Source organism: Salvelinus namaycush, unplaced genomic scaffold, assembly GCF_016432855.1.
Source record: "Salvelinus namaycush isolate Seneca unplaced genomic scaffold, SaNama_1.0 Scaffold580, whole genome shotgun sequence".
Taxonomy (NCBI): Eukaryota; Metazoa; Chordata; class Actinopteri; order Salmoniformes; family Salmonidae; genus Salvelinus; species Salvelinus namaycush.
The window spans coordinates 43,957-115,432 of record NW_024061287.1 but is presented as its reverse complement, the minus strand read 5'-3'; the positions used below and the strand labels follow the sequence as shown (position 1 = coordinate 115,432).

Here is a 71,476-nt window from a genome sequence, read left to right as displayed (position 1 = left end):
GGCCTTTACTTATCATTGGGAAAGGTAGGCCAAACGTCCTTTACTTATCATTGGGAAAGGTAGGCCAAACATCCTTTACTCATCATTGGGAAAGGTAGGCCAAACGGCCTTTACTTATCATTGGGAAAGGTAGGCCAAACGGCCTTTACTTATCATTGGGAATGGTAGGCCAAACGGCCTTTACTTATCATTGGGAAAGGTAGGCCAAACGGCCTTTACTTATCATTGGGAAAGGTAGGCCAAACGGCCTTTACTTATCATTGGGAAAGGTAGGCCAAACGGCCTTTACTTATCATTGGGAAAGGTAGGCCAAACGGACTTTACTTATCATTGGGAAAGGTAGGCCAAACGGCCTTTACTTATCATTGGGAAAGGTAGGCCAAACGGCCTTTACTCATCATTGGGAAAGGTAGGCCAAACGGCCTTTACTTATCATTGGGAAAGGTAAGCCAAACGGCCTTTACTTATCATTGGGAAAGGTAGGCCAAACGGCCTTTACTTATCATTGGGAAAGGTAGGCCAAGCGGCCTTTACTTATCATTGGGAAAGGTAGGCCAAACGGACTTTACTCATCATTGGGAAAGGTAGGCCAAACGTCCTTTACTTATCATTGGGAAAGGTAGGCCAAACGGCCTTTACTTATCATTGGGAAAGGTAGGCAAAACGTCCTTTACTTATCATTGGGAAAGGTAGGCCAAGCGGCCTTTACTCATCATTGGGAAAGGTAGGCCAAACGGCCTTTACTTATCATTGGGAAAGGTAGGCCAAGCGGCCTTTACTTATCATTGGGAAAGGTAGGCCAAGCGGCCTTTACTCATCATTGGGAAAGGTAGGCCAAACGGACTTTACTCATCATTGGGAAAGGTAGGCCAAGCGGCCTTTACTTATCATTGGGAAAGGTAGGCCAAACGGACTTTACTCATCATTGGGATAGGTAGGCCAAACTTCCTTTACTTATCATTGGGAAAGGTAGGCCAAACGGCCTTTACTTATCATTGGGAAAGGTAGGCCAAACGTCCTTTATTTATCATTGGGAAAGGTAGGCCAAACGGCCTTTACTCATCATTGGGAAAGGTAGGCCAAACGGCCTTTACTCATCTTTGGGAAAGGTAGGCCAAACGGCCTTTACTCATCATTGGGAAAGGTAGGCCAAGCGGCCTTTACTTATCATTGGGAAAGGTAGGCCAAACGTCCTTTACTTATCATTGGGAAAGGTAGGCCAAACGGCCTTTACTTATCATTGGGAAAGGTAGGCCAAACGGCCTTTACTTATCATTGGGAAAGGTAGGCCAAACGGCCTTTATTCATCATTGGGAAAGGTAGGCCAAACGGCCTTTACTTATCATTGGGAAAGGTAAGCCAAACGGCCTTTACTTATCATTGGGAAAGGTAGGCCAAACGGCCTTTACTTATCATTGGGAAAGGTAGGCCAAGCGGCCTTTACTTATCATTGGGAAAGGTAGGCCAAACGGACTTTACTCATCATTGGGAAAGGTAGGCCAAACGTCCTTTACTTATCATTGGGAAAGGTAGGCCAAACGGCCTTTACTTATCATTGGGAAAGGTAGGCAAAATGTCCTTTACTTATCATTGGGAAAGGTAGGCCAAGCGGCCTTTACTCATCATTGGGAAAGGTAGGCCAAACTACCTTTACTCATCATTGGGAAAGGTAGGCCAAGCGGCCTTTACTCATCATTGGGAAAGGTAGGCCAAAAGTCCTTTACTCATCATTGGGAAAGGTAGGCCAAACGACCTTTACTCATCATTGGGAAAGGTAGGCCAAGCGGCCTTTACTCATCATTGGGAAAGGTAGGCCAAGCGGCCTTTACTCATCATTGGGAAAGGTAGGCCAAACGGCCTTTACTTATCATTGGGAAAGGTAGGCCAAACGGCCTTTACTCATCATTGGGAAAGGTAGGCCAAACGGCCTTTACTTATCATTGGGAAAGGTAGGCCAAACGGCCTTTACTTATCATTGGGAAAGGTAGGCCAAACGGCCTTTACTTATCATTGGGAAAGGTAGGCCAAACGTCCTTTATTTATCATTGGGAAAGGTAGGCCAAACGTCCTTTATTTATCATTGGGAAAGGTAGGCCAAACGGCCTTTACTTATCAGTGGGAAAGGTAGGCCAAACGGCCTTTACTCATCATTGGGAAAGGTAGGCCAAACGGCCTTTACTCATCATTGGGAAAGGTAGGCCAAACGGCCTTTACTTATCATTGGGAAAGGTAGGCCAAACGGCCTTTACTCATCATTGGGAAAGGTAGGCCAAACGGCCTTTACTCATCTTTGGGAAAGGTAGGCCAAACGGCCTTTACTCATCATTGGGAAAGGTAGGCCAAACGTCCTTTACTTATCATTGGGAAAGGTAGGCCAAACGGCCTTTACTTATCATTGGGAAAGGTAGGCCAAACGGCCTTTACTTATCATTGGGAAAGGTAGGCCAAACGGTCTTTACTCATCATTGGGAAAGGTAGGCCAAACGGCCTTTACTCATCATTGGGAAAGGTAGGCCAAACGGCCTTTACTCATCATTGGGAAAGGTAGGCCAAACGGTCTTTACTTATCATTGGGAAAGGTAGGCCAAACGACCTTTACTCATCATTGGGAAAGGTAGGCCAAACGTCCTTTACTCATCATTGGGAAAGGTAGGCCAAACGACCTTTACTCATCATTGGGAAAGGTAGGCCAAACGGCCTTTACTCATCATTGGGAAAGGTAGGCCAAACGGCCTTTACTCATCATTGGGAAAGGTAGGCCAAGCGGCCTTTACTTATCATTGGGAAAGGTAGGCCAAGCGGCCTTTACTTATCATTGGGAAAGGTAGGCCAAACGACCTTTACTCATCATTGGGAAAGGTAGGCCAAACGGCCTTTACTCATCATTGGGAAAGGTAGGCCAAACGGCCTTTACTTATCATTGGGAAAGGTAGGCCAAACGTCCTTTACTTATCATTGGGAAAGGTAGGCCAAACGGCCTTTGCTCATCATTGGGAAAGGTAGGCCAAGTGGCCTTTACTTATCATTGGGAAAGGTAGGCCAAGCGGCCTTTACTTATCATTGGGAAAGGTAGGCCAAACGACCTTTACTCATCATTGGGAAAGGTAGGCCAAACGACCTTTACTCATCATTGGGAAAGGTAGGCCAAACGGCCTTTACTCATCATTGGGAAAGGTAGGCCAAACGTCCTTTACTTATCATTGGGAAAGGTAGGCCAAACGACCTTTACTCATCATTGGGAAAGGTAGGCCAAGCGGCCTTTACTCATCATTGGGAAAGGTAGGCCAAGCGGCCTTTACTCATCATTGGGAAAGGTAGGCCAAACGGCCTTTACTTATCATTGGGAAAGGTAGGCCAAACGGCCTTTACTCATCATTGGGAAAGGTAGGCCAAACGGCCTTTACTTATCATTGGGAAAGGTAGGCCAAACGGCCTTTACTTATCATTGGGAAAGGTAGGCCAAACGGACTTTACTCATCATTGGGAAAGGTAAGCCAAACGGCCTTTACTTATCATTGGGAAAGGTAGGCCAAACGTCCTTTACTTATCATTGGGAAAGGTAGGCCAAACGACCTTTACTCATCATTGGGAAAGGTAGGCCAAGCGGCCTTTACTCATCATTGGGAAAGGTAGGCCAAGCGGCCTTTACTCATCATTGGGAAAGGTAGGCCAAACGGCCTTTACTTATCATTGGGAAAGGTAGGCCAAACGGCCTTTACTCATCATTGGGAAAGGTAGGCCAAACGGCCTTTACTTATCATTGGGAAAGGTAGGCCAAACGGCCTTTACTTATCATTGGGAAAGGTAGGCCAAACGGACTTTACTCATCATTGGGAAAGGTAAGCCAAACGGCCTTTACTTATCATTGGGAAAGGTAGGCCAAACGGCCTTTACTTATCATTGGGAAAGGTAGGCCAAGCGGCCTTTACTTATCATTGGGAAAGGTAGGCCAAGCGGCCTTTACTTATCATTGGGAAAGGTAGGCCAAACGGACTTTACTCATCATTGGGAAAGGTAGGCCAAGCGGCCTTTACTTATCATTGGGAAAGGTAGGCCAAGCGGCCTTTACTCATCATTGGGAAAGGTAGGCCAAGCGGCCTTTACTTATCATTGGGAAAGTTAGGCCAAACGGACTTTACTCATCATTGGGATAGGTAGGCCAAACTTCCTTTACTTATCATTGGGAAAGGTAGGCCAAACGGCCTTTACTTATCATTGGGAAAGGTAGGCCAAACGGTCTTTACTCATCATTGGGAAAGGTAGGCCAAACGGCCTTTACTCATCATTGGGAAAGGTAGGCCAAACGGCCTTTACTCATCATTGGGAAAGGTAGGCCAAACGGTCTTTACTTATCATTGGGAAAGGTAGGCCAAACGGTCTTTACTCATCATTGGGAAAGGTAGGCCAAACGGTCTTTACTCATCATTGGGAAAGGTAGGCCAAACGGTCTTTACTCATCATTGGGAAAGGTAGGCCAAACGGTCTTTACTCATCGTTGGGAAAGGTAGGCCAAACGGACTTTACTCATCATTGGGAAAGGTAGGCCAAACGGTCTTTACTTATCATTGGGAAAGGTAGGCCAAACGACCTTTACTCATCATTGGGAAAGGTAGGCCAAACGGTCTTTACTTATCATTGGGAAAGGTAGGCCAAACGACCTTTACTCATCATTGGGAAAGGTAGGCCAAACGGTCTTTACTTATCATTGGGAAAGGTAGGCCAAACGACCTTTACTCATCATTGGGAAAGGTAGGCCAAACGACCTTTACTCATCATTGGGAAAGGTAGGCCAAGCGGCCTTTACTTATCATTGGGAAAGGTAGGCCAAACGTCCTTTACTTATCATTGGGAAAGGTAGGCCAAACGGCCTTTACTCATCATTGGGAAAGGTAGGCCAAGCGGCCTTTACTTATCATTGGGAAAGGTAGGCCAAGCGGCCTTTACTTATCATTGGGAAAGGTAGGCCAAACGACCTTTACTCATCATTGGGAAAGGTAGGCCAAACGGCCTTTGCTCATCATTGGGAAAGGTAGGCCAAGTGGCCTTTACTTATCATTGGGAAAGGTAGGCCAAGCGGCCTTTACTTATCATTGGGAAAGGTAGGCCAAACGACCTTTACTCATCATTGGGAAAGGTAGGCCAAATGGTCTTTACTCATCATTGGGAAAGGTAGGCCAAACGTCCTTTACTTATCATTGGGAAAGGTAGGCCAAACGGTCTTTACTCATCATTGGGAAAGGTAGGCCAAGCGGCCTTTACTCATCATTGGGAAAGGTAGGCCAAGCGGCCTTTACTCATCATTGGGAAAGGTAGGCCAAACGGTCTTTACTCATCATTGGGAAAGGTAGGCCAAACGACCTTTACTCATCATTGGGAAAGGTAGGCCAAGCGGCCTTTACTCATCATTGGGAAAGGTAGGCCAAGCGGCCTTTACTCATCATTGGGAAAGGTAGGATGTGTTCTGGACACATCCTTTCTGTGCTCCAGCAATTTAAGAACAGATGCCTCCTTCCATCAGCCGTATGCACCTTGTTCAGTATCTGTCACTTTACAGTACTGTAGTTCATGATCTGGTTCTACTTACTTTATGACATTCCTCCTCGTTCTTATAGGCTGGAGTAGGCTTAGTCTCAAAATAAGACCGGTTTAAAATAGTTTTAGCCTGTTAAAGCAGGGTTTCCCAAACCTTTCTTTTTCAAGGTGAAGGGGGAGGTTCGGACAGAGCTAAAGGACGTCCATTTTTTTTGCACTGATCACAGACGTGGTCAAGTGTAAATATGACTTCTTACATGAGCCTGACAGTGCATCTCACGAAAGACTGAACACTATCTCAGGCTAACATAGTTTGGAAAGCAATTGGCTATTGCTTCAAAGAGAAGACAATGAAAAGACTAATCTGTCTTTTAGTTATCAAAATTCTCAACTTAATTGAGCGAACAGTATTTTTGCCATTGGCTATATCCCCGGTGAGTGTGCATATTCACTTTCTTTATCCCTGAGTCAGTGCCACTTGAAAGTCATATTGAACAAGATTCTGCTAATCTCTATAGTCATATAAAGTGTAGCAGAATTGCATGATAAAAAATATTTTAACAAGGGGGGAAAAAAATCCTGTAAAGAGAAACATATCTGACATAGCCTAGCCTAGCCTTACTCCACCACGCGCTGCATTGAACAGCCGTTTTTTTGCGAACAGTGATTGAGTTATATTATTAGCCTAAATGATGACTATCCAATTTACAAATCACATTAGCAATAGTCAGCTATCTTACAAAAGTCTGTAAATGTGAAGATGCATTGAATGCTTTATATATTTTTTTATGGTGAAAATTAGCTTCCCCTTAACTTGAGACTCGCGCGCCTATGAGCAAGACAGTTAGGCCTAAACACTCTAATGTTTTCCTTTGCTAATGTTTCCCCCGTCCGTCCGTCGGCTGTCAGTTATGTCGATGACTGTGTACACACCACACGTCAATCACCGACACCGGAAGTCCCATGACCGTCACAGCCCTAGTTGTATGCTTGAGTTTGTTCAAGAGAGGCTTTGACGCCAGATTTGAGCAGATCTTGCTTTAGTTTTCCTCAGCCTGTGTTTTGTTTCTCTCTCCTTTTCCTGTTAGATGGTGATGCTGCTTCTCTCCAGAGGAGCCAACATTAATGCTTTTGACAAGAAGGACCGCCGAGCAATCCACTGGGCTGCTTACATGGGTAATGAGTTGACCACACATATACATTCTGACTAATGTCCTTATCCCAGTGAGTGAATGAATTGGCTGTGTGTTAGACTCACAGCTCAGCTGTATGGTCCACCTCTAGTGTGTTATTATGTCAGAATGATGGACTGAGTATGTTGATAAGATGTAGGTTTTCAATTGTACTAACACGATGTAGGTATTGCTAATGGTGCTGTGTACCACTGTAAACTAACCTCTCTCTCCCTCTATATCTCTGCCTATCTCTCTGTCTCTCTCCATCTGTCTGTCTCTCTCTCCATCTCTGTTTCTCTCTTTGTCTCTCTTTTCCCCCCCATAGGGCACATTGAGGTGGTGAAACTGCTGGCCTCTCATGGATCAGAGGTGTCCTGTAAAGACAAGAGGGCCTACACCCCTCTCCACTCTGCAGCGGCATGATCAGCATGGTCAAGTACCTCCTGGACCTTGGGGTGGATGTGAGTCAATGCATACATACACCTCCCCACATTCAACTGTGTAGTCACTGTTCAATTACAACTCCACGAAAAGACAGAGCTCTAGTGTGTTCGAGAATGATTTCCTTCAAGTAATGAAGAGATGGAGGTTGGATCAGTGGGTTGGGACCAGTGGGTTGGGACCAGGGGATTGGGGCCAGGGGGTTGGGACCAGGGGGTTTTCATAACCAAGTAATGAAGAGATGGAGGTTGGGCCAGGGGGTTGGGACCAGTGGGTTGGGACAAGTGTGTTGGGACCAGTGTGTTGGGACCAGTGTGTTGGGACCAGGGGGTTGGGACCAGGGGGTTGGGACCAGGGGGTTGGGACCAGGGGGTTGGGACCAGTGTGTTGGGACCAGGGGGTTGGGACCAGGGGGTTGGGACCAGGGGGTTGGGACCAGGGGGTTGGGACCAGTGTGTTGGGACCAGGGGGTTTTCATAACCAAGTAATGAAGAGATGGAGATTGGATCCAGAGGGTTGGATCCAGGAGGTTGGAGCCAGTGGGTTGGGACCCAGTGTGTCGGGACACAGTGTGTTGGGTCAGGGGTTTTTCCTAACCAAGTGACCTGATCAGGAATGTATTGTCTCTCTCTCTATCAACATGTTAAATGTGCAACCAGAGGAAAAGAAACTCTGGACCACCTTTACTCCATATTCAAAGATGCATACAAAGCTCTCCCTCGCTCTCCATTTGGCTAATCTGACCATATTTCTATCCTCCGGATTCCTGCTTACAAGCAACAATTAAAGCAGGAAGCACCAGTGACTAGATCAATAAAAAAGTGGTCAGATGAGGCAGATGCTAAACTACAGGACTGTTTTGCTAGCACAGACTGGAATATTTTCCGGGATTCTTCCGATGGCATTGAGGATTACACCACATCAGTCACTGGCTTCATCAATAAGTGCATCGATGACGTCATCCCCACAGTGACTATACGTACATAACCCAACCAGAAGTCATGGATTACAGGCAAAATCCAACCTTAGCTAAAAGGGTAGAGCTGCCGCTTTCAAGGAGCGGGACTCTAACCTGGAAGCTTATAAGAAATCCCGCTATGCCCTCCGACGAACCATCAACCAGGCAAAGCATCAATACAGGACAAAGATCACATCATACTACACCAGCTCCGATGCTGGTCGGATGTGGCAGGGCTTGCAAACTATTACAGACTACAAAGGGAAGCACAGCCGAGAGCAGCCCAGTGACACGAGCCTACCAGACGAGCTAAATTATTTATATGCTCGCTTCGAAGCAAGTAACACTGTAACATGCATGAGAGCACCAGCTGTTCCGGACTACTGTGTGATTTACATTTACATTACATTTAAGTCATTTAGCAGACGCTCTTATCCAGAGCGACTTACAAGTACATACATTCATACTTTTTTTGTACTGGCCCCCCGTGGGAATCGAACCCACAACCCTGGCGTTGCAAGCGCCATGCTCTACCAACTGAGCCACACGGGGCCTATGACGACAACTCTATGCAGTAATGACGACAACTCTATACAGTAATGACAACAACTCTATACAGTAATGACGAGAACTCTATACAGTAATGACGATAACTCTATACAGTAATGACGACGACTCTATGCAGTAAGGACAAGTCTATACAGTAGCAAACAGGGGTGTTGTTGCCCACTGTCTGATAGATAGCATGAGAGACTTTGTCTGCCTCTGTCACCATAATGGTCACGTTCTTCCCCGATGTTACAGTGGCGGCAGATAGTCTTCCTGGGGTCCGACGCATAACGAAAAAGACATTACAGATAAAAAGACTACAATTTACATACATTTAAAACATTAACATAGACATTACAGACAAAAAGACTACAATTTACATACATTTAAAACATTAACATAGACATTACAGACAAAAATACTACAATTTACATACATTTAAAACATTAACATAGACATTACAGACAAAAAGGCTACAATTTACATATATTTAAAACATTAACATAGACATTACGGACAAAAAGACTACAATTGACATATATTTAAAACATTAACATAGACATTACAGACAAAAAGACTACAATTTACATACATTTAAAACATAGACATTACAGACAAAAAGACTACAATTTACATACATTTAAAACATTAACATAGACATTACAGACAAAGACTACAATTTACATACATTTAAAACATTAACATAGACATTACAGACATACAGTGCATTCGAGAAGTATTCAGACCCCCCGACTCCCTCCAGATGTGATCACATTCTCCACAGCTGATGTGAGTAAGACCTTTAAACAGGTCAACATTCACAAGGCCACAGGGCCAGACGGATTACTAGGATGTGTACCCGAGCATGCGCTGACCAACTGGCAAGCATCTTCACTGACATTTTCAACCTCTCCCTGTCTGAGTCTGTAATACCAACATGTTTCAAGCATTGCACCATAGTCCCTGTGCCCAAGAAGACTAAGGTAACCTGCCTAAATAACTACCGACCCGTAGCACTCACGTCTGTGTTTTTGAAAGGCTGGTCATGGCTCACATCAATACCATTATCCTAGAAACCCTAAACCTACTCCAATTTGCATACCGCCCCAACAGATCCACAGATGATGCAATCTCTATGGCACTCCACACTGCCCTTTCACACCTGGACAAAAGGAACACCTATGTGAGAATGCTATTCATTGACTACAGCTCAGCGTTCAACACCATAGTGCACTCAAAGCTCATCACTGTCAATCAATCAAATGTATTTATAAAGCCCTTCTTACATCAACTGATGTCACAAAGTGCTGTACAGAAACCCAGCCTAAAACCCCAAACAGCAAGCAATGCAGGTGTAGAAGCACGGTAGCTAGGACAAACTCCCTAGGAAGGCCAAAACCTAGGAAGAAACCTAGAGAGGAACCAGGCTATGAGGGGTGGCCAGTCCTCTTCTGGCTCTGCCGGGTGGAGATTATAACAGAACATGGGCAAGATGTTCAAATGTTCATAGATGACCAGCAGGGTCAGATAATAATAATCACAGTGGTTGTAGAGGGTGAAACAGGTCAGCACCTCAGGAGTAAATGTCATTTGGCTTTTCATAGCCGATCATTCAGAGTATCTCTACCGCTTCTGCTGTCTCTAGAGAGTTGAAAACAGCAGGTCTGGGACAAGGTAGCACGTCCAGTGAACAGGTCGGGGTTCCATAGCCGCAGGCAGAACAGTTGAGACTGGAGCAGCAGCACGGCCAGGTGGCCTGGGGACAGCAAGGAGTCATCAGGCCAGGTAGTCTTGAGGCATGTCCTCCTCCTCCGAGAGAGAAACAGAGAGAATTAGAGAGCATACTTAAATTCACACAGGACACCGGATAAGACAGGAGAAATACACCAGATATAACAGACTGACCCTAGTCCCCCGACACATAAACTACTGCAGCATAAATACTGGAGGCTGAGACAGGAGGGGTCGGGAAACACTGTGGCCCCATCCGACGATACCCCCGGACAGGGCCAAACAGGCAGGATATAACCCCACCCACTTTGCCAAAGCACAGCCCCCACACCACTAGAGGGATACCTTCAACCACCAACTTACTATCCTGAGACAAGGCCGAGTATCTCCAGTATCTCCAATCTCCAGTGGGTGCGCGGGAGGGGGTAGATCCAGAATTTTGGGAATCCTGTAGAAAGGAGATCGCGTCTCTTCCCTCCACGACCTCCGGGAAACCTTGAAGTCTCAAATTCGAGTGCCTTTGGAAATGTTCATAATAATCAAATTTCTCCTCGAGTTTAGCGATGGAGTCTTCCAACTTCTTGTATTTTTGGTCCACTTCCTCACGGACGTCCAGGATGGCAGCCTGGTGGTCAGCATGGTCTTTTTCTAACTTTGTCACTCGTCCATTTGTGACTTTATGGTCTTCGTGGAGTTTATCGACCAGTACATCAATTTTGCTGAGGGGTTCAGAAAGTGTCTCTTGGATTTATTTTTGTTATACCCTTGTCCATCTCCATTCTGAACCATGCTGGTGCTTCTTCCCGAGCTAGCATCCACCGAGGCCGATGAAGGGCTGTCAGAGAGGGGCATTTTTCCATGCCTCGTCTGAGGCTTTGACATATTTGGCATATTTTGTTTTGGCGATACAATAAATGTTTTAACTTCCAACGCACTATTAACGAACAGTTTAACAATGTCAAAATGCCTTAAAACTGTTTGAAAGTTCGAGGACACTACGCAGATGCGTCTTGTTAGAGCTTCGCCATTGGCGGAAGTCTCTCTCATATCATCATTCTTAACAGTCATCGTCCAACAAGTCTTCTACTGTTGTTCTTCTCCATTTCATGCACAACACATTGGAGGGACACTTCACATATGTAGTGGGTGTACTTTCCATGTTACAGTATTTCCTTTATAACATTTATAATGACTACATAACTAACAAAACAACATTAGTGTTCTTTAGATCACCTCTGACCATTCCCCACGTTTTATGTTAGATATATTATTCCAGTAGTTGCTTCTGAACGTGTTAGAATTTCGTCGGGAAAAAGTATTCTTGAAACAAAGCAAAAGGGCGTCAGTTGTTAACCCCCACCAGTTCCCTCCTCCCCCCTCTGCGGGTGAGAGGGGGCGGCAGCGTAGCCTAGTGGTTAGAGCGTTGGACTAGTAACCGAAAGGTTGCAAGATCGAATCCCCGAGCTGACAAGGTACAAATCTGTCGTTCTGCCCCTGAACAAGGCAGTTAACCTACTGTTCCTAGGCCGTCAATGAAACGAAGAATTTGTTCTTAACTGACTTGCCTAGTTAAATAAAGGTTAAAAAAAGAAGGGATCTTGTTGAAGTCATTCATTGCAAACCTGATCTGACCTATTTGGATCCTCACAGGACAGTCTGTAATCCCGACATATTTCAAGCTGACTACCATTGTCCGTGTTCCCAAGAACTCCAAGGTAACCTGTCTGTAGCACTCACATCTGTGCTTTGAAAGTCTGGTCATGACCACATCAACACAATCATCCCAGACACCCTGTACCCACTCCAATTTGCATATCTCCCCAACAGATCCACAGATGAAGCAATCTCAATTAAGAGGGGAAATAACTATGTGAGAATGCTATTCATAGACTACAGCCCAGCGTTCAACACCATAGTCCGCTCCAAGCTAGGGACCTTGGGACTGAAGACCTCCTTCTGCAACTGGATGCTGGACTTTCTGACGGGCCGGCCCCAGGTGGTGAGGATAGGCAAGAACACCTCTGCCACACTGACCTTCAACACGGGAGGCCCTCAGGGATGCGTGCTTAGTCCCCTCTTGTACTCCCTGTTCACCCATGACTGTGTGGCTACACACGACTCCAACACCATCATCAAGTTTGCTGACGACACGAAGGCGATGAGAGGTCAGAGACTTGGCATTGTGGTGCCAGGACAACCTCTCCCTCAATGTCAGTAAGACCAAGGAGCTGATCGTGGACTATAGCAGCAAGAGGGGAGAGCACGTCCCCATCCATATCAACAGGGCTGTTAAAGGGTCTTGCTCTGACCCTACCCACAATCACTAGACTGTATACAAACCATATGCACACACACACACTACATTCACACTCCCACACAAAACCCCCACACACACAAACCGACACAACCCAAACACACATGCGTACACATTACAGACTCTCACAAACAAACACACACCTTTACACTCATTTGCTGCTGCTGCTCTGTTCTTTATTTTGCTCTTATTATTATCTATCCTGATGCCTAGTCACTTTACCCTGCCTTGTACATATCTACCTCAAATACCTCGTACCCCTGCACACTGATCTGGAACTGGAACTCCTTGTATATAGCTTTATTCTTGGGTATTTTATTACACTGTTACAATATATACAGTACCAGTCAAAAGTTTGGACACACCTACTCATTCCAGGGTTTCTTTATTTTTTACAATTTTCTACATTGTAGAACATCAAAAGTATGAAATACCACATAAGGAATCCTGTAGTAACCAAAAAAATCTAAATATATTTTATATTTGAGATTCTTCAAAGTAGCCACCCTTTGCCTTGATGACAGCTTTGCACACTCTTGGCATTCTCTCAATCAGCTTCATGAGGTACTCACCTGGAATGCATTTCAATTAACAGGTGTGCCTTGTTCAAAGTTAATTTGTGGAATTTATTTCCTTAGTGCGTTTGAGCCAATCACTTGTTTTGTGACAAGGTAGGGGTGGTATACAGAAGATAGCCCTATTTGGTAAAATACCAAGTCCATATTATGGCAAGAACAGCTCAAATAAGCAAAGAGAAACGAAAGTCTAATATTATTTTAAGACATGAAGTTCAGTCAATCCGGAAAATTTCAAAAACTTTGAACGTTTCTACAAGTGCAGTCACAAAATCCATCAAGCGCTAGACCCAGAGTTACCTCTGCTGTAAAGTTCAAGTAACAGACACATCTCAACATCAACTGTTCAGAGGAGACAGTGTGAATTAGGCCTTCATGGTCAAATTTCTGCAAAGAAACCACTACTAAAGTACACCAATAAGAAGAAGAGACTTGCTTGGGCCAAGAAACACGAGCAATGGACATTAGACCGGTGGAATCTGTCCTTTTGGAAAAGCAATCCAGATGAAGCTGGTTGAGAGAATGCAGAGTGTGTGCAAAGCTGTCAACAAGGTAAAGGGTCGCTAAATATAAATAAAATATATATTGATATGTTTAACACTTTTTTGGGTACTACATGATTCCATATGTGTTATTTCATAGTTTTGAGTTCTTCACTATTATTTTACAATGTAGAAAATAGTCAAAATAAAGAAAAACCTTTGAATGAGTAGGTGTGTCCAAACTTTTGATTGGTACTGTATGTATACATATATTCTATAGTTTTGTACTCTGCATCGTTGGGGTGGTCTCGTAAGCAAGCATTTCACAGTGAAGAGTTGATTTGAGAGGGAAAGACAAAGCGCGAGGGAGTCCAAATGTATTCTGACCTAGTCTTTAGTATGAAACCATTTTTATTGAGACGAGTACAAAACATTAAAGGAACACTTGTCTCCATGTCTCGTCCGTACCTGGTAGGAGTACTCGGGTGGGGGTCCCGCAAAGTTCATCCCAATGGCTGAGGGAGGAGGGTCATTCTTTTCCAGAGAATCTACCAATTTTCCTTCCTGAGGAAATTGCAAGAAATTTCCGAGCTTCCCATTCAAACCGAAAGTGCTATTTAGAAGCATATGTTTTATTTAACCAGGTAAGTTGACTGAGAACACATTCTCATTTACAGCAACAACCTGGGGAATAGTTACAGGGGAGAGGGGAGTGAATGAGCCAATAGTAAGCTTGGGATGATTAGGTGACCGTGATGGTATGAGGACTAGATCGGGAATTTAGCCAGGACACCAGGGTTAACACCCCTACTCTAACAATAAGTGCCATGGGATCTTTAGTGACCACAGAGAGTCAGGACACATGTTTAACGTCCCACCCGAAAGACAGCACCTGTCCCCAATCACTGCCCTGGGATATTATTTTAGACCAGAGGAAAGAGTGACTCCTACTGGCCCTCCAACACCACTTCCAGCAGCAACTGGTCTCCAATCTAGGGACTGACCATTACCAACCCTGCTTAGCTTCAGAAGCAAGCCAGCTGTGGGATGCAGCAAATAAAATCCAACATGATTATACCACTCTACATGGAGAAATACACTAATGGGTTCTTGTATTTGTTGCATATTAATCAACTCAAAGTCACCACACTATTTCATTAATGTAGCCTAGTTTTAACAGGTCTATGAGCCACTGTTGGCCGACGGGTCAAATGAGGTTATTACAGTAGCCTACCCTTCACTGAAAGATGCATTTCGGTCCTTTCCTCTCCCCTTGCACCTGGCTATCAAGGGAATTTGGGAAGGTTGTGGCTGTTTATACTTCGGTTATTGTGATGATTTTGTCAGAGGAAACAAATCTGAATCTCCTATAATGTAACAGTTACGCTGTAGCGGAGATTCAGCCCACTGGATAGCGCCGCAGTTGATCAATTGCATGTGAATCTAAACCCGCAGTTTATCATGTGCCATTCTAAGGTAGGCTATATTTACATCAAATCTTCTCAATCCTACCTATTGCATCTGTTCTCCAGCAATAAAGTAAATTATCAAGTTAATATTCATTTAGTCACAGCATCAACTAAACGTGAGCCTACACAAACGTGGACTACATAATCAAATTAAATAAACTTGTCAAGACCCTGCCATTCTTCTCCGTTATTACTTCTATTCAAGACAAAATACCCCCAGTTCTCGCACTATTTTACAGACTTGGTCAGAAAGGGTAACTGATTCTCGAGACCCAGACAAACAAATGTAGAATAACATTCAATACACAAACTTAGGCTACATAAAATAACCTGGAAGGCCTACCCTGTAGCAAACAAAATAATTTGCATAGCCCATAACGGTTTAACTTGCTTCAAAACACGCTGAATTTATTTATTTATTTCACCTTTATTTAACCAGGTAGGCTAGTTGAGAACAAGTTCTCATTTCCAACTGCGACCTGGCCAAGATAAAGCATATCAGTGTGAACAGACAACAACACAGAGTTACACATGGAGTAAACAATAAACAAGTCAATAACACAGTAGGGGAAAAAATGAGTCTATATACATTGTGTGCAAAAGGCATGAGGAGGTAGGCAATAAATAGGCTATAGGAGCAAATAATTACAATTTAGCAGATTAACACTGGAGTGATAAATCATCAGATGATCATGTGCAAGTAGAGATACTGGTGTGCAAAAGAGCAGAAAAGTAAATAAATAAAAACAGTAAGGGGATGAGGTAGGTAAATTGGGTGGGCTGTTTACAGATGCAGCGATCGGTTAGCTGCTCAGATAGCAGATGTTTAAAGTTGGTGAGGGAAATAAAAGTCTCCAGTTTCAGCGATTTTTGCAATTCGTTCCAGTCACAGGCAGCAGAGAACTGGAAGGAAAGGCGGCCAAATGAGGTGTTGGCTTTTGGGATGATCAGTGAGATATACCTGCTGGAGCGCGTGCTACGGGTGGGTGTTGTTATCGTGACCAGTGAACTGAGATAAGGCGGAGCTTTACCTAGCATGGACTTATAGATGACCTGGAGCCAGCATGTCTGGCGACGAATATGTAGCGAGGGCCAGCCGACTAGAGCATACAGGTCGCAGTGGTGGGTGGTATAAGGTGTTTTAGTAACAAAACGGATGGCACTATGATAAACTGCATCTAGTTTGCTGAGTAGAGTATTGGAAGCTATTTTGTAGATGACATCGCCGAAGTCGAGGATCGGTAGGATAGTCAGTTTTACTAGGGTAAGTTTGGCGGCGTGAGTGAAGGAGGCTTTGTTGCGAAATAGAAAGCCGATTCTTGATTTGATTTTGGATTGGAGATGTTTAATATGAGTCTGGAAGGAGAGTTTACAGTCTAGCCAGACACCTAGGTATTTATAGATGTCCACATATTCTAGGTCGGAACCGTCCAGGGTGGTGATGCTAGTCGGGCGGGCGGGTGCAAGCAGCGAACGGTTGAAAAGCATGCATTTGGTTTTACTAGCGTTTAAGAGCAGTTGGAGGCCACGGAAGGAGTGTTGTATGGCATTGAAGCTCGTTTGGAGGTTAGATAGCACAGTGTCCAAGGAATGGCCAGAAGTATACAGAATGGTGTCGTCTGCGTAGAGGTGGATCAGGGAATCGCCCGCAGCAAGAGCAACATCATTGATATATATACAGAGAAAAGAGTCGGCCCGAGAATTGAACCCTGTGGTACACCCATAGAGACTGCCAGAGGACCAGACAACATGCCCTCCGATTTGACACACTGAGCTCTGTCTGCAAAGTAGTTGGTGAACCAGGCAAGGCAGTCATCAGAAAAACCGAGGCTACCGAGTCTGCCGATAAGAATATGGTGATTGACAGAGTCGAAAGCCATGGCCAGGTCGATGAAGACGGCTGCACAGTACTGTCTTTTATCGATGGCGGTTATATCGTTTAGTACCTTGAGCGTGGCTGAGGTGCACCCGTGACCGGCTCGGAAACCGGATTGCACAGCGGAGAAGGTACGGTGGAATTCGAGATGGTCAGTGATCTGTTTATTAACTTGGCTTTCGAAGACCTTAGATAGGCAGGGCAGGATGGATATAGGTCTGTAACAGTTTGGGTCCAGGGTGTCTCCCCCTTTGAGGGGGATGACCACAGCAGCTTTCCAATCCTTGGGGATCTCAGACGATATGAAAGAGATGCTGAACAGGCTGGTAATAGGGGTTGCGACAATGGCGGCGGATAGTTTCAGAAATTGATGGTCTAGATTGTCAAGCCCAGCTGATTTGAATGGGTCCAGGTTTTGCAGCTCTTTCAGAACATTTGCTATCTGGATTTGGTTGGCATAAATGAGTAAAGCGGTGCCACAGAAATGTTTGAATTACAGCAGATACCTACCGGTAGCTCAAAAGTAGAAGCCAATTTTGTTGCTGTATTAACTGCATTTAAAGGTTGCGTGTACGTGCTTTTTTAATTCATGGAGACTAAGTACGGTTTGCTACGACGCACACCCTGAGCGTTCATCATGCGGCCTGTATGAACAGACTTCCTCACGCTTCTCATAGAAATTTACCGGTTTCTTCCAATGGTTTATCCCATGTAAATCGGAGTGGGTGGGAAATCCTGGTCAAACTGTTCCTGCCCTCAAACCCTAGGTTAGCGGCGCTACAAGCAACTCTGGGAGAGCCTGGACCTGATAGCAACCTGCCAGCTAAGACAGGTTAGCATTGACTTATTTAAACCTGAAAGTTTGGATTGGCACTGGGATATGAAGACACCCCGCCAAAACGATGGGCTAATGATACGAGAGCTGGTTTTATATGTAAGCATTCACTAATAGGAAACCAAGTCAGTTACGAGAGAAGACACCCAGCAGTGTCATTTAAATGCAAGTTGAACACCGTGATATTAGTTAGCACTGACACCATTAACCCCGATTCTAGCAGCCTCACATGTACCAACCCCAAACACTCAGTTCCACAACCATCAAGTTTAAATGAACAAGAACCCATTCCACATCATGTGATGCTACTAGCATAATTTGACCAAATGTAGCTTAAGTCAAATGGTAATTTAAGCACAGGGGTCAAAGTAAAAATATATTGCTGATGCCAAAGCATGGTTATAATGCAAAATAAATGTAGCCATCACCAGTTACTCGTGTCAGGTCAAAGACCTAAACTCCAAGTAGGAACCGTCAAAACAATACTGAGGACACAATTATTACAGTTAGCGTTTAATTGAGCCAAAACAAGAAATTGCAGTTACACACAACCAGGACTAGAAAACCCATGAACTCTTGCATGGACCCCGAGCACCATGTCCCACATCAGATATCCATGTTTGTGGTCAACGGGGGCTCAGATGCAGAAGTCAACAGTTACTCAATGGCATGGTCAGACTGGCCGGTCGCAGCTTCAGCGGTAGCGTCGTCAGACGGGCCGGTGGCAGCTTCAGAGGTAGCGTCGTCAGACGGGCCGGTGGCAGCTTCAGAGGTAGCGTCGTCAGACGGGCCGGTGGCAGCTTCAGAGGTAGCGTTCGTCAGAACGGGCCGGTGGCAGCTTCAGAGGTAGCGTCGTCAGACGGGCCGGTGGCAGCTTCAGAGGTAGCGTCGTCAGACGGGCCGGTGGCAGCTTCAGAGGTAGCGTCGTCAGACGGGCCGGTGGCAGCTTCAGAGGTAGCGTCGTCAGACGGGCCGGTGGCAGCTTCAGAGGTAGCGTCGTCAGACGGCCGGTGGCAGCTTCAGAGGTAGCGTCGTCAGACGGGCCGGTGGCAGCTTCAGAGGTAGCGTCGTCAGACGGGCCGGTGGCAGCTTCAGCGGTAGCGTCGTCAGACGGGCCGGTGGCAGCTTCAGCGGTAGCGTCGTCAGACGGGCCGGTGGCAGCTTCAGCGGTAGCGTCGTCAGACGGGCCGGTGGCAGCTTCAGCGGTAGCGTCGTCAGACGGGCCGGTGGCAGCTTCAGCGGTAGCGTCGTCAGACGGGCCGGTGGCAGCTTCAGCGGTAGCGTCGTCAGACGGGCCGGTGGCAGCTTCAGCGGTAGCGTCGTCAGACGGGCCGGTGGCAGCTTCAGCGGTAGCGTCGTCAGACGGGCCGGTGGCAGCTTCAGCGGTAGCGTCGTCAGACGGGCCGTGGCAGCTTCAGCGGTAGCGTCGTCAGACGGGCCGGTGGCAGCTTCAGCGGTAGCGTCGTCAGACGGGCCGGTGGCAGCTTCAGCGGTAGCGTCGTCAGACGGGCCGGTGGCAGCTTCAGCGGTAGCGTCGTCAGACGGGCCGGTGGCAGCTTCAGCGGTAGCGTCGTCAGACGGGCCGGTGGCAGCTTCAGCGGTAGCGTCGTCAGACGGGCCGGTGGCAGCTTCAGCGGTAGCGTCGTCAGACGGGCCGGTGGCAGCTTCAGCGGTAGCGTCGTCAGACGGGCCGGTGGCAGCTTCAGCGGTAGCGTCGTCAGACGGGCCGGTGGCAGCTTCAGCGGTAGCGTCGTCAGACGGGCCGGTGGCAGCTTCAGCGGTAGCGTCGTCAGACGGGCCGGTGGCAGCTTCAGCGGTAGCGTCGTCAGACGGGCCGGTGGCAGCTTCAGCGGTAGCGTCGTCAGACGGGCCGGTGGCAGCTTCAGCGGTAGCGTCGTCAGACGGGCCGGTGGCAGCTTCAGCGGTAGCGTCGTCAGACGGGCCGGTGGCAGCTTCAGCGGTAGCGTCGTCAGACGGGCCGGTGGCAGCTTCAGCGGTAGCGTCGTCAGACGGGCCGGTGGCAGCTTCAGCGGTAGCGTCGTCAGACGGGCCGGTGGCAGCTTCAGCGGTAGCGTCGTCAGACGGGCCGGTGGCAGCTTCAGCGGTAGCGTCGTCAGACGGGCCGGTGGCAGCTTCAGCGGTAGCGTCGCTTCAGCGTCGTCAGACGGGCCGGTGGCAGCTTCAGCGGTAGCGTCGTCAGACGGGCCGGTGGCAGCTTCAGCGGTAGCGTCGTCAGACGGGCCGGTGGCAGCTTCAGCGGTAGCGTCGTCAGACGGGCCGGTGGCAGCTTCAGCGGTAGCGTCGTCAGACGGGCCGGTGGCAGCTTCAGCGGTAGCGTCGTCAGACGGGCCGGTGGCAGCTTCAGCGGTAGCGTCGTCAGACGGGCCGGTGGCAGCTTCAGCGGTAGCGTCGTCAGACGGCCGGTGGCAGCTTCAGCGGTAGCGTCGTCAGACGGGCCGGTGGCAGCTTCAGCGTAGCGTCGTCAGACGGGCCGGTGGCAGCTTCAGCGGTAGCGTCGTCAGACGGGCCGGTGGCAGCTTCAGCGGTAGCGTCGTCAGACGGGCCGGTGGCAGCTTCAGCGGTAGCGTCGTCAGACGGGCCGGTGGCAGCTTCAGCGGTAGCGTCGTCAGACGGGCCGGTGGCAGCTTCAGCGGTAGCGTCGTCAGACGGGCCGGTGGCAGCTTCAGCGGTAGCGTCGTCAGACGGGCCGGTGGCAGCTTCAGCGGTAGCGTCGTCAGACGGGCCGGTGGCAGCTTCAGCGGTAGCGTCGTCAGACGGGCCGGTGGCAGCTTCAGCGGTAGCGTCGTCAGACGGGCCGGTGGCAGCTTCAGCGGTAGCGTCGTCAGACGGGCCGGTGGCAGCTTCAGCGGTAGCGTCGTCAGACGGGCCGGTGGCAGCTTCAGCGGTAGCGTCGTCAGACGGGCCGGTGGCAGCTTCAGAGGTAGCGTCGTCAGACGGGCCGGTGGCAGCTTCAGAGGTAGCGTCGTCAGAGGACAGGGCATCATTTGCCGTAGAGCTACCATGGTTTGGAGAAGCTTGGGATTCTACTTCATTAGTCTCGAAATACTCTAGAGAGAAAACAATGAAACAGTTGGGTATTCTACAGCAACACAGCTGTTCTACACGGTCTAGGCCAAATTGCCATTCGAATGTTGAGCAACATGAACCCAACACAGATTTAAAAGTATATGTTTCAGGCCGTACCTTCTCTGTCTTGTTTAGCGTCAGACCCTATGGATCGGAGCAAGGCCAGGGCATGCACAATGGAGACGTCATTTGATGACAGCTCTGAAAAACGTAGGTTAAGGTACACAAGCAAAATGACCAAATCAAAGGGTTTGACAACATTATTTAGACAACTGAGTTACTCTATGGTGTTAAATGAGTGTCAAACACAGCAGCACCATAGACACAGTACAAAGCTAGAAGGGTTGTGGAAAGAAACACTTACCTCCAAGTCTCCTCTGCAGAGAGACTTGCTCTTGCTTCTGGGACTTTCCAACAGGGTAACAAGAAACTGAGGAGAAAGTGTTGACAGAAGTTGAGTTGACACAAAATAGCTACATATATTAATAATAGCAGATGACCAATGCGGAACAAACACAGTCAAATTTTAATCTCCAACTGATAAAGTTGAGATTATTTCCCAAACAAATCCCTTCAATCCAAATAAAACATTAGTGAACCAACCTTTCACAACCCCCACAGTCACCACAAAGAGCAGCAATTCTCTCACACCTCCCATGATCATGAAAATAGTCTGTGTTATCAACAGGTAATGTCTTCACATGGCCTGTATGAGGCTTATATAGGCCACTAATGACTGTTTACCTGACAAACATGACTTAACGATCAATTAACATGCTTGATTGAGGTGTTACATTCAGATAGAAATAGACCATGTAGAACGTATGTTGATTCTGGTGGGCAGGCAATCTTTTCTACTCCATATATTGCATTTATATCTGTAATGTTTAACCCTAATGGTCTCAGCTCAGCAGTAGAAAGAAGTAGGCCTAATTATTTTAGGTGTAATATTCAAAGATATTAGGGGGAAATAAACACTGTACCCAAATCCACTTTTTACAATGCTCCTGGGAAATGGGTAGGCCTCCACCATATAGTCCTTCACAGTTTTACAGCTGTGTTATATTCCTTTATTTACATAGATCACATACATAAATATATATGTTAGCTGTAGGTAGCTTTGGGATAAAATTCCCATATTGTATTGTTACTAACATAAATCATAATATATCACATTTTCCTCATTTGCTCTGTAGGAGGTTCGTCATATGAAGGACATTCAAGTGGATGTGACCCCTAACCTGCAATAGGGGCTCAGTGGGGTGACAGACATCCTGTAACGGGTCTCCAAGCTAGTGTCTGAGGACCTGGAGGAGGCTGTGTCTACAGCAGTGGTTCAGGACAAGCATGGTAACCTACCCTAACCTCACTGTATGAAGGATTTCATTGTTATGGATAGTCATCTCCAATCTGTTCAAATATCACTGTTGTTGATAACACACATTACCAAAATTATTCACACTTGTCTTCCTATTTCCACATAATCTGTCATGGTTCCCCACCTTAACGGGGCATAAAACCAACCTCTCTTTATTGCTCTCTTTATTGCTAATACAACCAAATCCAACAGCGTTCGAGTATCTTAATGCTTTTCGTCTAACCCTGAATGGCAACTTTTTATCCTAGTACACAAGCATGTCATTTTATCCATCCACACCCACTCTACTGCCGCATGTCCACTGCGGCTGAGACTTTCACCCACTCGTTACAGGTATTAGCAGGTAACCAACCCCACCCGGGTCTTACCCCCTAGGACTTACCCTTTGCAGGTATCAACCTGTTGTGGTTTACCTTCCAGGACTTACCATATACCACAAAGCTACGACCGGTCATAATTACAATGGGACTAATGAATAAGCTCAGGCTTTCTAGGTCCGTACCCTATAATTGGTTCAGCGTACGACGCTCATCTCCCCAAGATGTCAGAATTAGTGATAACAGGTGTAGGAACTGTGCCTACCTTGTTTCTGTTTCACTGATTCAGAATCTCTAGTTCGACTGCAAATCGTGGTGAACCCTGCTCGCAGTGCCAACTGTTAGGTTCTAATTCTCAGAGTAAAAACTTGACGGACACTATGAAAGCTTTAACCAAGTTTATTCTTCCCAGAGGGTCAAGACAGCTGCATTAGACAAAAAACATATTCACACAAGCACTGATATTTAATCCTTTCTCCTATGCTGAGTCTACTCCTACACCTCTGAACAGCCAATGCATCTCTGTTGCTAGACAGAACCTTTGTGATATCTGTTCTTCCTCACTTCATCTGACCTGACCGCTACCCCAAAGTGCTCACTCCTCCCCAACTCAAGGCTGTCATGTTGATTGGTACCAGACTGTGTCTGGTAGATTTTTCAACCAGAAATTTGCATAGTGTAGCTCTGACTCCAAAAAGTTTTGGGACACTGTAAAGTCCATGGAGAACAAGAGCACCTCCTCCCAGCTGCCCACTGCATTGAGGCTAGGTAACACGGTCACCACCGATAAATCCATGATAATTTCTCTACGGCTGGCCATGTTTTCTTCCTGGCTACCCCAACTACGGCCAACAGCTCCGCACACCCCGCAGCTACTTGCCCGAGCCTCCCCAGCTTCTCCTTCACCCAAATCCAGGTAGCAGATGTTCTGAAAGAGCTGCAAAAACTGGACCCGTACAAATCAGCTGGGCTAGACAATCTGGACCCTCTCTTTCTAAAATTATCCGCCGCCATTGTTGCAACCCCTATTACCAGTCTGTTCAACCTCTCTTTCGTATCGTCCGAGATCCCTAAAGATTGGAAAGCTCTTCAAAGGGGGTGACACTCTAGACCCAAACTGTTATAGACCTATATCCATCGTGCCCTGCCTTTCTAAAGTCTTCGAAAGCCAAGTTAATAAACAGATCACTGACCATTTTGAATCCCACCGTACCTTCTCCGCTGTGCAATCCAGTTTCCGAGCTGGTCACGGGTGCACCTCATCATAACCGCCATCGATAAAAGACAGTACTGTGCAGCCGTCTTCATTGACCTGGCCAAGGCTTTCGACTCTGTCAATCAACGTATTCTTATCCGCAGACTCAACAGCCTTGGTTTCTCAAATGACTGTCTCGCCTGGTTCACCAACTACTTCGCAGACAGAGTTCAGTGTGTCAAATTGGAAGGCCTGTTGTCCGGACCTCTGGCAGTTTCTATGGGAGTACCACAGGGTTCAATTCTCGGGCCGACTCTTTTCTCTGTATATATCAACGATGTCACTCTTGCTGCGTGTGATTCCCTGATCCACCTCTACGCAGACGACAGCATTCTGTATACATCTGGCCCTTCTTTGGACACTGTGTTAACTAACCTCCAAACGAGCTTCAATGCCATACAACGCTCCTTCCGTGGCCTCCAACTGCTCTTAAACGCTAGTAAAATCAAATGCATGCTTTTCAACCGCTCGCTGCCCGCACCCGCCCGCCCGCCTGACTAGCATCACTACTCTGGACGGTTCTGACCTAGAATACGTGGACAACTACAAATACCTAGGTGTCTGGCTAGACTGTAAACTCTCCTTCCAGACTCATATCAAACATCTCCAATCCAAAATCAAATCTAGAATCGGCTTTCTATTTCGCAACAAAAAAGCCTCCTTCACTCACGCCGCCAAACTTACCCTAGTAAAACTGACTATCCTACCAATCCTCGACTTTGGCGATGTCATCTACAAAATAGCTTCCAATACTCTACTCAGCAAACTGGATGCAGTCTATCACAGTGCCATCCGTGTTGTTACCAAAGCCCCTTATACCACCCACCACTACGACCTGTATGCTCTTGTCGGCTGGCCCTCGCTACATATTCGTCGCCAGACCCACTGGCTCCAGGTCATCTATAAGTTTATGCTAGGTAAAGCTCCGCCTTATCTCAGCTCACTGGTCACGATAACAACACCCACCCGTAGCATGCGCTCCAGCAGGTATATCTCACTGGTTATCCCCAAAGCCAACACCTCTTTTGGCCGCCTTTCCTTCCAGTTCTCTGCTGCCAGTGACTGGAACGAATTGCAAAAATTGCTGAAGCTGGAGACTTACATTTCACTCACTAACTTTAAATATCAACTATCTGAGCAGCTAACCGATCACTGCAGCTAAACATAGTTCATGTGTAAATAGCCCACCCCAATCTACCCACCTCATCCCCATATTGTTTTTATTTACTTTTCTGCTCTTTTGCACACCAGTATCACTATTTGCACATCATCATCTGCTCATCTATCACTCCAGTGTTAGTCTGCAAAATATTTATTACTTTGAAACTATGGCCTATTTATTGCCTTACCTCACGCCATTTGCACACACTGTATAGACTTTATTTTTTTCTATTGTGTTATTGACTGTACGCTTGTTTATTCCATGTGTAACTCTGTGTTGTTGTTTGTGTCGCACTGCTTTGCTTTATCTTGGCCAGGTCGCAGTTGTAAATGAGAACTTGTTCTCAACTATCTTATCTGGTTAAATAAAGGTGAAATAAACAAAAAATCCCAGAGGATCCCAGATGGCTAACAATAACATAACCTGACATAACGTAAACGTTATACATTAAGCTCTCTCCCTCAGTGACATGAATTAGTATATTTCATATTCTCAGACCCCAACAGTAGGTTTTAAGGTGTGGCTGCATGTTTGTCGTGGACGCATTGTCACTCTTGATGTTCTTTTTCCAGATTGCAAGTGAAACACCTTTAGATGTAAGTGCCAGTTGGTAACTTTCTCACACTTGCTTGTTTAAGGTATGGATGCAACACCCCAGTATGTCTGCAGGGGCTGGTCACTGAGATTTACCATGTTTCACATGCTACTAGACTAACCTTCCAAGTAAATATGTTACAAGTCTGAACTGGCCGTCCTTGTCTTTCCTCAACTAATTGAAACCTCAGGGACAGACATGCTAAACGACTTTGATGTCAGAGCTCCCATCAGCCCTCTACACCTCGCTGTGAGTAAAGCCTACCTGCTCCTGTAGTGGTCTCCATATTACAAATGGCACCCTATTCCCTATTTAGTACACTACTTTTGACCAGATCCTTATAGGCCCTGATCAAAAGTAGTTAACTACATAGGGAATAGGGTGCTATCTGGGATGCAGGCATGGTGTTGATTTTCCACAGGAAGTTGACTGTCCAGACAGACTCACACACCAAATTCCTATCTATTCCTGATTAGTGTGAAATACATGCATATTCTACAGAGTGATGATGGTTTCCTTATTTTGCCATTTGAGTTAATCAACCTCAGAGGAGAAGTAGAGTGTTTGTTTCTCAATCCCACGCTTGGCAGGGACCTCAGATGTTGATGCTGGGCGGGAGCAAAAATGGGCTCCCGATTGAAAGACTCTGGTCTACTTTAGAGGTCTAGCACTGTATTTCTGTTCAGGCGTACCACTGGTCTACTATAGGACATTGATTATATTAAGAGTGTATATCTATTCAGGCGTACCACTGGACTTTGCTTGAGACTGTGTTTGTGTTTCTATTCAGGCGTACCACGGCCACCACCATGCTATGGAGGTCCTGGTTCAGTCTCTGCTGGATCTAGACGTGAGGTACCTGTCTGCCTTAAAAAGCCATGTGGAGTGTGTTGACGTCCTCATCAACCAGGGAGCCTCCATCCTGGTTAAAGACTTCACCCTGAAGAGGACCCCCATTCACGCTGCAGGTACACATAGGATATCACATAGAGCTTCTGTAATTAAAAAGTTTTCCTGACCAAGATGGCCATTTGTTTGGTCATGTTGCTAGGACGACAATATCCACTCTAGGGATGTTACATGGTATAGTGTGAACATGCCCACTAGACACTGATCTAAGGTCATTTTTTTGTCATGTTCTCCACTAATGATTGAGGATCTAGGGAGGGTAAGCTGATCCTAGATCAGTGCACAGGGGAGACTTCTATCCAGAGCCAGGTACACCGCTAGCAGGTGACAGGCTTCGATGGCCTCAGCCCCAAAATTCTTTATTATCTGCTGTGTTAACATCATGAGGATGTCATCTACCAACACCACTGTTCTACAAATCTGTCTGTTCATGTGAAGGTTATAGTCATCCAGCAATCTGCTCATATCCTCTCTGTTTATCCTCCTCTAGCTACCAATGGTCAATCATCGCACATTCTTATGTCCTCTCTGTTTATCCTCCTCTAGCTACCAACGGTCAATCATCTGACATTCTTATGTCCTCTCTGTTTATCCTCCTCCAGCTACCAACTGTCAGTCATCTGACATTCTTATATCCTCTCTGTTTATCCTCCTCTAGCTACCAACGGTCAATCATCTCACATTCTTATATCCTCTCTGTTTATCCTCCTCCAGCTACCAACGGTCAATCATCTGACATTCTTATATCCTCTCTGTTTATCCTCTAGCTACCAACGGTCAATCATCTGACATTCTTATATCCTCTCTGTTTATCCTCCTCTAGCTACTGAAGGTCAATCATCTGACATTCTTATATCCTCTCTGTTTATCCTCCTCTAGCTACTGAAGGTCAATCATCTGACATTCTTATATCCTCTCTTTTTATCTTCCTCCAGCTACCAACTATCAATCATCTGACATTCTTATATCCTCTCTGTTTATCTTCCTCTAGCAACCAACTGTCATTCGGAGTGTTTGCGTTTGCTGATTGGAAATGCTGACCTCCAGAGTGCAGTGGACGTTCAAGACGGGAATAGACAGTAAGTCATTTGGGTTTTGGATACAATTCCTGAAATAAAGAGATTTTGACACTAGGCATGCATCCCAAATGGCAACCTATACCTTACGTGGTGCACTACTTTAAACCAAAGCCCTGTGGGCTCAGGTCAAAAGTAGTGTACGATATAGGGAATAGGTTGCCATTTGGGACTCAGCCTGGTTATTACCAGTTTGTAATATGACCTGTTGTCTTGTGTATCAGAACCCCTCTGATGCTGTCGGTGCTGAGCGGACACACAGACTGTGTGTACTCACTGCTCAACAAGGGAGCCAGCGTAGAAGCCAAAGACAAATGGCACAGAACAGCTCTACACAGAAGGGTAGTGAGGAGAGCTGGATGTACACGCTCACACACAGAAAGAGAGGGGGAGGCTTGTTCTGATCTAGGGATGGGGCCATTGAACTACTAGGGATGGCTTTGGTGTGGCATCTAGCATGGAATATAAATTATGCCCAAATATATCTATTATGATTCCTTATTATTTAATTGATTATGAATTATTCAAATCCATTCATGTCTCCCCTCCCTTCCTCCTAGGCGGCCACAAACAAATACACTCATTAACATAGCGTGTCTTAAATCACCACAGCCAGCTTCGGGAGGGCACGAACCGAGACAGTCCGCACAGGAGCCTTAAGAGTCCCTCAGACTGAGAGAGAGAGAAAAGGAGGGAGGGAGAGGGGGAGGCACAACAGGCTGGCTGGCCCACACTCATCCTCTCGTACCACCAGGTGTCCTTCCAGCAGATACTGGACTTCAGAGGAACTGCTGCTTCTATACCCCATCTTTACCTTTACCCACAAAGGTCCTAAACGGTAGAAAGTGTCCGGCCAACAGACAGACACACACCTTATGATGGCAATAACCTGTAGTCCAAGGGGATTTTAGCACCTCACTGAGAGCAAAACAGACAGGGACCAATAGATGTGGAAGAAGCATTTTTCATGAGAGTGATTGTCTTGTTTATCCGCACACAAAGACAGTCAGAACGCACCTAGCCTCTTGTCTGTAATCCATGTGGGAGGAGGGGAAATCATACATTTTTTATGAACAAACATTTTAATAAAATCATTCATGTCTTAAGCTCTGTGGGAATCAACAAATCGTAGTATTTGCTCTCATGAGTAATTGTAAAGATGGATGATCCCAAATGGAACCCTATTCCCTATACTGAATAGTACACTACTGTTGAACAGGGCCCATAGTGGTCTGGTCAAAAGCAGTGCACTCTAAAGGAAATAGGGTGCCATTTGGGATGCTGGTTTTGCATACCGGTATGTGAGCAACAGGACTTTTTGATGGGACATATTACATTTGTGTTATTAAACCTACCTGTCCTTTGGCCTCTAGAAAGTATTTTAGAAAGTAAATGATTAATTCATGTGTTCTTTCTTGTGATATTTATGTCATCATTTTATGCCTTCGTTAGTTACTAAGGGGTGGTTAGGAGAGTAGGGGCAGCTGTATGAGCGAAAACAATGATGCACACTAAGTACTACAACGTTTGTGAAAAGCACTGATACTATCCCGAGGCATGTGAGGTGGAAAACATGTCTCCCTTGGAGAGGAGAAACACTGTAAACCAATGGTAGGACAGCAGCAATTAGATTTTCTTCTGTTGGAAAATAAATATCTATATTATTTGTCTTTGGTCTTATAATCAATGTTTTTTAACAGGTTTTGCTTGCTTTAACTTCTTCAAAAAATGAAACCACTCAATCCTTGTATGTGATTGCATGTTCAAATCCCCGTTTTTGTCTCTTTTTGAAAATCATTTTAACTGGAAATATGTGCAATACATTTGCTATGTTCACCAAATCAGCAACAAGAGGTTCACAGGTTTGTTCGTGTCATTTTCATTCTTTTAAACGGATGAAACTAGCACGTACATATGAAATAGTGACTGAATTCGAAACGCCCATGAATTCTTTCAGTATCTGAAGTTTGCTGTATATTTTATGAGTAATCAATGTTATTTAATGATGAACTCTGGGTTATCGGTGTGGGTTATGTATTCTATTTTATTTTGCATTGCGTCCACAACATTACATTTTTAAAGGCAATAGCCTACATTTGTTTACAACTCGCAGGATTTCCATGCGTGAATTTACAACCGCACAGAGCGTTGCATCAGCACGAGATTGGAAGTGCGTCAAATCTGTACAGCATTGTTACGTCATCACTGATAAACGTTGAAACTGATGAGAAACCGCGGGAGCAGTTCAGTGATTCTCGCTAGTGCTGGAGGAGCGTGCATTTTGGCAAGGAAATGTACTGATTTTGCAAGGACATGGAGAATAAAGAGTTCAAGGTAGGCATGTTATTTAAGCAATAAGGCCCAAGGGGTTGTGGTATTTGGTCAATATACCACGGCTAGGGCTGTTCTTACGCACGACGCAACCCGAAGTGCTAGGACACAGCCCTTAGCCATGTGGTTGGTATATTGGCCATATATCACGAATCCCCGAGGTGCCTTGTTGCTATTTATTATAACTGGTTACCAACATAATTAGAGCAGTAAAAAATACATGTTTTGTCATACCCATGGTATACAGTCTGATATACCATGGCTTTCAGCCAATCAGCATTCAGGTTTCGATCCACCCAGTTTATAATTATTTTTAAATCCCCATTTATATTAATTACTGTGGATTAAATATTGTTAAATAAATAAAATTATGTGCTATTCATTATGTAATATCAAACTACAAAGTCTATGGCCGGGGAGTCATGAGAGTTGGCTAAAGGTACAGTAGAATCTGTTGTGGGTCAAAGGTTGTTATGACACCACCTTCACATTTCCGTCCTAAATGGCACCCTTGTTCCCTATGTAGGCTAGTGCACTACTTTTGACTAAGATCCATACACACTGGTTGGCTGACGTCACGAAAAACATGTGTGCTCATCAATGGCCGGAATGCGTGTATCTTGTTATGACTCTAAACCTCAGCTAGCAAGTGCTCATTATGCAAATGTATTTGTTTGCAATTAACATTTAGAGACTAAATATAGTTTACATGTTGTCAACGTTCTAAGCGAACCCTGTCTATTTACCCTGTCTATTTTACCCACAGTTACTTGCCAGTGTTGTTGCTAAACAACCAACCCGTCTATATAGCCCCACAGTGGAGGTGTCATAATACCCATAAAACCTAGCGGTCAAACAGGGAGGGAAATGGTTCCAATCGATTTTCCACATAAAATAAGGGCTGTGTTTAATGTGGGTTTACCGTGGTGTGACATTTTTATAAACAGTTCACAGAATTGTCAATTTAAAGAAATGTTGCCAATGTATTAATTACTAAATTTATCTAACATTAGATAGTTAGTCAAGAGATTCTTACCTTTGCCTCGATCAGCATGATCATCGTGGCATTTGAAATTCTTTATGATAGCCACATTAGCAGCTAATTAGCATTTCATTTTGGGGGGGTAAATACAGGTGAATATATTGATAAAAGTCACCTTGTCCTAGAGAGATTTACACAGTTATCAAAATGGTAAGCCTACCTGAAACACAGCCCTTATTTTAAGTGTTTCTAAAATCCACTATGGGAAAAATGTATGGTGGAAAAACAATTGGAACCATTTCCCTGTTTGACTACTAGGTTTTATGGGGATTTTGACTCATTACTGTGGCACTCTATAGGGCTCCGGCCAAAAGAAGTGCACTATATTGGAAATAGGGTGCTATTTCGGACACAAGCATAGATATGATGCATTATGATGTGACCGTAGAAATAGAATCACTAGAAAGGAAAGAGCCTCTGACCATGGCAATTTGACTGGTAAACTGAACTGTACACCTGACATGATGTTCTGGTGATTCTATTTCTATGCATATGATGCATTATGATGTGACAATGAGTGTTGGGTTAATGGTGCTTTCAAGGCAAGTGATCTTGGTCAAATCATGACTTCCATGGTCTTTAGGTCGGAAAGTTGGAGCTCTAAAAAGATGCCAGAGTTTCCGACTTTATTTAATTACATTTTTAGTCATTTTTTTGTGATATCCAATTGGTAGTTACGATCTAGTCTCATCGCTGCAACTTCCCAACGGGCTCGGGAGAGGTAAAGGTCGAGTCAGGAGTCCTCCGAAACATGACACGCCAAGCCGCGCTGCTTCTGACTTGGAAATCCAAGTTGGATGACTGTTGAAAACGATTTTTCCCTGTCGGAGTTAGTTTTTTCCCCCCGGTTGTCTTGAACGCACTGAAGTCGGAAGTCAGAGAGTTCCCAGTTGTTTTCAACACGGCTAAAGGCGACACAGTAGGTGACATCCAAACATGACTTTGTCCTGTCTTTCAGGAGTCAGAGGTCAGTGGGAATGACCTCACCCTCATAGACCTGGATGACCCCATCAATGACGGTGATGTTATGAAGGAAGACAGGTAAGTGATTTACACTAATGACACATTTGTGACTGGTTACAGGATCACGTAGGCCTACAAATACAGATTCTGTAGTAGGTCAAAGGTCCTATGGAGAGGTAGGCCCAGAGCCATGTATTTAGAGAGATGGGACATCTATCTGCATTATGTTGCATTTACATCAATATGTATACATTATATGACACAGTATAATCAAAGATATCCATATGAGAGCTGGCTCCCCATGTGCAATATTGACATTTTAAACAATAATATGTAACTGAACATCTATTTTATAATTGACTTATTGGGTAAATGAAAGGCTCAAAGGCGCTAACATGGAGTCCTTTCTAAAAGTTTGCCAAATTCTCTAAATACTGTATATACCTCTGGATAGGCCGAGTCATCTCAGAGTATTGGAACCATATAATTCGAGTGATTCTCGGCAGGGTAGCCTAGTGGTTAGAGCATTGGGCTAGTAACCGAAAGGTTGCAAGTTCAAATCCCCGAGCTGACAAGGTACAAATCTGTCGTTCTGCCCCTGAACAAGGCAGTTAACCCACTGTTCCTAGGCCGTCATTGAAAAATAAGAATTTGTTCTTAACTGACTTGCCTAGTTAAATAAAGGTTAAATGTAAGTCGCTCTGGATAAGAGCGTCTGCTAAATGACTTAAATGTAAATGATTCTATTCTAATTCTAGAATGATTCATTCTACTTCTATGATTCTAATTCTATAATTGGAACACATCCTCACACTCACATTATAGCACATTATAGTGACCTTAGAGAGATTCCTTTTTCTGTATCTAGATCTGATAAAGATCACAGAGAGGTTGAGAGACAGACCACGTTGGAAGAGGCTGTTCTAGAGACAGATATCCAAACTCTGTCACTAGAGGCTGAAGGAGAGATTGAGATGCAGGAGGCTGATCTGAAGACAGATGGCACGTCTCAGTCACAGAAGGTTGAAGGAGAGATTGAGTTGGACGATGCTGTTGCCATCCCACCTCAGTCACAGGAGGTTGAAGGAGAGAGTGAGTTGGACGAGGCCGTTGTCATCCCATCTCAGTCACAGGAGGTATGATGTATTGTGTTCTGTGTTTTAATGACGCATTGAAGATTAAAATGACAAATGAATTTTCAAAGCTTGAGCTAGTAAAGGTCTTCTAATCTAGGAGGCCAAAGGTGAGAGTGAGTTGAATCAGGTTGATCTGAAGACAGCCACATCAACTCTGACACTGGAGGTCGAAGGAGAGAGTGTGATGCAGGAGAGTGATGATCTACAAACAGCCGGGACATCTCAATCCCAGGAGACTGAACGAGTGGCAAAGGTAAATGCTTCCAGATAACAGTGTGTGTGTACATTTCTGTTTGTGCATGCAGACAGTAGTTCGTAAACAGACATTGCATTAACAGTGCTATGGCGAATTTGATTGAATTCCAGCCTAAGTCTGCTTTCTGTCGTCCCCATCAGGCTGCAGTGGTGACCTTCACTAGCGTGACCCGCAAGGCTGCAGCCTCCCAGACCAGCCTCACCCTCAGCAGGGGAAAGAGAAGCTACCCAGACCTACACACCTTTGTGCAGGACATGAAGGATGGGTAAGTTTCTCTTTGGCTTCCCCATGCATCCCCTAGATATGTTCCCTATTAGAGCCTTGGTCAACAATAGTTCAGTATTTAAGGAATAGGGGCCATTTGGGACGCACCCATAGGGACAATCTCAATTGCATACTCCTCACGTCCTCTCTTCTCGCCTCCTTCTCAAAACCCATTGGATGAGAAAGCCCTCCCTTTTGACCTTCTCGTCCAATGGGTTTTGAGAAGGAGGTGATGAGTCTCGGGCAAATACAAGGGACTCAACTGACCAAATGACCAATCAGGGATGTTTGGATGTGGCCTAGTTCCGTAGAGGTCCATCCATAACGTAATCTAAGAGAATAGAGGTAATGTCATGTAGTTTAATTGCGTACCTTTATTTATTTACTTTTCATCCATTGGAATCTGCTGAGTGAGAATATGCGTGCCGGGGTGAGTTATAGTCACTTCTAAAGTAGTTCATGTTGGTAAGATGGACCAAACATTCCAAACTCTTATTGGTGGAAATCGTGCAGGACCTTTAATTCAGAGGTTCCCAAACTTTTTCACTCAGGCCCCGCTTTCCAGCATTGTGGAACATCCTGAACCACTGCTTTAATTGACTAGCTTGAATAAACACATGGTGCAGCAGTGCAGCTCCGTTAACAAACTAACTCTGTATGGTCTTTTAACATTTCAGATGAGCAGACATGAGTTTAGTGCCAGGTGCATGGATATCACAAATTGGGTGATGGAGTCTACATCCACTGTGGTCATTCCCGCCCTTGACCTCACCATGCAGATAGAGCTCTCTGATTCGTCAAGCTCTTCTGGATCAGGAAGTACTGAGGCAAGAGAAGTGACTTCTCTTGGCCGCAGCGTCAGATTCAGCTTTAGTGGAGGACCCAGTAGGCGCACCAGTTCTAGAACCACTTGCAGCACACGAACTCCCACCCCTTTCCCCTCCTCTCACAGGTACCTACCCCTATCACCTTCTCTCATAGGTACCTAACCCTATCCCCTCCTCTCATAGGTACCTAACCCTATCCCCTCCTCTCATAGGTACTTACCCCTATCCCCTCCTCTCATAGGTACTTACCCCTATCCCCTCCTCTCATAGGTACTTACCCCTATCACCTCCTCTCATAGGTACCTACCCCTATCCCCTCCTCTCATAGGTACCTAACCCTATCCCCTCCTCTCATAGGTACTTACCCCTATCCCCTCCTCTCATAGGTACTTACCCCTATCCCCTCCTCTCATAGGTACTTACCCCTATCCCCTCCTCTCATAGGTACTTACCCCTATCCCCTCCTCTCATAGGTACCTAACCCTATCCCCTCCTCTCATAGGTACTTACCCCTATCCCCTCCTCTCATAGGTACTTACCCCTATCCCCTCCTCTCATAGGTACTTACCCCTATCCCCTCCTCTCATAGGTACCTAACCCTATCCCCTCCTCTCATAGGTACCTACCCCTATCCCCTCCTCTCATAGGTACTTACCCCTATCCCCTCCTCTCATAGGTACTTACCCCTATCCCCTCCTCTCATAGGTACTTACCCCTATCCCATCCTCTCATAGGTACTTACCCCTATCCCCTCCTCTCATAGGTACCTAACCCTATCCCCTCCTCTCATAGGTACTTACCCCTATCCCCTCCTCTCATAGGTACTTACCCCTATCCCTTCCTCTCATAGGTACTTACCCCTATCCCCTCCTCTCATAGGTACCTAACCCTATCCCCTCCTCTCACAGGTACCTACCCCTATCACCTTCTCTCATAGGTACCTACCCCTATCCCCTCCTCTCATAGGTACCTAACCCTATCCCCTCCTCTCATAGGTACTTACCCCTATCCCCTCCTCTCATAGGTACTTACCCCTATCCCCTCCTCTCATAGGTACCTAACCCTATCCCCTCCTCTCATAGGTACTTACCCCTATCCCCTCCTCTCATAGGTACCTAACCCTATCCCCTCCTCTCATAGGTACCTACCCCTATCCCCTCCTCTCATAGGTACCTAACCCTATCCCCTCCTCTCATAGGTACCTAACCCTATCCCCTCCTCTCATAGGTACCTAACCCTATCCCCTCCTCTCATAGGTACTTACCCCTATCCCCTCCTCTCATAGGTACCTAACCCTATCCCCTCCTCTCATAGGTACCTACCCCTATCCCCTCCTCTCATAGGTACCTACCCCTTTTCCCTCCTCTCACAGGTACCTACCACTTTTCCCTCCTCTCACAGGTACCTACCCCTATCCCCTCCTCTCACAGGTACCTACCCCTTTTCCCTCCTCTCACAGGTAGCTACCCCTATCCCCTCCTCTCACAGGTACTTACCCCTATCCCCTCCTCTCACAGGTACCTACCCCTATCCCCTCCTCTCACAGGTACCTACCCCTTTTCCCTCCTCTCACAGGTACCTACCCCTATCCCCTCCTCTCACAGGTACTTACCCCTATCCCCTCCTCTCACAGGTACCTACCCCTAGCCCCTCTTTTCACAGGTACCTACCCCTAGCCCCTCCTTTCACAGGTACCTACCCCTATCCCCTCCTCTCACAGGTACTTACCCCTTTCCCCTCCTCTCATAGGTACTTACCCCTTTCCCCTCCTCTTCTTGTAGGTCTATCTAAAAACATTATTCCCATGTCCATTGTTATAAGTACAAATATCCATTCCAGATCCACTTAGTGAGAAATACTACTTAGATACTTCCAAATTCTTGGATCATATTTTGTATTTTGTTACCATGTACTATTCATTTCTGTTGTGCATTCTGCAGGTCCATGACTTCCTTGCTGAGTGAGGATGAAGAGCGATATGTCTCCTCACCTGAGGGTGGTGATAGAGAGATGAGACACAGACCCCACTCAGCACCACTGAGATCTGTGTTTGGAATCTCTGAGGATTCTGTCTTCAACATGGTCCAGAGCGGCCAGTCGCAGAGTGACATCGTACTGTCGTCCAGTTGGAGTAGACGGGAGAAATACAGACCTGTCAAAATACCAACGGACACCAGGTTTATGATGGGTATTGTAGAGTTGGTTATGAACCTTCTCAACTCCAGATTGGCTGAGCTAATGCGAAGTCTCAGTCAGGGAACTCTAGGTCCGCTGTCTGGTAGTTACTCAGCAAGTCAGCAGTTTGCCCAAGAGATGCTAAGCATGGTGTCTGCTAAGATGTATTCCCATGCCATAGAGCATATTGCGCATGGCCACAATTCTCCCCTTGAGTTAGAGAGGGACCTTGAGGCCATATTGGGTCCTCTGGCTGGACAGGTTATAGTCATCATCATAGATAGCATCTTCAAGGCTAAAGCCAACGGAGGAAACAAGGGGCGAGCGACCAGCCCCTTGACCTATTTTCTCACTGCCATTTCGGCAGAAGTACAAAGCCTAGTTGTTCAGAGATCGGCTAGCAGACCGTCCACCAGACTGTCCAACAACGACCCACTGCTGAACATTTCCAAGTCAAAGGTCTTAAGATCAGTTCTGCTCAAAATGGCAGAACTCTTTGGTCAAGGTCCAAGTGAAACCTGTCTAGTTCCACTAGTCCAGAGTCAGTCCGACAACTCTATTTGCGACTGGACTCTGAATGCAGGCACCATTCATCCAAGTCAATTTCTGTCCAACAACAGAATGACAGAAGTGTCATCCGATGTTGTGGATCTTGTACTTGAGGTTTTTGGGATAACAGGATTTTTGGATAGCAGGAGCCCGTCAAGGCCACAGAGTGCCTGCTCCTACAACTCAGCTAGTGGAGCAATAGACATGAGAGCTCTTGCTGGGGACTTGGTCAGACAGGTGTCTGTCAAACTCAGACCCTTTGTCTCTGAGAGTCAACTCTCCACCATGTCCATGACAGATCTGTCATCATCTATTTCTGACTCCACCTTGAAGCAGTTGTGTTGTAGCTCTGCTGTTGCTGCAGCAACTGTCTGTCAAGCAATCAAAACGGAGCTCGAGAGCCAGAGACCTACCAACCTGTCAGCCAGAGACCTACTATCGTCTCTGGTAGAGACCATTGAGGACATGGATATCTCTGGTGTCCTCCAGGGCCCGTCGGCCATTTTGGAGGAGGCTGCTATGATAAAGCACCCAGAGATGTCCACCTCGATAATATACAGGTCTTTGCTTCTCGACTCATCTCTCGCCTCCTCTAACATGGTCACTGAGAGCATTATCTTCAACAGTCCACGCCCATCAGAGGAGAATGTGAGTATTCAGAAGGTGCTCCCTTGTGATAAAGTTGACATCCTCCATGGTCAACCAGTGGAGGAGTATATCATCAAAGCTGAACAATGCATCACTCAGGTTATTCAGGATGCAGCTGTGACATATACTGGCGTGCTGGATAAAACCGACACTTGTGGGAAACTGTCGGAAGTTCTGTCTGTCTGTGTTTCCGCGGAGAATATTGAGGAAGCATCCTCTGATCTATTTGGTGGAATTATTTCCGACCTGCATGAGGTATTTGAGGTCAATAAGGCCTCCATGCGTACGAAATCAGGTCGCAAAATGTTCTGGGTGGAAGTGAGTTCAGGTTCCCAGAAGATTTATACCAAAACCCTGGACAAACTGAGGAAGCTTTTCACCTCTCACCTTCTCACTGAGGGAAAAAATACTCCTGTGCAAATTGAGCTCTATGACACTGGACTACTTGTAACTGAGACCACTGTGGAGGTATCTCCTGTACAGAAGACAGACAGTAATACCTCTTCTATGTCCTCAGCCTCAGCCCACCAGTTCACCCTCGACACCTGCACTAAAGGGGTCATCAAACAGGTGATCTCGGTGCTGAGGTTGGAGACTTCAAAGGAAGACCGCTTCGCTTCCGTTGGGGAGAACACGTCAAATGCGTCCTTCGACTTCAACCAGAAGTTGGACACGATCATTTCGAAATTGGAGGACCTCAGCATTTCGAGTGACGTGGCGTCAGCTGAGATTGCCACGCTCACGCGATCTCGTAGTGCAGCCAGCAGAACCTCTAACATTTCCATCCAGAGCTTTCACAGTGCTGAGTTCCGAGCTAAGGCCAAACAGATTGTGCGTGAGGCCATTCTCAGAGCTGCTAGCGAAGCCAACTGTTCTTTGCCACAGAGCATGCCTAGCATCACCTTCTCACACCATGTGGTTTCTACAACTGAAGATATATTGAATATGGTCATGCAAGACCTTGAAAGTGTATCCCAGTACACAGTGGAGGACACAGACTTCTTCCCACTAGGAGAGAAAAAGCTGCAGTCCCAACTCAATCCCAGAGTTGTCTTTGACAACTCATTTTTTGCTGCTCAAATCATGTACCACAGAGTAAAGGATAGACTGAACGTCTTTTTGTCTTTTCCACCCGTGTCAGTCACCACAGCTAAAGATGTGCTGGACTCCACCCCTGTGGAGACACTCAGATGCTCGAAGTCCCCTGACACTGCTCTTGTTAAGGACAGGAGCCGCCCTCCGTCTGTGAGAAATGAGAAGCCATTTTCAAAAGTCAGTTTGACTAAAAGGTTTAAAGCCCTTGTGTCTTCGAGTGGCTCCTCCACAGACCACCATGTAATTGACACATGCAGTGAGGATGTCAGTCTGCCCACCAGGAGTATGTCAGTTGTGAGCGACACCAGTTTGAAGAGAGCCTCTCCTCTCCATGGTAGTGGATTGAGTGAAAGTTGTGAACCTCTTGTGGCTCTACAAGACGGAACAGTGGCAGTCAGCCAAGAAGGCTTTAGCAAAACTGCAAAGAAGACGCTCAGCTTGATCCTAAATGTGATCAAGTGCAGATTGGCCAACTCTGAGAGTTCATCTGTTGGGCAGAATGCAAGTGAGGAGTGTCTGATAGCCACTAATATGTTAGACTCTCTACTGGAGAGCCTTGACCTGTTGCCTGACATGAGCGCTGCCGATGAGATCACAAGGACAGAATGCCATACCTCTAACGCAATGGACAAGACAGGTTCACAGTCAGCGCTTGTGATGACTTCAGCAGAAGAAAATCTGGATAGGCTTCTGTCAATTGAAGCCCTTCAAGATGCGTCTGGCAACCTGATCGCAAAGGTCCATGGTCTCATTCAGGAGATAACCATAAGCCGCCAGCTTCAATCCATGACTGGCCACAGAAGCCTCTCTCAACCAGCGCTGCCAAAGCCAGCACTGAGGAAGCTGTCAAAGGACGATGCGTCAGAGCTCGTTTACAGCTTTGCCCACACTTCTGTTAGCAGACTCCTGGGGCAGTGTTTGGGTAGGCCTATGCCACCCACTGCTGACAGGGTTTTGGATCAGGTCATCAAGTTGATGACAAACATGGTGATGGACAGCCTGACTGATCTGTCCAAGTCTGCAATGGAGGGTGGTAAGTGAAAGTTCCTATTTTCATCTGCATAGGACTTCATTGTAACATGATGCTCAATACATTGCGTTTTATGATGTGAACTTTGCTGGATGCGTCCAAAATGGCACCTTCCATGTTTAGTGCACTACTTTTGACCCGAGCCAGACCCTATGGGCCCTGTTCAAAAGTAGTGCACTATAAAGGGAAGAGAATGTCTTTTGGAACGCAGTGACTGCTTTCCATTGTTGCGTCCTCTTCTCCCAGTTATTGTACCCAGGTCAGTCACACCAGCTTGCTCTTCTTACTTAGACACCAGCAATGTGTAGTCTTTTCCCCTCTGGTGACATCACTCATGGCGTTGTGGCTGACCTTAATGCTACTGAGGAATTCCCTGCCAGGGGCCTTAGCCCGGCTGATGTAAAGGCTGACGGCATGGCCCGCCTTCCCTCTGCCAGAGGGGAAAAGACTAAGAAGAACAGGAAGTGGCGCTTCCTACCCAAAATTGGCAAGATTCCAAAGATCAGGATGAAGGTAGGGGGCTCTGGGGCTGAAATGTACCCTACAGATTCACTACACCCCTATTGTCTCTCAGCATTAGAACAATGCTGTTGTCATTGTCTTTAGGAGGTTGAGTGAGGCCGCTGTAATACAATCCTAATACACACGGGAGAGAGTCAATGTCTGTGTCCCAAATGGCACCCTATTCCCTATATAGTGCACTACTTTTGACCAGAGCTCTATGGGCCCTTGTCAAAAGTAGTGCCTTACGTAGCCAATAGGGTGCCTTTTGGGATGCATCCCATATATTTTACACAGGCTCAGTTGTCCTGATGTGTTTTGTCAACAGCTGTTCAAGACAAAAGGGGAACCGAAGAGCCACCCTGAACAGGATGCGCTGCCTACCAAACGTCTCAGAGAGACTCATATTTCACAGAGTAAGTGATAAGCATCGATAATGTCATATTGATGTATCACCCTATGGCCAGCTTGTTAAAACAGTGACTACAGATACAGGTGGACAGACAGGCAGACAGACAGACGGATAGACAGGCAGACGGACAGACAAACACACACGTTCATTTTCTGATTATGAAATATTCTTATCACAGATGCTGAGTGTGAGGTTCCAGAGGTTCCATCCACTTCCCCACCCAAGGAGGACCTGACAACCACACTGGCCCCTGCTCCCCAGGAGTGCCAGTCCCGTAAACGCCCTCTCTTAGTCAGGGTGTTACGAGCTATCTCCAGAGCCGTCTCCAAACCATTCAGAGGAGCTTTTGGGAAGAAGAATTAGCCAAATGCCTGATTTTATTACTATTTTAATCAGAGCCTTTATTTAATAAAACATTACTGCATTGATTTCTGTCTATAGTAGTCTTACTGTTTGTGCAAGATAATGGTAAAGTACTTCAAACCACATAGTCAAACGTATTTATAGTGAAGCACTTCATATATGTTTTATTTTATTTATCCTTCATTTAACTAGGCAAGTCAGTTAAGAACAAATTATTATTTACAATGACGGCCTACCCCGGCAGAACCTGGATGGATAAGATGAACAGAGAACACTTTGTAACACTTTCTATGAAGCCCATATCTATAATGCATACACTCAAGTTTACTCATCATTGGGAAAGGTAGGCCAAACGTCCTTTACTTATCATTGGGAAAGGTAGGCCAAACGGCCTTTACTCATCATTGGGAAAGGTAGGCCAAACGTCCTTTACTTATCATTGGGAAAGGTAGGCCAAACGGCCTTTACTTATCATTGGGAAAGGTAGGCCAAACATCCTTTACTTATCATTGGGAAAGGTAGGCCAAACGGCCTTTACTCATCATTGGGAAAGGTAGGCCAAACGTCCTTTACTTATCATTGGGAAAGGTAGGCCAAACGGCCTTTACTCATCACTGGGAAAGGTAGGCCAAACGTCCTTTACTTATCATTGGGAAAGGTAGGCCAAACGTCCTTTACTCATCATTGGGAAAGGTAGGCCAAACGGTCTTTACTTATCATTGGGAAAGGTAGGCCAAACGGTCTTTACTTATCATTGGGAAAGGTAGGCCAAACGGTCTTTACTTATCATTGGGAAAGGTAGGCCAAACGGTCTTTACTCATCATTGGGAAAGGTAGGCCAAACGGTCTTTACTTATCATTGGGAAAGGTAGGCCAAACGTCCTTTACTCATCATTGGGAAAGGTAGGCCAAACGTCCTTTACTCATCATTGGGAAAGGTAGGCCAAGCGGTCTTTACTCATCATTGGGAAAGGTAGGATGTGTTCTGGACACATCCTTTCTGTGCTCCAGCAATTTAAGAACAGATGCCTCCTTCCATCAGCCGTATGCACCTTGTTCAGTATCTGTCACTTTACAGTACTGTAGTTCATGATCTGGTTCTACTTACTTTATGACATTCCTCCTCGTTCTTATAGGCTGGAGTAGGCTTAGTCTCAAAATAAGACCGGTTTAAAATAGTTTTAGCCTGTTAAAGCAGGGTTTCCCAAACCTTTCTTTTTCAAGGTGAAGGGGGAGGTTCGGACAGAGCTAAAGGACGTCCATTTTTTTTGCACTGATCACAGACGTGGTCAAGTGTAAATATGACTTCTTACATGAGCCTGACAGTGCATCTCACGAAAGACTGAACACTATCTCAGGCTAACATAGTTTGGAAAGCAATTGGCTATTGCTTCAAAGAGAAGACAATGAAAAGACTAATCTGTCTTTTAGTTATCAAAATTCTCAACTTAATTGAGCGAACAGTATTTTTGCCATTGGCTATATCCCCGGTGAGTGTGCATATTCACTTTCTTTATCCCTGGGTCAGTGCCACTTGAAAGTCATATTGAAAAAGATTCTGCTAATCTCTATAGTCATATAAAGTGTAGTAGAATTGCATGATAAAAAATATTTTAACAAGGGAAAAAAAAAATCCTGTAAAGAGAACCATATCTGACATAGCCTAGACTAGGCTTAGTCCACCACGCGCTGCATTGAACAGACGTTATTTTGCGAACAGTGATTGAGTTATATTATTAGCCTAAATGATGACTATCCAATTTACTAATCACATTAGCAATAGTCAGCTATCTTACATAAGTCTGTAAATGTGAAGATGCATAGAATGCTTTATATATTTTTTTATGGTGAAAATGAGCTTCCCCTTAACTTGAGACTCGCACGGCTATGAGCAAGACAGTTAGGCCTAAACACTCTAATGTTTTCCTTTGCTAATGTTTCCCCCGTCCGTCCGTCGGCTGTCAGTTATGTCGATGACTGTGTACACACCACACGTCAATCACCGACACCGGAAGTCCCATGACCGTCACAGCCCTAGTTGTATGCTTGAGTTTGTTCAAGAGAGGCTTTGACGCCAGATTTTAGCAGATCTTGCTTTAGTTTTCCTCAGCCTGTGTTTTGTTTCTCTCTCCTTTTCCTGTTAGATGGTGATGCTGCTTCTCTCCAGAGGAGCCAACATTAATGCTTTTGACAAGAAGGACCGCCGAGCAATCCACTGGGCTGCTTACATGGGTAATGAGTTGACCACATCATTTACATTCTGACTAATGTCCTTATCCCAGTGAGTGAATGAATTGGCTGTGTGTTAGCCTCACAGCTCAGCTGTATGGTCCACCTCTAGTGTGTTATTATGTCAGAATGATGGACTAAGTATGTTGATAAGATGTAGGTTTTCAATTGTACTAACACGATGTAGGTATTGCTAATGGTGCTGTGTACCACTGTAAACTAACCTCTCTCTCCCTCTATATCTCTGACTATCTCTCTGTCTCTCTCCATCTGTCTGTCTCTCTCTCCATCTCTGTTTCTCTCTTTGTCTCTCTTTTCCCCCCCATAGGGCACATTGAGGTGGTGAAACTGCTGGCCTCTCATGGATCAGAGGTGTCCTGTAAAGACAAGAAGGCCTACACCCCTCTCCACTCTGCAGCCTCCAGCGGCATGATCAGCGTGGTCAAGTACCTCCTGGACCTTAGTCAATGCATACATACACCTCCCCACATTCAACTGTGTAGTCACTGTTCAATTACAACTCCACGAAAAGACAGAGCTCTAGTGTGTTCGAGAATGATTTCCTTCAAGTAATGAAGAGATGGAGGTTGGGCCAGGGGGTTGAGATCAGTGGGTTGGGACAAGTGTGTTGGGACCAGTGGGTTGGGACCAGTGGGTTGGTACCAGGGGATTGGGGTCAGGGGGTTGGGACCAGGGGGGTTTCATAACCAAGTAATGAAGAGATGGAGGTTGGGCCAGGGGGTTGGGACCAGTGGGTTGGGACCAGTGGGTTGGGACAAGTGTGTTGGGACCAGGGGGTTGGGACCAGGGGGTTGGGACCAGGGGGTTGGGACCAGTGTGTTGGGACCAGTGTGTTGGGACCAGTGTGTTGGGACCAGTGTGTTGGGACCAGGGGGTTGGGACCAGGGGGTTGGGACCAGGGGGTTGGGACCAGGGGGTTGGGACCAGTGTGTTTTCATAACCAAGTAATGAAGAGATGGAGATTGGATCCAGAGGGTTGGATCCAGGAGGTTGGAGCCAGTGGGTTGGGACCCAGTGTGTCGGGACACAGTGTGTTGGGTCAGGGGTTTTTCCTAACCAAGTGACCTGATCAGGAATGTATTGTCTCTCTCTCTATCAACATGTTAAATGTGCAACCAGAGGAAAAGAAACTCTGGACCACCTTTAGTCCATACACAAAGATGCATACAAAGCTCTCCCTCACCCTCCATTTGGCTAATCTGACCATATTTCTATCCTCCGGATTCCTGCTTACAAGCAACAATTAAAGCAGGAAGCACCAGTGACTAGATCAATAAAAAAGTGGTCAGATGAGGCAGATGCTAAACTACAGGACTGTTTTGCTAGCACAGACTGGAATATTTTCCGGGATTCTTCCGATGGCATTGAGGATTACACCACATCAGTCACTGGCTTCATCAATAAGTGCATCGATGACGTCATCCCCACAGTGACTATACGTACATAACCCAACCAGAAGTCATGGATTACAGGCAAAATCCGACCTGAGCTAAAAGGGTAGAGCTGCCGCTTTCAAGGAGCGGGACTCTAACCTGGAAGCTTATAAGAAATCCCGCTATGCCCTCCGACGAACCATCAACCAGGTAAAGCGTCAATACAGGACAAAGATCACATCATACTACACCGGCTCCGATGCTGGTCGGATGTGGCAGGGCTTGCAAACTATTACAGACTACAAAGGGAAGCACAGCCGAGAGCAGCCCAGTGACACGAGCCTACCAGACGAGCTAAATTATTTATATGCTCGCTTCGAAGCAAGTAACACTGTAACATGCATGAGAGCACCAGCTGTTCCGGACTACTGTGTGATCACATTCTCCGCAGCTGATGTGAGTAAGACCTTTAAACAGGTCAACATTCACAAGGCCACAGGGCCAAACGGATTACCAGGATGTGTACCCGAGCATGCGCTGACCAACTGGCAAGCGTCTTCACTGACATTTTCAACCTCTCCCTGTCTGAGTCTGTAATACCAACATGTTTCAAGCATTGCACCATAGTCCCTGTGCCCAAGAAGACTAAGGTAACCTGCCTAAATAGCTACCGACCCGTAGCACTCACGTCTGTGTTTCTGAAAGGCTGGTCATGGCTCACATCAACACCATTATCCTAGAAACCCAAAACCTACTCCAATTTGCATACCGCCCCAACAGATCCACAGATGATGCAATCTCTATTGCACTCCACACTGCCCTTTCACACCTGGACAAAAGGAACACCTATGTGAGAATGCTATTCATTGACTACAGCTCAGCGTTCAACACCATAGTGCACTCAAAGCTCATCACTGTCAATCAATCAAATGTATTTATAAAGCCCTTCTTACATCAACTGATGTCACAAAGTGCTGTACAGAAACCCAGCCTAAAACCCCAAACAGCAAGCAGTGCAGGTGTAGAAGCACGGTAGCTAGGACAAACTCCCTAGGAAGGCCAAAACCTAGGAAGAAACCTAGAGAGGAACCAGGCTATGAGGGGTGGCCAGTCCTCTTCTGGCTGTGCCGGGTGGAGATTATAACAGAACATGGGCAAGATGTTCAAATGTTCATAGATGACCAGCAGGGTCAGATAATAATAATCACAGTGGTTGTAGAGGGTGAAACAGGTCAGCACCTCAGGAGTAAATGTCAGTTGGCTTTTCATAGCCGATCATTCAGAGTATCTCTACCGCTTCTGCTGTCTCTAGAGAGTTGAAAACAGCAGGTCTGGGACAAGGTAGCACGTCCAGTGAACAGGTCGGGGTTCCATAGCCGCAGGCCGAACAGTTGAGACTGGAGCAGCAGCACGGCCAGGTGGCCTGGGGACAGCAAGGAGTCATCAGGCCAGGTAGTCTTGAGGCATGTCCTCCTCCGAGAGAGAGAGAAACAGAGAGAATTAGAGAGCATACTTAAATTCACACAGGACACCGGATAAGACAGGAGAAATAAACCAGATATAACAGACTGACTCTAGCCCCCCGACACAAACTACTGCAGCATAAATACTGGAGGCTGAGACAGGAGGGGTCGGGAAACACTGTGGCCCCATCCGACGATACCCCCGGACAGGGCCAAACAGGCAGGATATAACCCCACCCACTTTGCCAAAGCACAGCCCCCACACCACTAGAGGGATAGCTTCAACCACCAACTTACTATCCTGAGACAAGGCCGAGTATCTCCAGTATCTCCAATCTCCAGTGGGTGCGCAGGAGGGGGTAGATCCAGAATTTTGGGAATCCTGTAGAAAGGAGATCGCATCTCTTCCCTCCACGACCTCCGGGAAACCTTGAAGTCTCAAATTCGAGTGCCTTTGGAAATGTTCATAATAATCAAATTTCTCCTCGAGTTTAGCGATGGAGTCTTCCAACTTCTTGTATTTTTGGTCCACTTCCTCACGGACGTCCAGGATGGCAGCCTGGTGGTCAGCATGGTCTTTTTCTAACTTTGTCACTCGTCCATTTGTGACTTTATGGTCTTCGTGGAGTTTATCGACCAGTACATCAATTTTGCTGAGGGGTTCAGAAAGTGTCTCTTGGATTTATTTTTGTTATACCCTTGTCCATCTCCATTCTGAACCATGCTGGTGCTTCTTCCCGAGCTAGCATCCGCCGAGGCCGATGAAGGGCTGTCAGAGAGGGGCATTTTTCCATGCCTCGTCTGAGGCTTTGACATATTTGGCATATTTTGTTTTGGCGATACAATAAATGTTTTAACTTCCAACGCACTATTAACGAACAGTTTAACAATGTCAAAATGCCTTAAAACTGTTTGAAAGTTCGAGGACACTACGCAGATGCGTCTTGTTAGAGCTTCGCCATTGGCGGAAGTCTCTCTCATATCATCATTCTTAACAGTCATCGTCCAACAAGTCTTCTACTGTTGTTCTTCTCCATTTCATGCACAACACATTGGAGGGACACTTCACATATGTAGTGGGTGTACTTTCCATGTTACAGTATTTCCTTTATAACATTTATAATGACTACATAACTAACAAAACAACATTAGTGTTCTTTAGATCACCTCTGACCATTCCCCACGTTTTATGTTAGATATATTATTCCAGTAGTTGCTTCTGAACGTGTTAGAATTTCGTCGGGAAAAAGTATTCTTGAAACAAAGCAAAAGGGCGTCAGTTGTTAACCCCCACCAGTTCCCTCCTCCCCCCTCTGTGGGTGAGAGGGGGCGGCAGCGTAGCCTAGTGGTTAGAGCGTTGGACTAGTAACCGAAAGGTTGCAAGATCGAATCCCCGAGCTGACAAGGTACAAATCTGTCGTTCTGCCCCTGAACAAGGCAGTTAACCTACTGTTCCTAGGCCGTCAATGAAACGAAGAATTTGTTCTTAACTGACTTGCCTAGTTAAATAAAGGTTAAAAAAAGAAGGGATCTTGTTGAAGTCATTCATTGCAAACCTGATCTGACCTATTTGGATCCTCACAGGACAGTCTGTAATCCCGACATATTTCAAGCTGACTACCATTGTCCGTGTTCCCAAGAACTCCAAGGTAACCTGTCTGTAGCATTCACATCTGTGCTTTGAAAGTCTGGTCATGACCACATCAACACAATCATCCCAGACACCCTGTACCCACTCCAATTTGCATATCTCCCCAACAGATCCACAGATGAAGCAATCTCAATTAAGAGGGGAAATAACTATGTGAGAATGCTGTTCATAGACTACCGCCCAGCGTTCAACACCATAGTCCGCTCCAAGCTAGGGACCTTGGGACTGAAGACCTCCTTTCCAGAGAATCTACCAATTTTCCCAATGATAAGTAAAGTCCGTTTGGCCTACCTTTCCCAATGATAAGTAAAGGCCATTTGGCCTACCTTTCCCAATGATAAGTAAAGGCCGTTTGGCCTACCTTTCCCAATGATAAGTAAAGGCCGTTTGGCCTACCTTTCCCAATGATGAGTAAAGGCCGTTTGGCCTACCTTTCCCAATGATGAGTAAAGGTCGTTTGGCCTACCTTTCCCAATGATGAGTAAAGGCCGTTTGGCCTACCTTTCCCAATGATAAGTAAACTTGAGTGTATGCATTATAGATATGGGCTTCATAGAAAGTGTTACAAAGTGTTCTCTGTTCATCTTATCCATCCAGGTTTGGCCGGGGTAGGCCGTCATCGTAAATAATAATTTGTTCTTAACTGACTTGCCTAGTTAAATGAACGTTAAATAAAATAAAAAATATATGAAGTGCTTCACTATAAATACGTTTGACTATGTGGTTTGAAGTACTTTACCATTATCTTGCACAAACAGTAAGACTACTATAGACAGAAATCAATGCAGTAATGTTTTATTAAATAAAGGCTCTGATTAAAATAGTAATAAAATCAGGCATTTGGCTAATTCTTCTTCCCAAAAGCTCCTCTGAATGGTTTGGAGACGGCTCTGGAGATAGCTCGTAACACCCTGACTAAGAGAGGGTGTTTACGGGACTGGGACTCCTGGGGAGCAGGGGCCAGTGTGGTTGTCAGGTCCTCCTTGGGTGGGGAAGTGGATGGAACCTCTGGAACCTCACACCCAGCATCTGTGATAAGAATATTTCATAATCAGAAAATGAACGTGTGTGTTTGTCTGTCTGTCTGCCTGTCTATCCGTCTGTCTGTCCGCCTGTATCTGTAGTCACCGTTTTAACAAGCTGGCCATAGGGTGATACATCAATATGACATTATCGATGCTTATCACTTACTCTGTGAAATACGAGTCTCTCTGAGACGTTTGGTAGGCAGCGCATCCTGTTCAGGGTGGCTCTTCGTTTCCCCTTTTGTCTTGAACAGCTGTTGACAAAACACATCAGGACAACTGAGCCTGTGTAAAATATATGGTATGCATCCCTAAAGGCACCCTATTGGCTACGTAAGGCACTACTTTTGACAAGGGCCCATAGTGCTCTGGTCAAAAGTATTGCACTATATAGGGAATAGGGTGCAATTTGGGACACAGGCATTGACTCTCTCCCATGTGTATTAGGATTGTATTACAGCGGCCTCACTCAACCTCCTAAAGACAATGACAACAGCATTGTTCTAATGCTGAGAGACATTAGGTTTAGTTTAGTGAATCTGTAGGGTACATTTCAGGCCTGCCTTACAGAGGTAATCTCAAAACACTGAGCCCCCTACCTTCATCCTGATCTTTGGAATCGTGCCAATTTTGGGTAGGAAGCGCCACTTCCTGTTCTTCTTAGTCTCTTCCCCTCTGGCAGAGGGAAGGCGGGCCATGCCGTCAGCCTTTACATCAGCCGGGCTAAGGCCCCTGGCAGGGAATTCCTCAGTAGCATTAAGGTCAGCCACAACGCCATGAGTGATGTCACTTGCGGCATTGCTGGTGTCTAAGTAAGAAGAGCAAGCTGGTGTGACTGACCTGGGTACAATAACTGGGAGAAGAGGACGCAACAATGGAAAGCAGTCACTGCGTTCCAAAAGACATTCTCTTCCCTTTATAGTGCACTACTTTTGAACAGGGCCCATAGGGTCTGGCTCTGGTCAAAAGTAGTGCACTAAACATGGAAGAAGGTCCCATTTTGGAAACAACCAGCAAAGTTCACATCATAAAACGCAATGTATTGAGCATCATGTTACAATGAAGTCCTATGCAGATGAAAAGAGGTACTTTCACTTACCACCCTCCATTGCAGACTTGGACAGATCAGTCAGACTGTCCATCACCATGTCTGTCATCAACTTGATGACCTGATCCAAAACCCTGTCAGCAGTGGGTGGCATAGGCCTACCCAAACACTGCCCCAGGAGTCTGCTAACAGAAGTGTGGGCAAAGCTGTAAACGAGCTCTGACGCATCGTCCTTTGACAGCTTCCTCAGTGCTGGATTTGGCAGCGCTGGTTGAGAGAGGCTTCTATGGCCAGTCATGGATTGAAGCTGGCGGCTTATGGTTATCTCCTGAATGAGACCATGGACCTTTGCGATCAGGTTGCCAGACGCATCTTGAAGGGCTTCAATTGACAGAAGCCTATCCAGATTTTCTTCTGCTGAAGTCATCTCTGGGTCGTCTGTCTTCAATGTGTCCATTATAGTTTTCACTATGATACTGGTGTCAGATATGTTCATTTCTTGTTGGCTCACAAGCGCTGACTGTGAACCTGTCTTGTCCATTGCATTAGAGGTATGGCATTCTGTCCTTGTGATCTCATCGGCAGCGCTCATGTCAGGCAACAGGTCAAGGCTCTCCAGTAGAGAGTCTAACATGTTAGTGGCTATCAGACACTCCTCACTTGCATTCTGCCCAACAGATGAACTCTCAGAGTTGGCCAATCTGCACTTGATCACATTTAGGATCAAGCTGAGTGTCTTCTTTGCAGTTTTGCCTAAGCCTTCTTGGCTGAATGCCACTGTTCCGTCTTGTAGAGCCACAAGAGGGTCACAACTTCCACTCAATCCACAACCATGGAGAGGAGAGGCTCTCTTCAAACTGGTGTCGCTCACAACTGACATACTCCTGGTGGGCAGACTGACATCCTCACTGCATGTGTCAATTACATGGTGGTCTGTGGAGGAGCCACTCGAAGACACAAGGGCTTTAAACCTCTTAGTCAAACTGACTTTTGAAAATGGCTTCTCACTTCTCACAGACGGAGGGCGGCTCCTGTCCTTAACAGGAGCAGTGTCAGGGGACTTCGAACATCTGAGTGTCTCCACAGGGGTGAAGTCCAGCACATCTTTGGCTGTGGTGACTGACACGGGTGGAAAAGACAAAAAGACGTTCAGTCTATCCTTTACTCTGTGGTACATGATTTGAGCAGCAAAAAATGAGTTGTCAAAGACACCTCTGGGATTGAGTTGGGACTGCAGCTTTTTCTCTCCTAGTGGGAAGGAGTCTGCGTCCTCCACTGTGTACTGGGATACACTTTCAAGGTCTTGCATGATCATTTTCAATATATCTTCAGTTGTAGAAACCACATGGTGTGAGAAGGTGATGCTAGGCAGCATGCTCTGTGGCAAAAAACAGTTGGCTTCGCTAGCAGCTCTGAGAATGGCCTCACGCACAATCTCTGTGGCCTTAGCTCGGAACTCAGCACTGTGAAAGCTCTGGATGGAAATGTTAGAGGTTCTGCTGGCTGCACTACGAGATCGCGTGAGCGTGGCAATCTCGGCTGACGTCACGTCACTCGAAATGCTGAGGTCCTCCAATTTCAAAATTATCGAGTCCAACTTCTGGTTGAAGTCGAAGGACGCATTTGACGTGTTCTCCCCAACGGAAGCGAAGCGGTCTTCCTTTGAAGTCTCCAACCTCAGCACCGAGATCACCTGTTTGATGACCCCTTTAGTGCAGGTGTCGAGGGTGAGCTGGTGGGCTGAGGCTGAGGACATAGAAGAGGTATTACTGTCTGTCTTCTGTACAGGAGATACCTCCACAGTGGTCTCAGTTACAAGTAGTCCAGTGTCATAGAGCTCAATTTGCACAGGAGTATTTTTTCCCTCGGTGAGAAGGTGAGAGGTGAAAAGCTTCCTCAGTTTGTCCAAGGTTTTGGTATAAATCTTCTGGGAACCTGAACTCACTTCCACCCAGAACATTTTGCGACCTGATTTCGTACGCATGGAGGCCTTATTGACCTCAAATACCTCATGCAGGTCGGAAATAATTCCACCAAATAGATCAGAGGATGCTTCCTCAATATTCTCCGCGGAAACACAGACAGACAGAACTTCCGACAGTTTCCCACAAGTGTCGGTTTTATCCAGCACGCCAGTATATGTCACAGCTGCATCCTGAATGACCTGAGTGATGCATTGTTCAGCTTTGATGATATACTCCTCCACTGGTTGACCATGGAGGATGTCAACTTTATCAGCAGGGAGCACCTTCTGAATACTCACATTCTCCTCTGATGGGCGTGGACTGTTGAAGATAATGCTCTCAGTTACCATGTTAGAGGAGGCGAGAGATGAGTCGAGAAGCAAAGACCTGTATATTATCGAGGTGGACATCTCTGGGTGCTTTATCATAGCAGCCTCCTCCAAAATGGCCGACGGGCCCTGGAGGACATCAGAGATATCCATGTCCTCAATGGTCTCTACCAGAGACGATAGTAGGTCTCTGGCTGACAGGTTGGTAGGTCTCTGGCTCTCGAGCTCCGTTTTGATTGCTTGACAGACAGTTGCTGCAGCAACAGCAGAGCTACAACACAACTGCTTCAAGGTGGAGTCAGAAATAGATGATGACAGATCTGTCATGGACATGGTGGAGAGTTGACTCTCAGAGACAAAGGGTCTGAGTTTGACAGACACCTGTCTGACCAAGTCCCCAGCAAGAGCTCTCATATCTATTGCTCCACTAGCTGAGTTGTAGGAGCAGGCACTCTGTGGCCTTGACGGGCTCCTCCTATCCAAAAATCCTGTTATCCCAAAAACCTCAAGTACAAGATCCACAACATCGGATGACACTTCTGTCATTCTGTTGTTGGACAGAAATTGACTTGGATGAATGGTGCCTGCATTCAGAGTCCAGTCGCAAATAGAGTTGTCGGACTGACTCTGGACTAGTGGAACTAGACAGGTTTCACTTGGACCTTGACCAAAGAGTTCTGCCATTTTGAGCAGAACTGATCTTAAGACCTTTGACTTGGAAATGTTCAGCAGTGGGTCGTTGTTGGACAGTCTGGTGGACGGTCTGCTAGCCGATCTCTGAACAACTAGGCTTTGTACTTCTGCCGAAATGGCAGTGAGAAAATAGGTCAAGGGGCTGGTCGCTCGCCCCTTGTTTCCTCCGTTGGCTTTAGCCTTGAAGATGCTATCTATGATGATGACTATAACCTGTCCAGCCAGAGGACCCAATATGGCCTCAAGGTCCCTCTCTAACTCAAGGGGAGACTTGTGGCCATGCGCAATATGCTCTATGGCATGGGAATACATCTTAGCAGACACCATGCTTACCATCTCTTGGGCAAACTGCTGACTTGCTGAGATACTACCAGACAGCGGACCTAGAGTTCCCTGACTGAGACTTCGCATTAGCTCAGCCAATCTGGAGTTGAGAAGGTTCATAACCAACTCTACAATACCCATCATAAACCTGGTGTCCGTTGGTATTTTGACAGGTCTGTATTTCTCCCGTCTACTCCAACTGGACGACAGTACGATGTCACTCTGCGACTGGCCGCTCTGGACCATGTTGAAGACAGAATCCTCAGAGATTCCAAACACAGATCTCAGTGGTGCTGAGTGGGGTCTGTGTCTCATCTCTCTATCACCACCCTCAGGTGAGGAGACATATCGCTCTTCATCCTCACTCAGCAAGGAAGTCATGGACCTGCAGAAGGCACAACAGAAATGAATAGTACATGGTAACAAAATACAAAATATGATCCAAGAATTTGGAAGTATCTAAGTAGTATTTCTCACTAAGTGGATCTGGAATGGATATTTGTACCTATAACAAGGGACATGGGAATAATGTTTTTAGAAAGACCTACAAGAAGAGGAGGGGAAAGGGGTAAGTACCTATGAGAGGAGGGGAAAGGGGTAAGTACCTGTGAGAGGAGGGGATAGGGGTAGGTACCTGTGAAAGGAGGGGCTAGGGGTAGGTACCTGTGAAAAGAGGGGCTAGGGGTAGGTACCTGTGAGAGGAGGGGATAGGGGTAGGTAGCTGTGAGAGGAGGGGATCGGGGTAGGTACCTGTGAGAGGAGGGGATAGGGGTAGCTACCTGTGAGAGGGAAAAGGGGTAGGTACCTGTGAGAGGAGGGAAAAGGGGTAGGTACCTGTGAGAGGAGGGGATAGGGGTAGGTACCTATGAGAGGAGGGAAAAGGGGTAGGTACCTGTGAGAGGGAAAAGGGGTAGGTACCTGTGAGAGGAGGGAAAAGGGGTAGGTACCTGTGAGAGGAGGGGATAGGGGTAGGTACCTATGAGAGGAGGGGATAGGGGTAAGTACCTATGAGAGGAGGGGATAGGGTTAGGTACCTATGAGAGGAGGGGATAGGGGTAAGTACCTATGAGAGGAGGGGATAGGGGTAAGTACCTATGAGAGGAGGGGATAGGGTTAGGTACCTATGAGAGGAGGGGATAGGGTTAGGTACCTATGAGAGGAGGGGATAGGGGTAGGTACCTATGAGAGGAGGGGATAAGGATAAGTACCTATGAGAGGAGGGGATAGGGTTAGGTACCTATGAGAGGAGGGGATAAGGGTAAGTACCTGTGAGAGGAGGGGAAAGGGGTGGGAGTTCGTGTGCTGCAAGTGGTTCTAGAACTGGTGCGCCTACTGGGTCCTCCACTAAAGCTGAATCTGACGCTGCGGCCAAGAGAGGTCACTTCTCTTGCCTCATTACTTCCTGATCCAGAAGAGCTTGACGAATCAGAGAGCTCTATCTGCATGGTGAGGTCAAGGGCGGGAATGACCACAGTGGATGTAGACTCCATCACCCAATTTGTGATATCCATGCACCTGGCACTAAACTCATGTCTGCTCATCTGAAATGTTAAAAGACCATACAGAGTTAGTTTGTTAACGGAGCTGCACTGCTGCACCATGTGTTCACTCAAGCTAGTCAATTAAAGCAGTGGTTCAGGATGTTCCACAATGCTGGAAAGGGGGGCCTGAGTGAAAAAGTTTGGGAACCTCTGAATTAAAGGTCCTGCACGATTTCCACCAATAAGAGTTTGGAATGTTTGGTCCATCTTACCAACATGAACTACTTTAGAAGTGACTATAACTCACCCCGGCACGCATATTCTCACTCAGCAGATTCCAATGGCTGAAAAGTAAATAAATAAAGGTACGCAATTAAACTACATGACATTACCTCTATTCTCTTAGATTACGTTATGGATGGACCTCTACGGAACTAGGCCACATCCAAACATCCCTGATTGGTCATTTGGTCAGTTGAGTCCCTTGTATTTGCCCGAGACTCATCACCTCCTTCTCAAAACCCATTGGACGAGAAGGTCAAAAGGGAGGGCTTTCTCATCCAATGGGTTTTGAGAAGGAGGCGAGAAGAGAGGACGTGAGGAGTATGCAATTGAAATTGTCCTTATGGGTGCGTCCCAAATGGCCCCTATTCCTCAAATACTGAACTATTGTTGACCAAGGCTCTAATAGGGAACATATCTAGGGGATGCATGGGGAAGCCAAAGAGCAACTTACCCATCCTTCATGTCCTGCACAAAGGTGTGTAGGTCTGGGTAGCTTCTCTTTCCCCTGCTGAGGGTGAGGCTGGTCTGGGAGGCTGCAGCCTTGCGGGTCACGCTAGTGAAGGTCACCACTGCAGCCTGATGGGGACGACAGAAAGCAGACTTAGGCTGGAATTCAATCAAATTCGCCATAGCACTGTTAATGCAATGTCTGTTTACGAACTACTGTCTGCATGCACAAACAGAAATGTACACACACACTGTTATCTGGAAGCATTTACCTTTGCCACTCGTTCAGTCTCCTGGGATTGAGATGTCCCGGCTGTTTGTAGATCATCACTCTCCTACATCACACTCTCTCCTTCGACCTCCAGTGTCAGAGTTGATGTGGCTGTCTTCAGATCAACCTGATTCAACTCACTCTCACCTTTGGCCTCCTAGATTAGAAGACCTTTACTAGCTCAAGCTTTGAAAATTCATTTGTCATTTTAATCTTCAATGCGTCATTAAAACACAAAACACAATACATCATACCTCCTGTGACTGAGATGGGATGACAACGGCCTCGTCCAACTCACTCTCTCCTTCAACCTTCTGTGACTGAGACGTGCCATCTGTCTTCAGATCAGCCTCCTGCATCTCAATCTCTCCTTCAGCCTCTAGTGACAGAGTTTGGATATCTGTCTCTAGAACAGCCTCTTCCAACGTGGTCTGTCTCTCAACCTCTCTGTGATCTTTATCAGATCTAGATACAGAAAAAGGAATCTCTCTAAGGTCACTATAATGTGCTATAATGTGAGTGTGAGGATGTGTTCCAATTATAGAATTAGAATCATAGAAGTAGAATAGAATCATTCTAGAATTAGAATAGAATCACTCGAATTATATGGTTCCAATACTCTGAGATGACTCGGCCTATCCAGAGTTATATACAGTATTTAGAGAATTTGGCAAACTTTTAGAAAGGACTCCATGTTAGCGCCTTTGAGCCTTTCATTTACCCAATAAGTCAATTATAAAATAGATGTTCAGTTACATATTATTGTTTAAAATGTCAATATTGCGCATGGGGAGCCAGCTCTCATATGGATATCTTTGATTATACTGTGTCATATAATGTATACATATTGATGTAAATGCAACATAATGCAGATAGATGTTCCATCTCTCTAAATACATGGCTCTGGGCCTACCTCTCCATAGGACCTTTGACCTACTACAGAATCTGTATTTGTAGGCCTATGTTATCCTGTAACCAGTCACAAATGTGTCATTAGTGTAAATCACTTACCTGTCTTCCTTCATAACATCACCGTCATTGATGGGGTCATCCAGGTCTATGAGGGTGAGGTCATTCCCACTGACCTCTGACTCCTGAAAGACAGGACAAAGTCATGTTTGGATGTCACCTACTGTGTCGCCTTTAGCCGTGTTGAAAACAACTGGGAACTCTCTGACTTCCGACTTCAGTGCGTTCAAGACAACCGGGGGGAAAAAACTAACTCCGACAGGGAAAAATCGTTTTCAACAGTCATCCAACTTGGATTTCCAAGTCAGAAGCAGCGCGGCTTGGCGTGTCATGTTTCGGAGGACTCCTGACTCGACCTTTACCTCTCCCGAGCCCGTTGGGAAGTTGCAGTGATGAGACTAGATCGTAACTACCAATTGGATATCACAAAAAAATGACAAAAAATTAAATTAAATAAAGTAGGAAACTCTGGCATCTTTTTAGAGCTCCAACATTCCGACCTAAAGACCATGGAAGTCATGATTTGACCAAGATCACTTGCCTTGAAAGCACCTTTAACCCAACACTCATTGTCACATCATAATGCATCATATGCATAGAAATAGAATCACCAGAACATCATGTCAGGTGTACAGTTCAGTTTACCAGTCAAATTGCCATGGTCAGAGGCTCTTTCCTTTCTAGTGATTCTATTTCTACGGTCACATCATAATGCATCATATCTATGCTTGTGTCCGAAATAGCACCCTATTTCCAATATAGTGCACTTCTTTTGGCCGGAGCCCTATAGAGTGCCACAGTAATGAGTCAAAATCCCCATAAAACCTAGTAGTCAAACAGGGAAATGGTTCCAATCGTTTTCCCACCATACATTTTTCCCATAGTGGATTTTAGAAACACTTAAAATAAGGGCTGTGTTTCAGGTAGGCTTACCATTTTGATAACTGTGTAAATCTCTCTAGGACAAGGTGACTTTTATCAATATATTCGCCTGTATTTACCCCCCAAAATGAAATGCTAATTAGCTGTTAATGTGGCTATCATAAAGAATTTCAAATGCCACGATGATCATGCTGATCGAGGCAAAGGTAAGAATCTCTTGACTAACTATCTAATGTTAGCTAAATGTAGTAATTAATAAATTGGCTACATTTCTTTAAATGGACAATTCTGTGAACTGTTTAGTGCAAGTTTTAAATTGACACAATACCTGTTAGCAAAGGTGTCAGCTAGAAATGACGTTTAGGAGCTTGCAGGGATTTGTAGTTTTGCATGTCTACTTTGATGCTAATTAGAAATTTCGAATCTGAGAGTAAATAGAGCCAAATGTATTGCTAAAAGTCACCTTGTCCATGAGAGCTTTACATGCTTATAAAAATGTCACACCACGGTAAACCCACATGAAACACAGCCCTTGTTTTATGTGTTTCTAAAATCGCCTATGGGAAAAATTAATGGTGGAAAAACGATTGGAACCATTTCCCTCCCTGTTTGACCGCTAGGTTTTATGGGTATTATGACACCTCCACTGTGGGGCTATATAGACGGGTTGGTTGTTTAGCAACAACACTGGCAAGTAACTGTGGGTAAAATAGACAGGGTAAATAGACAGGGTTCGCTTAGAACGTTGACAACATGTAAACTATATTTAGTCTCTAAATGTTAATTGCAAACAAATACATTTGCATAATGAGCACTTGCTAGCTGAGGTTTAGAGTCATAACAAGATACACGCATTCCGGCCATTGATGAGCACGCATGTTTTTCGTGACGTCAGCCAACCAGTGTATGTATCTTGGTCAAAAGTAGTGCACTAGCCTACATAGGGAACAGGGTGCCATTTAGGACGGAAATGTGATGGTGGTGTCATAATAACCTTTGACCCTAGTCCCCCATTTGACCCACAACAGATTCTACTGTACCTTTAGCCAACTCTCATGACTCCCCGGCCATAGACTTTGTATTTTGATATTACAGAATGAATAGCACATAATTTTATTTATTTAACAATATTTAATCCACAGTAATTAATATAAATGGGGATTTAAAAATAATTATAAACTGGGTGGATAGAGACCTGAATGCTGATTGGCTGAAAGCCATGGTATATCAGACTGTATACCATGGGTATGACAAAACGTGTATTTTTTACTGCTCTAATTATGTTGGTAACCAGTTATAATAAATAGCAATAAAGCACCTCGGGGATTCGTGATATATGGCCAATATACCACATGGCTACGGGCTGTGTCCTAGCACTTCGGGTTGCGTCGTGCGTAAGAACAGCCCCTAGCCGTGGTATATTGACCATATACCACAACCCCTTGGGCCTTATTGCTTAAATAACATGCCTACCTTGAACTCTTTATTCTCCATGTCCTTGCAAAATCAGTACATTTCCTTGCCAAAATGCACGCTCCTCCAGCACTAGCGAGAATCACTGAACTGCTCCCGCGGTTTCTCATCAGTTTCAACGTTTATCAGTGATGACGTAACAATGCTGTACAGATTTGACGCACTTCCAATCTCGTGCTGATGCAGCGCTCTGTGCGGTTGTAAATTCACGCATGGAAATCCTGCGAGTTGTAAACAAATGTAGGCTACTATTGCCTTTAAAAATGTAATGTTGTGGACGCAATGCAAAATAAAATAGAATACATAACCCACACCGATAACCCAGAGTTCATCATTAAATAACATTTATTACTCATAAAATATACAGCCAACTTCAGATACTGAAAGAATTCATGGGCGTTTCGAATTCAGTCACTATTTCATATGTACGTGCTAGTTTCATCCGTTTAAAAGAATGAAAATGACACGAACAAACCTGTGAACCTCTTGTTGCTGATTTGGTGAACATAGCAAATGTATTGCACATATTTCCAGTTAAAATTATTTTCAAAAAGAGACAAAAACGGGGATTTGAACATGGAATCACATACAAGGATTGAGTGGTTTCATTTTTTGAAAAAGTTAAAGCAAGCAAAACCTGTTAACCTCTAACGAGCCTCAACCCCGGATCCGGGATCACCCCCCACCCCCCCCACACTGATTAGCATCGCTAGCATAGCGTCACAATTAAATAGTAGCATCTAAATATCATTAAATCACAAGTCCAAGCCACCTAATGAAAGATACAGATCTTGTGAATAAAGCCACCATTTCAGATTTTTAAAATGTTTTACAGGGAAGACACAATATGTAAATCTATTAGCTAACCACGTTAGCAAAGGACACGATTTTTTTACTCCCAACAGCTTTTTCCTGCGTCAGTAGCTATCACTAATTCGACTAGATAAAAATATATATAGCCACTAACCAAGAAACAACTTCATAATATGACAGTCTGATAACATATTTATGGTATAGCATAGTTTTTTTGGGGAAAAATGTGCATTTTTCAGGTATAAATCACAGTTCTACATTGCAGCTGCAATCTGAAATAGTGCTGACCCAGCCAGAACAATTACAGAGACCAACGTCATATAACGAATTACTCATCTTAAAACATTTCAGAAAAATACACAGCGTACAGATATTGAAAGCCCAACATCTGGTGAATCCAAACAATATTTCAGATTTATTAAATGTTTTATAACGAAAACAAAATGTAGCGCTAAATTAGCATAGCTATACAAGGCAGATTCGGCTAGGCGCCCACGGTCAGTTCACATGCACAACAGATATGATATAACATCGTAAATTGGGTCTTACTATGGCTGATCTTTCATCAGAATGTTGATCAAAGTGTCCTTTGTCAAGATGAGTCGTTGGTTCCGTTCAGAAATCTTCCTTTCCCACTCCATTTAGCACAGGTACCGGTCGAGTGGCACAGATCTCTCAAATGTAAATAAATTGTGACAACGGAACACCGCAAAACTCCCAAAAAAATTCAAATAATCTGATTAAACTATATTGAAAAAACATACATTACGATGATATGGTCACATGTATCAAACAAAATTCGACACGGAGATAGTTTTCATCCATAACGCCAGCAAAACAGTACACAATCGCAGCTCCAACTCGTGCGAATCAGCAAACCGGAAGTTGTCGGTCACGCCAAAGAAATAGGTCTTATTTCACGTCAGTACCAGATAAACAAAGAATTTCTCCTCTGACGTCTTCTTGACACCCAGAGGAAGGCGAATGAGGTGTGTTTCGGGTCATAGGGGGCACGACCATATATAGGCAGAGCTTTGAAGCCAGCATAACACATCTTGATTTTATGTTCTTGGTCATGGAAAGTGCTGTGAAATGACTTCTGTATCACTCAGAGACAAAATTGAAACGGTTTTAGAAACTAGAGATTGTTTTCTTTCCAATGGTATTATTTATATGCATGTAGTAAGAGCAATAATTGAATAAGAGGCAGTTTAATCTGTTGAGCAAATTATGCTAATGGGAAAATAGCACCCCCTGTATTCTCAAGAAGTTTTAAAAAACATTGATTATAAGACCAAAGACAAATAATATAGATATTTATTTTCCAACAGAAGAAAATCTAATTGCTGCTGTTCTACCATTGGTTTACAGTGTTTCTCCTCTCCAAGGGAGACATGTTTTCCACCTCACATGCCTCGGGATAGTATCAGTGCTTTTCACAAACGTTGTAGTACTTAGTGTGCATCATTGTTTTCGCTCATACAGTTGCCCCTACTCTCCTAACCACCCCTTAGTAACTAACGAAGGCACAAAATGATGACATAAATATCACAAGAAAGAATACATGAATTAATCATTTACTTTCTAAAATACTTTCTAGAGGCCAAAGGACAGGTAGGTTTAATAACACAAATGTAATATGTCCCATCAAAAAGTCCTGTTGCTCACATACCGGTATGCAAAACCAGCATCCCAAATGGCACCCTATTTCCTTTAGAGTGCACTGCTTTTGACCAGACCACTATGGGCCCTGTTCAACAGTAGTTTACTATTCAGTATAGGGAATAGGGTTCCATTTGGGATCATCAAATCTTTACAATTACTCATGAGAGCAAATACTACGATTTGTTGATTCCCACAGAGCTTAAGACATGAATGATTTTATTAAAATGTTTGTTCATAAAAAATGTATGATTTCCCCTCCTCCCACATGGATTACAGACAAGAGGCTAGGTGCGTTCTGACTGTCTTAGTGTGCGGATAAACAAGACAATCACTCTCATGAAAAATGCTTTTTCCACATCTTTTGGTCCCTGTCTGTTTTGCTCTCAGTGAGGTGCTAAAATCCCCTTGGACTACAGGTTATTGCCATCATAAGGCGTCTGTCTGTTGGCCGGACACTTTCTACCGTTTAGGACCTTTGTGGGTAAAGGTAAAGATGGGGTATAGAAGCAGCAGTTCCTCTGAAGTCCAGTATCTGCTGGAAGGACACCTGGTGGTACGAGAGGATGAGTGTGGGCCAGCCAGCCTGTTGTGCCTCCCCCTCTCCCTCCCCCCTTTTCTCTCTCTCTCAGTCTGAGGGACTTTTAAGGCTCCTGTGCGGACTGTCTCGGTTCGTGCCCTCCCGAAGCTGGCTGTGGTGATTTAAGACACGCTATATTTATGTGTGTATTTGTTTGTGGCCTCGGGCTCACTTCGCTGTCCCTCTGTCCAGTACGTACCGTTGTAGCAGGCCCAATGTATTGGCGTGTAGCCCTGGTTGTCTGTGATGACGGGGAGGGTCCACACTGACTGGGCGGTGTGTAGGAGCCACCGCAGCACCACGATGTGTCCGGACGTCTCCTCACTACCCTTCTGTGTAGAGCTGTTCTGTGCCATTTGTCTCTGGCTCCCTTGTTGAGCAGTGAGTACACACAGTCTGTGTGTCCGCTCAGCACCGACAGCATCAGAGGGGTTCTGATACACAAGACAACAGGTCATATTACAAACTGGTAATAACCAGGCTGAGTCCCAAATGGCAACCTATTCCCTATATCGTACACTACTTTTGACCTGAGCCCACAGGGCTTTGGTTTAAAGTAGTGCACCACGTAAGGTATAGGTTGCCATTTGGGATGCATCCCTAGTGTCAAAATCTCTTTATTTCAGGAATTGTATCCAAAACCCAAATGACTTACTGTCTATTCCCGTCTTGAACGTCCACTGCACTCTGGAGGTCAGCATTTCCAATCAGCAAACGCAAACACTCCGAATGACCGTTGGTTGCTAGAGGAAGATAAACAGAGAGGATATAAGAATGTGAGATGTTTGACCGTTGGTAGCTGGAGGAGGATAAACAGAGAGGATATAAGAATGTCAGATGATTGACCGTTGGTAGCTAGAGGATAAACAGAGAGGATATAAGAATGTCAGATGATTGACCGTTGGTAGCTGGAGGAGGATAAACAGAGAGGATATAAGAATGTGAGATGATTGACCGTTGGTAGCTAGAGGAGGATAAACAGAGAGGATATAAGAATGTCAGATGACTGACCATTGGTAGCTGGAGGAGGATAAACAGAGAGGACATAAGAATGTCAGATGATTGACCGTTGGTAGCTAGAGGATAAACAGAAAGGATATAAGAATGTGAGATGATTGACCATTGGTAGCTAGAGGAGGATAAACAGAGAGGACATAAGAATGTCAGATGATTGACCGTTGGTAGCTAGAGAATAAACAGAAAGGATATAAGAATGTGAGATGATTGACCATTGGTAGCTAGAGGAGGATAAACAGAGAGGATATGAGCAGATTGCTGGACGACTATAACCTTCACATGAACAGACAGATTTGTAGAACAGTGGTGTTGGTAGATGACATCCTCATGATGTTAACACAGCAGATAATAAAGAATTTTGGGGCTGAGGCCATCGAAGCCTGTCACCTGCTAGCGGTGTACCTGGCTCTGGATAGAAGTCTCCCCTGTGCACTGATCTAGGATCAGCTTACCCTCCCTAGATCCTCAATCATTAGTGGAGAACATGACAAAAAATGACCTTAGATCAGTGTCTAGTGGGCATGTTCACACTATACCAGACATTGTCGTCCTAGCAACATCACCAAACAAATGGCCATCTTGGTCAGGAAAACTTTTTAATTACAGAAGCTCTATGTGATATCCTATGTGTACCTGCAGCGTGAATGGGGGTCCTCTTCAGGGTGAAGTCTTTAACCAGGATGGAGGCTCCCTGGTTGATGAGGACGTCAACACACTCCACATGGCTTTTTAAGGCAGACAGGTACCTCACGTCTAGATCCAGCAGAGACTGAACCAGGACCTCCATAGCATGGTGGTGGCCGTGGTACGCCTGAATAGAAACACAAACACAGTCTCAAGCAAAGTCCAGTGGTACGCCTGAATAGATATACACTCTTAATATAATCAATGTCCTATAGTAGACCAGTGGTACGCCTGAACAGAAATACAGTGCTAGACCTCTAAAGTAGACCAGAGTCTTTCAATCGGGAGCCCATTTTTGCTCCCGCCCAGCATCAACATCTGAGGTCCCTGCCAAGCGTGGGATTGAGAAACAAACACTCTACTTCTCCTCTGAGGTTGATTAACTCAAATGGCAAAATAAGGAAACCATCATCACTCTGTAGAATATGCATGTATTTCACACTAATCAGGAATAGATAGGAATTTGGTGTGTGAGTCTGTCTGGACAGTCAACTTCCTGTGGAAAATCAACACCATGCCTGCATCCCAGATAGCACCCTATTCCCTATGTAGTTAACTACTTTTGATCAGGGCCTATAAGGATCTGGTCAAAAGTAGTGTACTAAATAGGGAATAGGGTGCCATTTGTCATATGGAGACCACTACAGGAGCAGGTAGGCTTTACTCACAGCGAGGTGTAGAGGGCTGATGGGAGCTCTGACATCAAAGTCGTTTAGCATGTCTGTCCCTGAGGTTTCAATTAGTTGAGGAAAGACAAGGACGGCCAGTTCAGACTTGTAACATATTTACTTGGAAGGTTAGTCTAGTAGCATGTGAAACATGGTAAATCTCAGTGACCAGCCCCTGCAGACATACTGGGGTGTTGCATCCATACCTTAAACAAGCAAGTGTGAGAAAGTTACCAACTGGCACTTACATCTAAAGGTGTTTCACTTGCAATCTGGAAAAAGAACATCAAGAGTGACAATGCGTCCACGACAAACATGCAGCCACACCTTAAAACCTACTGTTGGGTTCTGAGAATATGAAATATACTAATTCATGTCACTGAGGGAGAGAGCTTAATGTATAATGTTTACGTTATGTCAGGTTATGTTATTGTTAGCCATCTGGGATCCTCTGGGATTTTTTGTTTATTTCACCTTTATTTAACCAGGTAAGATAGTTGAGAACAAGTTCTCATTTACAACTGCGACCTGGCCAAAATAAAGCAAAGCAGTGCAACACAAACAACAACACAGTTACACATGGAATAAACAAGCGTACAGTCAATAACACAATAGAAAAAAAGAAAGTCTATACAGTGTGTGCAAATGGCGTGAGGTAAGGCAATAAATAGGCCATAGTTTCAAAGTAATAAATATTTTGCAGACTAACACTGGAGTGATAGATGAGCAGATGATGATGTGCAAATAGTGATACTGGTGTGCAAAAGAGCAGAAAAGTAAATAAAAACAATATGGGGATGAGGTGGGTAGATTGGGGTGGGCTATTTACACATGAACTATGTTTAGCTGCAGTGATCGGTTAGCTGCTCAGATAGTTGATATTTAAAGTTAGTGAGTGAAATGTAAGTCTCCAGCTTCAGCGATTTTGCAATTCGTTCCAGTCACTGGCAGCAGAGAACTGGAAGGAAAGGCGGCCAAAAGAGGTGTTGGCTTTGGGGATAACCAGTGAGATATACCTGCTGGAGCGCGTGCTACGGGTGGGTGTTGTTATCGTGACCAGTGAGCTGAGATAAGGCGGAGCTTTACCTAGCATAAACTTATAGATGACCTGGAGCCAGTGGGTCTGGCGACGAATATGTAGCGAGGGCCAGCCGACAAGAGCATACAGGTCGTAGTGGTGGGTGGTATAAGGGGCTTTGGTAACAACACGGATGGCACTGTGATAGACTGCATCCAGTTTGCTGAGTAGAGTATTGGAAGCTATTTTGTAGATGACATCGCCAAAGTCGAGGATTGGTAGGATAGTCAGTTTTACTAGGGTAAGTTTGGCGGCGTGAGTGAAGGAGGCTTTGTTGCGAAATAGAAAGCCGATTCTAGATTTGATTTTGGATTGGAGATGTTTGATATGAGTCTGGAAGGAGAGTTTACAGTCTAGCCAGACACCTAGGTATTTGTAGTTGTCCACTTATTCTAGGTCAGATCCGTCCAGAGAGTGATGCTAGTCGGGCGGGCGGGCGGGTGCGGGCAGCGAGCGGTTGAAAAGCATGCATTTGATTTTACTAGCGTTTAAGAGCAGTTTGAGGCCACGTAAGGAGCGTTGTATGGCAATGAAGCTCGTTTGGAGGTTAGTTAACACAGTGTCCAAAGAAGGGCCAGATGTATACAGAATGCTGTCGTCTGCGTAGAGGTGGATCAGGGAATCACACGCAGCAAGAGTGACATCGTTGATATATACAGAGAAAAGAGTCGGCCCGAGAATTGAACCCTGTGGTACTCCCATAGAGACTGCCAGAGGTCCGGACAACATGCCTTCCAATTTGACACACTGAACTCTGTCTGCGAAGTAGTTGGTGAACCAGGCGAGACAGTCATTTGAGAAACCAAGGCTGTTGAGTCTGCCGATAAGAATACGGTGATTGACAGAGTCGAAAGCCTTGGCCAGGTCGATGAAGACGGCTGCACAGTACTGTCTTTTATCGATGGCGGTTATGATATTGTTTAGTACCTTGAGCGTGGCTGAGGTGCACCCATGACCAGCTCGGAAACTGGATTGCACAGCGGAGAAGGTACGGTGGGATTCGAAATGGTCAGTGATCTGTTTATTAACTTGGCTTTCGAAGACTTTAGAAAGGCAGGGCAGGATGGATATAGGTCTATAACAGTTTGGGTCTAGAGTGTCAACCCCTTTGAAGAGGGTGATGACCGCGGCAGCTTTCCAATCTTTAGGGATCTCGGACGATACGAAAGAGAGGTTGAACAGACTGGTAATAGGGGTAGCAACAATGGTGGCGGATAATTTTAGAAAGAGAGGGTCTAGATTGTCTAGCCCAGCTGATTTGTACGGGTCCAGTTTTTGCAGCTCTTTCAGAACATCTGCTACCTGGATTTGGGTGAAGGAGAAGCTGGGGAGGCTCGGGCAAGTAGCTGCGGGGGGTGCGGAGCTGTTGGCCGGAGTTAGGGTAGCCAGGAAGAAAACATGGCCAGCCGTAGAGAAATGCTTATTGAAATTTTCGATTATCATGGATTTATCGGTGGTGACCGTGTTACCTAGCCTCAATGCAGTGGGCAGCTGGGAGGAGGTGCTCTCCATGGACTTTACAGTGTCCCAAAACCTTTTGGAGTTAGAGCTACACTATGCAAATTTCTGGTTGAAAAATCTACCAGACACTATCTGATACCAATTGAGCCTTGAGTTGGGGAGGAGTGAGCACTTTGGGGTAGAGGTCAGGTCAGATGAAGTGAGGAAGAACAGATATCACAAAGGTTCTGTCTAGCAACAGAGATGCATTGGCTGTTCAGAGGTGTAGGAGTAGACTCAGCATAGGAGAAAGGATTAAATATCAGTGCTTGTGTGAATATGTTTTTTGTCTAATGCAGCTCTCTTGACCCTCTGGGAAGAATAAACTTGGTTTAAGCTTTCATAGTGTCCGTCGAGTTTTTACTCTGAGAATTAGAACCTAACAGTTGGCACTGCGAGCAGGGTTCACCACGATTTGCAGTCGAACTAGAGATTCTGAATCAGTGAAACAGAAACAAGGTAGGCACAGTTCCTACACCTGTTATCACTAATTCTGACATCTTGGGGAGATGAGAGTCGTACGCTGAACCAATTATAGGGTACGGACCTAGAAAGCCTGAGCTTATTCAGTAGTCCCATTGTAATTATGACCGGTCGTAGCTTTGTGGTATATGGTAAGTCCTGGAAGGTAAACCACAACAGGTTGATACCTGCAAAGGGTAAGTCCTAGGGGGTAAGACCCGGGTGGGGTTGGTTACCGGCTAATACCTGCAACGAGAGGGTGAAAGTCTCAGCCGCAGAGGCCATGCGGCAGTAGAGTGGGTGTGGATGGATAAAGTGACATGCTTGTGTACTAGGATAAAAAGTTGCCATTCAGGGTTAGAAGAAAAGCATTAAGATACTCGAAAGCTGTTGGATTTGGGTGTATTAGCAGTAGCAATAGAGGTTGGTTTTATGCCCTGTTGGGGTGGGGAACCATGACAGATTATGTGGAAATAGGAAGACAAGTGTGAATAATTTTGGTAATGTGTGTTATCAACAACAGTGATATTTGAACAGATTGGAGATGACTATCCATAACAATGTAATCCTTCATACAGTGAGGTTAGGTTAGGTTACCATGCTTGTCCTGAACCACAGCTGTAGACACAGCCTCCTTCAGGTCCTCAGACACTAGCTTGGAGATCCGTTACAGGATGTCTGTCACCCCACTGAGCCCCTATTGCAGGTTAGGGGTCACATCCACTTGAATGTCCTTCATATGACGAACCTCCTACAGAGCAAATGAGGAATATATGATATTTATGATTCATGTTAGTAACAATACAATATGGGAATTTTATCCCAAAGCTACCTACAGCTAACATATATATTTATGTATGTGATCTATGTAAATAAAGGAATATAACACAGCTGTAAAACTGTGAGGACTATATGGTGGAGGCCTACCCATTTCCCAGGAGCATTGTAAAAAGTGGATTTGGGTACAGTGTTTATTTCCCCCTAATATCTTTGAATATTACACCTAAAATAATTAGGCCTACTTCTTTCTACTGCTGATCTGAGACCATTAGGGTTAAACATTACAGATATAAATGCAATATATGGAGTAGAAAAGATTGCCTGCCCACCAGAATCAACATATGTTCTACATGGTCTATTTCTATCTGAATGTAACACCTCAATCAAGCATGTTAATTGATCGTTAAGTCATGTTTGTCAGGTAAACGGTCATTAGTGGCCTATATAAGCCTCATACAGGCCATGTGTAGACATTACCTGTTGATAACACAGACTAGTTTCATGATCATGGGAGGTGTGAGAGAATTGCTGCGCTTTGTGTTGACTGTGGGGGTTGTGAAAGGGTGGTTCACTAATGTTTTATTTGGATTGAAGGGATTTGTTTGGGAAATATGCTCAACTTTATCAGTTGGAGATTAAAATTTTATTGTCTGTTTGTTCCGCATTGGTCATCTGCTATTATTAATATGTAGCTCTTTTGTGTCAACTCAACTTCTGTTAACACTTTCTCCTCAGTTTCTTGTTACCCTGTTGGAAAGTCCCAGAAGCAAGAGCAAGTCTCTCTGCAGAGGAGACTTGGAGGTAAGTGTTTCTTTCCACAACCCTTCTAGCTTTGTACTGTGTCTATGGTGCTGCTGTGTTTGACACTCATTCAACACCATAGAGTAACTTAGTTGTCTAAATAATGTTGTCAAACCCTTTGATTTGGTCATTTTGCTTGTGTACCTTAACCTACGTTTTTCAGAGCTGTCATCAAATGACGTCTCCATTGTGCATGCCCTGGCCTTGCTCCGATCCATAGGGTCTGATGCTAAACAAGACAGAAGGTAAGGTCTGAAACATACTTTTAGAACTGCGTTCAGTGGGGTACATGTTGGTCAACATTAAAATGGGAATTTGGCCGTGACCGTGTAGAACAGATGTGCTCCTGTAGAATACCCAACGGTTCCTTGTCTTTTCTCTAGAGTATTTGTTGACTAATGAAGTACAATCCCAAGCCTCTCCAAACCATGGTATCTCTCCAGCAAATGATGACCTGTCCTCTGAGGAGAAGCTGAGGTGCATGTCGTCTGACTACTCTACTGCTACCGCTGAAGCTGGGCCGTCTGACGATGTTGTACTGAAGCTATATCATGTTAGTACAATTGAAAACCTACATCTTATCAACATACTTAGTCCATCATTCTGACATAATAACACAGTGGAGGTGGACCATACAGTTGAGCTGTGAGGCTAACACACAGCCAATTCATTCACTGGGATAAGGACATTAGTCAGATTGTAAATGATGTGGTCAACTCATTACACATGTAAGCAGCCCAGTGGATTGCACGGCGGTCCTTGTCAAAAGCATTAATGTTGGCTCCTCTGGAGAGAAGCAGCCTCACCATCTAACAGGAAAAGGAGAGAAACAAAACACAGGCTGAGGCAAGATCTGCTAAAATCTGGCGTCAAAGCCTCTCGAACAAACTCAAGCATACAACTAGGGCTGTGACAGTCATGGGACTTCCGGTGTCGGTGATTGGTGTGCCATATGTACAGTCATCGACAACTGAAAGCCGATGGGCGTAACATTAGCGTGTTTAGGCTTAACTGTCTTGCTCAAAGGCCCGTAGGTTAACTTTTACCGAACCTCAACCCCGGATCCGGGATCACCCCCCACCCCCCCCACACTGATTAGCATCGCTAGCATAGCGTCACAATTAAATAGTAGCATCTAAATATCATTAAATCACAAGTCCAAGTCACCAAATTTAAGATACAGATCTTGTGAATAAAGCCACCATTTCAGATTTTTAAAATGTTTTACAGGGAAGACAAAATATGTAAATCTATTAGCTAACCCCGTTAGCAAAAGACACCACTTTTCTAACTCCATCAGTTTCTTACTCCATCAGGTGCTATCACCAATTCGGCCAAATAAAGATATTGATAGCCACTAACCAAGAAAAAACCTCATCAGATGAGTCTGATAACATATTTATTGTATAGGATAGGTTTTGTTAGAAAAATGTGCATATTTCAGGTAGAAATCATAGTTTACAATTGCACCCACCATCACAACTCGACTAGAATAAATACAGAGAGCAACGTGTATTACCTAATTACTAATCATAAAACATTTCTTAAAAATACACAGCTCACAGCAATGGAAAGACACAGATCTTGTGAATTCAGACAATATTTCAGATTTTCTAAGTGTTTTACAGCGAAAACACAAATCGTTATATTAGCATACCACATATGCAAACATTACCCGAGCATTGATTCAAGCCAAAGAGAGCGATATCGTTATCATCGCCAAAATATATTAATTTTTTCACTAACCTTCTCAGAATTCTTCCGATGACACTCCTGTAACATATTACAACATACATATAGAGTTTGTTCGAAAATGTGCATATTTAGCCACAAAAAAACGTGGTTATACAATGACAATACTAGCAAAACTAGCCTGAAAATGTCGGGCGCCATCTTTCACAGTGATCTTGTCTCATGGATAACTATTCATAAACTTGACTAAAAAAATATAAGTTGGACAGCTATCGAAAGACAAATTAGTTCTTGATGCAATCGCTGAATTACATTTCTAAAAGTATCCTTACTGTGCAATACAGGGTTCGCCAAGCGAAGCTATACCAAAAAAAATGGCGGAATATGCGTTTAACATTTTTCGACAGAACAACGATTTATCATCTTAAATATTTCTTACTATGAGGTGATCTTCCATCAGAATCTTGGGCAATGTATCCTTTCTTGGGTCTAATCTTCTTTTG

The 71,476-nt window shown here is 45.3% G+C and overlaps 4 protein-coding genes across 5 annotated transcripts in view; 2 read left to right on the top strand and 2 right to left on the bottom strand.

Annotated features, from left to right (window-relative positions):
- Positions 1–29,939: 29,939 nt before the first annotated feature.
- Positions 29,940–36,211, top strand: LOC120041937. Its single transcript, XM_038986807.1, has 6 exons — positions 29,940–30,050; positions 32,048–32,130; positions 32,921–33,188; positions 33,286–33,441; positions 33,585–33,709; positions 36,169–36,211. The coding sequence occupies exons 1-6, from the start codon at positions 30,030–30,032 to the stop codon at positions 36,209–36,211; spliced, it is 696 nt and encodes a 231-aa protein (XP_038842735.1). The 5' UTR covers positions 29,940–30,029.
- Positions 36,212–37,751: 1,540 nt separating this feature from the next.
- Positions 37,752–41,373, top strand: LOC120041938. Of its 2 annotated transcripts, XR_005475992.1 has the most exons (4): positions 37,752–40,035; positions 40,324–40,545; positions 40,862–40,949; positions 41,124–41,373. XR_005475992.1 is itself a non-coding variant. In XM_038986808.1 (3 exons), the coding sequence occupies exons 1-3, from the start codon at positions 40,333–40,335 to the stop codon at positions 41,306–41,308; spliced, it is 486 nt and encodes a 161-aa protein (XP_038842736.1). In that variant the 5' UTR covers positions 40,042–40,332; the 3' UTR covers positions 41,309–41,373. The 2 variants fall into 2 exon arrangements, 1 of the variants encoding a protein (XP_038842736.1); XM_038986808.1 differs by lacking the exon at positions 37,752–40,035 and having other exon boundaries at positions 40,042–40,545.
- Positions 41,374–61,399: 20,026 nt separating this feature from the next.
- On the bottom strand, positions 61,400–64,712 carry LOC120041935 (serine/threonine-protein phosphatase 6 regulatory ankyrin repeat subunit A-like). Its single transcript, XM_038986805.1, has 4 exons — positions 64,661–64,712; positions 63,942–64,119; positions 62,947–63,034; positions 61,400–62,725 (listed from the first exon to the last, which is right to left on the bottom strand). The coding sequence occupies exons 1-4, from the start codon at positions 64,709–64,711 to the stop codon at positions 62,356–62,358; spliced, it is 687 nt and encodes a 228-aa protein (XP_038842733.1). The 5' UTR covers position 64,712; the 3' UTR covers positions 61,400–62,355.
- A 3,591-nt stretch (positions 64,713–68,303) lies between these two features.
- Positions 68,304–71,476, bottom strand: part of LOC120041936 (ankyrin repeat domain-containing protein 1-like) — a 10,990-nt gene continuing 7,817 nt past the window's right edge. The window contains exon 7 of the mRNA XM_038986806.1: positions 68,304–68,451. Within this exon, the coding sequence (XP_038842734.1) occupies positions 68,398–68,451 (54 nt within the window). The 3' untranslated portion in view covers positions 68,304–68,397. The remainder of the gene's footprint in view (positions 68,452–71,476) is intronic.

Coding starts and splice junctions, on each gene's coding strand:
- LOC120041937 (XM_038986807.1), top strand. CDS start 30,030: ATGGAGAATAAAGAGTTCAAG. Junction 33,442..33,584: donor AGACTGAACGAGTGGCAAAG/GTAAATGCTTCC, acceptor CGTCCCCATCAG/GCTGCAGTGGTGACCTTCAC. Junction 33,710..36,168: donor GTGCAGGACATGAAGGATGG/GTAAGTTTCTCT, acceptor CTCCTCTCACAG/GTACCTACCCCTAGCCCCTC.
- LOC120041938 (XM_038986808.1), top strand. CDS start 40,333: ATGTGTAGTCTTTTCCCCTCTGGTGACATCACTCATGGCGTTGTGGCT. Junction 40,546..40,861: donor TTCCAAAGATCAGGATGAAG/GTAGGGGGCTCT, acceptor TTTTGTCAACAG/CTGTTCAAGACAAAAGGGGA. Junction 40,950..41,123: donor AGAGACTCATATTTCACAGA/GTAAGTGATAAG, acceptor TTCTTATCACAG/ATGCTGAGTGTGAGGTTCCA.
- LOC120041935 (XM_038986805.1), bottom strand. CDS start 64,711: ATGCTAAACGACTTTGATGTCAGAGCTCCCATCAGCCCTCTACACCTC. Junction 64,120..64,660: donor TCAGCCCTCTACACCTCGCT/GTGAGTAAAGCC, acceptor GTTTCTATTCAG/GCGTACCACGGCCACCACCA. Junction 62,726..62,946: donor GTTCAAGACGGGAATAGACA/GTAAGTCATTTG, acceptor CTTGTGTATCAG/AACCCCTCTGATGCTGTCGG.